The sequence below is a fragment of the Corylus avellana genome, chromosome 2 (genome assembly GCF_965113065.1).
Source record: "Corylus avellana chromosome 2, dhCorAvel1.hap1.2, whole genome shotgun sequence".
Lineage (NCBI taxonomy): Eukaryota > Viridiplantae > Streptophyta > Magnoliopsida > Fagales > Betulaceae > Corylus > Corylus avellana.
Window position 1 is genome coordinate 22,760,808 of NC_142491.1, and position 60,361 is coordinate 22,821,168.

At 34.8% G+C, this 60,361-nt stretch overlaps 3 protein-coding genes across 4 annotated transcripts; 2 read left to right on the top strand and 1 right to left on the bottom strand.

Moving 5' to 3' along the window:
• The first annotated feature begins 8,131 nt into the window (after positions 1 to 8,131).
• LOC132167424 (B3 domain-containing protein Os01g0234100-like) lies at positions 8,132 to 12,925 on the top strand. The gene is made up of 6 exons (XM_059578392.2): positions 8,132 to 8,316; positions 9,889 to 9,917; positions 10,011 to 10,173; positions 10,265 to 10,471; positions 11,701 to 11,791; positions 11,922 to 12,925. Exons 1-6 carry the CDS (start codon positions 8,134 to 8,136, stop codon positions 12,638 to 12,640), a joined length of 1,392 nt encoding a protein of 463 aa, XP_059434375.2. The 5' UTR covers positions 8,132 to 8,133; the 3' UTR covers positions 12,641 to 12,925.
• A 3,700-nt stretch (positions 12,926 to 16,625) lies between these two features.
• Positions 16,626 to 21,668, top strand: LOC132180728 (B3 domain-containing protein At3g19184). Of its 2 annotated transcripts, none has more exons than XM_059593643.2 (7): positions 16,626 to 16,903; positions 17,009 to 17,110; positions 17,912 to 17,946; positions 18,049 to 18,211; positions 18,952 to 19,158; positions 21,037 to 21,136; positions 21,253 to 21,668. In XM_059593643.2, the coding sequence occupies exons 1-7, from the start codon at positions 16,769 to 16,771 to the stop codon at positions 21,270 to 21,272; spliced, it is 762 nt and encodes a 253-aa protein (XP_059449626.1). In that variant the 5' UTR covers positions 16,626 to 16,768; the 3' UTR covers positions 21,273 to 21,668. The 2 variants fall into 2 exon arrangements, with proteins under 2 accessions (XP_059449626.1, XP_059449635.1); XM_059593652.2 differs by having other exon boundaries at positions 21,249 to 21,591.
• Positions 21,669 to 21,797: 129 nt separating this feature from the next.
• LOC132180722 (ARP protein (REF)) lies at positions 21,798 to 45,661 on the bottom strand. The gene is made up of 18 exons (XM_059593631.2): positions 45,459 to 45,661; positions 44,884 to 45,057; positions 39,930 to 40,111; positions 39,294 to 39,399; positions 39,066 to 39,142; positions 37,181 to 37,268; positions 36,461 to 36,650; positions 34,412 to 34,538; positions 33,110 to 33,190; positions 32,888 to 32,989; positions 32,680 to 32,775; positions 32,413 to 32,487; positions 31,916 to 32,035; positions 25,426 to 25,554; positions 24,456 to 24,533; positions 23,668 to 23,754; positions 22,151 to 22,237; positions 21,798 to 22,040 (listed from the first exon to the last, which is right to left on the bottom strand). Exons 1-18 carry the CDS (start codon positions 45,511 to 45,513, stop codon positions 21,990 to 21,992), a joined length of 1,905 nt encoding a protein of 634 aa, XP_059449614.2. The 5' UTR covers positions 45,514 to 45,661; the 3' UTR covers positions 21,798 to 21,989.
• Positions 45,662 to 60,361: the final 14,700 nt, after the last annotated feature.

Here is a 60,361-nt window from a genome sequence, read left to right on the forward strand (position 1 = left end):
AATTTTTATTCAAAAAAAACTTTTTAATTTAGTTTTAAAGAACAAAAAATTTCATTTTATTATTAAACGAATTTTTTTTTTTAAACGTAAATTTTTATTTAAATAAAATTATAAAACAAAAATAAAAATAAAAAAAAAACGAAAATTTTCAATTTTTCTAAAATAAAAAAGGAATCGAAATTTTTTAAATTTTTTTCTTATAAAATTGATTTAAAAAAAAAAAAAAATTGGCCAACGTTTGGATTTTTTTTTTTGGTTAGTTTTAGGTTTTTTCTAGATTTTTTTTGTAAAAAAAAAATTTTACTAAGGGTAATTTCGTCATTGGGGGGAACATTGACAATTTTTGGTAGTTTGGAGGAGGGCATTGTCACAATTGAAAGTTTGGGAGGGACATTGTCAATTGAGTGATAGTTTGAGAGGGTTATATGAACTTTTCCCAATTTTTTTTCTTCTTCATTTTTGGTAAACTAAAGCTAGAGACTTGCGCATATCAGGAAGGTAAGCTATAAGTTGGCAACGGATCTTAATGACAGTTAGGGTAACGCTTTTCTTTATATCCATTTTACACTAGTTGATTTGCTATGTTTTAAATGACTTTTTATGTCATTCACTTTTTTTTTTTTTTTTTTTTTCGTTTTTGTGGAAAAAGAGTTCATTTAAAACACATTATGTCACCCGGTGTGACAAATATTTGTAAAGAGTAACAATATTCGGTTCTTGAAGCTTCAGGACAGGCAAAAGACATTGACAACTTTACAGATAGAATCAACTAGTAAGTAGTCGAGTACCTTCCCTAAACCAGATTTTCTTCTATCATGTTTCATGGGCAACTAGGTTCTTACCGGACACAAATTTCCTACAATCTGGTTTGTTGGAGTTTCTTACAAATCAGCTTCTAAAAGCAACATGTGTACTTTAAGTCCACAAAAACATGTGAAAAGCGCGTATTATTAAAAAAATGTGTTTTTCATGTATAAGGGCACATGTTACTTTTAAAAGTAGATTTGTAAAAAATTTACTACAAACTAATTTGTAAAGAAATTTATGTCCGTTATAAAAGTATTTTAAGTCGGTGGTTGCTCAATAGTAGGGCTAGGTTTTTTTTTAAATGACCCAAAAACTTGCCCTAGAATGGCTTGAGTTCCATGTTTTTCGTTCTTCAGGTACCCTTCCAAATCACCAACCTATCCTACATTGGAGAAGATTTATTTTCTTTTTTGGGTGCCGCTACAAGAGAACAATCCATGTTCGTCAATTTTTATAAAATATATAACTAATTCTTAGTTTCTTGAATTTGCGTTTGAATTCGTGCATGTTTTTGTAAATGATTAAAAAAAAAAAAAAAGGAAAGAAAAAAAGAATATAGTCTTTAGATTTTAAATAGGAAAGAATACATTAAAAGTCCCAAGGGTTAAGTGGTTAACAATTTATCAAAGGCAAAACCTCTTATTCGGTCGGGCTACAAAAGTGGTCTTTTGCAGCAACTAATAGAAGAAAGACACATCACCTAAAGCACAAAAAATGCACAAAACTAACCTACAACCTAAAACACTAGATTTTAAAGGTTTTCTTATTCTTCCTTATCCTTACCTATCTACCGACAACTCCTCTCCCTTAATAGAGAAAGAGAGATGTTGTGAGAAAGTGAGAGTGAGAGAGACAGAGAGAGAGAAGAAGCATGGGAGAGAGAAAGAGAGACATAGAGATTGTGAGAGAGAACCCAAACCATGGTTGGGTCACGGCATGCGGCATTAGAAACAGGTTAACCTTCCCCCTAAAGGGTTAACCTTCACCTTTATGATTTAGTTTTGAATCCAAAAATGAGTTTTGAGGCATTAGAAACGAGTTTTAAGGCATTAAAAATAAGTTTGGAGGCATTAGAATCGAATTTTGAGGCTGGGTTTTGACAGAAAAGTGGCCGGAGAGGGTGACCCACGGTTGGGTCACAGCCTAACCCAGCCGTGGGCCACGCCGGGGATGCTGGCCAGTGGGATGTTGGCTTGCGCCGGTGGTTTGGTTGTGGGTTTGCTAGCACCGGGGCTAGTGGTTTGGTTGTGTGTTTGTTGTTATCTAGTGTTTTGATCTTATTTTGTTAAAATAAGATGGGTGATGTGTTAACAAATGAATGGATGCTGTAAAACACTACTTTTAAGGACTGACCGAATAGTAGGGGCTCTCTTTATCAAATCATTTTTTAGAGTTTAAAATTTATCAAATTAGTTAGATAAACTTGTTGGTTAGGGTTTTTAATGGAAAGTGTGTAACATAGGCGCAAGACCATGTTAGACTCAATAAAATAGCTCCACATCTACGCAAAATACCACCTCAACTTGACACATGTCGAAAACATATACGTTTTAGAGCAATAAAAAGACTATTTTTATCTCATAAAAGTCCTAGGTGGCAAGAGGTCACAGACCCCATCCGTAGTTGTTGTGACCCCACCCACTGATGGGGCTTGTAGCCTCTTGCCACCTATGACTTTTATAGGCAAAAAATGATCTTTTTATTGCATTATAGCATATCTCTACGAAAAAAAGTGGTCTTATTTTTATTTTATTTTCTTGCTATCAAGTTGTGTCACTTTTGTACACTTGGAGCTCTTTGATTGGGTCTAAAGTGGTCTTATGCCTATATCTCACAATATTTGTTAAAGAGAAATGCTTTAATCTAATAAAAAATCCACATTTTGCCTACACATTTTGCCCATAAAAGTTCACATGTCAATATGCCACATCATTTTTTTGTGGAGGAAAAAATACAAAAAAAAAAAAAAAAAAAAAAAAAAGATGATGTGGTATCTTGTCACATGGGTTTTTATGGGCAAAATATAGAGTTTTTATTAGATTCTAACATATTTCTTTGTTAAAAACCCTAATGGTAATGAGATATGTTAGAATTTAATAAAAACAAACTTCATATTTTGCCATAAAAGTCCATGTGGCAAGATGTCACATCATCTTCTTTTTGTTTTATATTTTTCTCTCCACAAAAAAATGATGTGACAAATTGACATGTGGACTTTTATGGGTAAAATGTGGAGTTTTTATTAGATTCTAGCATTTCTCAATGGTAATATAGAGGAGGAAACAATTTGATAACAAAGCATACCTTAAAGAAAGATTTGATAAATTTTAAATCCTAAAAAATGATTTAATAAAATGTTAAACCCTAAGAACCCTTCAGTGTCTTTCATTTTCATGAAAAAAATTTAGGGTTAAATACCTCAAACCCCCTTAGGGTTTACCAACTTTATTTTTTTCCCCTTAGGGTTTCATTTTTATCACAGGACTCCCCTGGGGTTTTGATAAATGACAAATTTAGTCCATCCGTTAGTTGACCGTTAAGACTGACACGTGGACCAATCAGATGTTGACACGTGATACCTATTTAATTTTTTTTTTAATTTTTTTTTTAAATTAAAAAAAATTGTATTTTTTTTTTAACCAAAAAAAAAAGAAAAGGAAAAGATTGGGGGTGGCCGAGCCACCCCCTTGGCCATTTGGGGGTGGCTCAACTTTTTTTTTTTTTTTTTTAAAAAAAAAATAAATAGATACCACGTGTCAACATCTGATTGGTCCACGTGTCAGTCTTAATGGTCAACTAACGGATTGACTAAATTGGTCATTTATCAAAACCCCAAGGGAGTCCTTTGATAAAAATGAAACCCCAGGGGAAAAAAAATAAAGTTGGCAAACCCTAAGGGGGTATGAGGTATTTAACCCAAAAATTTAATTAGTCCTTGTAATTCGGAGTTTATAAAGAGTGACCAAACACTCTATGAGGTAAGAAAAAACAAATTGGTCCATTAAAAAAAAATTGACAAAATTCATTAATGTGACACATCATCAACACCACAAAGATCGAGCATATGGTGGTTTGTCTTAAGTTTCTTGAGGCTTCGAATAATTGAAGTTGATGCAATTTGTTAAAAAAAATAATCCGAAATATATTCTTTTTTTTTTTTTTTTTTTTGACATGTCCACACAAGAGGGCAGTAGGGATTTGAACTAGTGACCTTCGCTTCATGAAGAATGGTCTCCAACCGATTGAGATACCCTGGGGACCCAAAATATATTCTTCAAGGGTGAGGGTGTAGCACCAAATATCTCCACATGCTCTTAATGACTCGAGTCCTTTGATGGGATTAATGTTCTCCTGTGAGCAGAAGCAGACTAAGCTTGTCCATTTTAGATAAGGTTGAGGGCAGCGTTTTTATTTTTTATTTTTATTATAAATAACACATGTCATAATATTATTGGTGCTAATGCGATACATTGACGGATTTTGTCAACTTTTTTAAAGGAATATTTAGTCACTTTTTAAACCTCAAAAAAAAAAAAAAAAAAAAAAAAAAAAACTCAAATTACGAGATCCAATTTAGCATTTTTCCCTAATTATTTTAGAATATATTCTCTATATTAGGTATTTAGGTTGATTGATATTTTCCTTAATTGAGTCATTTACCATTCATGTATTATTATCATCTAATCTCTTGATTTGATTACAATATTTACATTCATTTCACCTATAACATTTTTCTTATAAATACTTATGTAGTATATACTTCAATACAAGATTTTGCCCTAATGCTTTATCGGTTATCTTTTTCTTTTTCTTCTGCACTCTTTCTCTTTCATATTATTTTCTCATAATATATTTCTACACATGTTTCTAAAAAAGAAACTGTTAAGAGTATTGATGGCTTGAAATCTACTATGAAAGAAGGATCTCCCAGAGTTAATATTATTTCACAATTATACTTTCACAGTTTCACTCAAGCAAGATTTATGAAAATGCTGCATCTGTTTTGAAAACATGCTAAAAGAGGGAGAAGTTTTAAATAAGGGCTTATGTCACAAACATGATTAGTTATAATTGTGTTTACTTACTGAGCCGTGGGCTCTTAATTTTTAGTTATAAAATTGTTAAATTTTACAAATATAGTCGAAGAGGCCGATGATGAAATCTACCCACATCTAGATTATTAGTTCTAAAGTTGGCCTGAAGTGGCCGAGTTTTTTAGAAGTCAACCCTAGCTATGATTGCTTCGGATGGCACTTTTGAAAGAAAAATGATAAAAATCATTCTCTCAACCATCTCCATATAGTAAATGAATAAATCTACAATTGAATTTTTGTGGGACTCACATAAGTCTACAAATCCAATAGTGGATTTATTAGATTTACAAAAAGAGATGGTTGAAATTAAATATGGTTAAGACAGTTAGGAGAATAATGTATAATATGCCCCCGATCAAAAACCTTATAAATAGTGTTTATTTGGGAATATGTAATGGCTCTGATAATTATACATTATGTTTATTTCATAGTAGTGCTGTGGTGTTTAGTTTAATTTACACTTCTAAAGATGAGTTCGTGATTGAAAAAAAAAAAAAAAAAAAAACGAAAGAAGAAAAGATAAGCTAAAAAAAAAAACGAAAGAAGAAAAGATAAGCTAGTTCCCGCTGTACTATTAAGTAAAAATAGTTGAAAACAACTTCTATTAGTTCTTGGCACAAATTAAGACCTTTGTACCCTCTAATAAGAGCATGACAAATCAGTGTAGAACACCATAACAAAAAGAGAATAACTTTTATAGGGTCTTGGCACAAACCAAGGCCTTTGTGCCCACCAATAAGAATGCGACACATCAACATGGAACACTATAACAAAAATATGGTGTTCCACCTAATTTTTATTTTTTTCTAGAATATCTAAAACAAAATACTTTCTAGAATAAACTTTTCATATTTTTCTCCAAAACCACCCCAGCCACCAATCTGCCGCCAGAGAAGACGCCGGCCCGTACAGAGAAAGCAGGAGACGACGCCGACTGGTACCCCTCTCTCTCACCGGTGGCAACAGAAACTATCAAAAAAGCAACCCAAAATTAAGATTCATTCATCCCTGCTTCAACAGTATCCAAACAGAAAAATCATTCACAATGGGCATTAAAAGTACAAGAAGAAAATCATTGAGAATTGTTCTAAGACATTTTTTTTCATCTAGAAGATTAGAAGATTAGAAAACATCACTGGTGTGTGAGAGAGAGGGAGCACAAGAGAAAAAATCTCTATTGCCGCCGATGAGAGAGAGAGGGGCACTGGCCGGCGTCGTCTCCAGCTTTCTCTGTACGGGCTGGCGTCGTCTCTAGCGGTGTCTCTGGTGGCAGGTTGGTGGCTGGGGTGATTTTGAAGAAAAATATGAAAATTTTATTCTATAAAGTGTTTTGTTTTAGGTATTCTAGAAAAAAAATTAGGTGGAATACCATATTTTTGTTATAGTGTTCCACGCTGATGTGTCGCCTTCTTATTGGAAGGCACAAAAGCCTTGGTTTGTGCCAAGACCCTATAGAAGTTATTCTCAAACAAGAATAAGCAAATATATATATATATATATATATATATATATATATATTTTTTTTTTTTAACAAGACCTCATATGCGTTAAAATAAAATATTTTCTAGAATAAACTTTTTATATTCATCCTACTCAGACAAACCAAACCCTAAACCCTATATTCTCTAACCAAAAAAATCCAAAGGGGCCAAAATACTCTTTCTCTCTAACCAAAAAAATCCAAAGGCAGCCGGTTACAAAGAGATTTTGTGCTCTGCTGCCGGTGACAGATAAACTTTGTTCTTTGCTGTTGGTGTGTGTAAGAGAGAGAGGGAGACAAAGAGTTGCTGGTGTCGGTGAGAAAGAGAGAGAGAGGGAAGGAGAACTTACCCAGTGACAGAGAGCTGCCGACGTGATCTTGGCTAGCCAGTCGCGGGTCTGGTGGCTAATGGTGGATCTACGTAGGATGAATAAGAAAATTTTATTCTAGAAGTTTATTTTAACGCGTATAAGGTATTGGTGAAAAAAAAAAAAATTAGGTGTTTTAGCTTATTTTTGGTGTTCATGCAAACTTGTCGTGCTCTTATTGGAGGGTACAAAAGTCTTGGTTTGTACCAAAACCTTATGGAAGTTATTCTTAAAATAGTAATTTCACCCGAAATATGCAAGTATTCTGTCAATCAAAAGTTGAGTAATGCTACAAGTCATTTTTGTGTCACTCTAAGAATATGGTGGCTTCTAAAATTACCATTGACTTTGTAATTGATCATAATTTAATTTTGATTAAATGATAATTTTAAAAGCCTCCTTATTCTTAGAGTGACATAAGAGAGATACAAGAGTGATTTCTAGAATTACTCCCCAAAGTTAGTATTGCGTTACAATTTGAATCTAATACTTTTTATAAAATTTTAAAAATATTCAACCTAAAAGATTACTAAACAAACCATGATTGTATTAATTAATTATATTAGCAAGGTGTTTGGTTCTAAAAAATAGATGATTTTTTTTTTTTTAAACTTTTTGATTATGATGTGATATTAAAGATAAAGTAATTTTTTGGAAAAAAAATTCACATACTTTCTTCGAATTATCATCCAATTGATAATGTCTTTTTAAACTTTTAATTACGACAATGTCTCGCCTAAACTATCAAAAAATTGACAATATTCCCAAAGTCTAGCAAAAAGACAAAATAAATCTTGAATTTTTTTTCAATAAAACAAAAATACTTCAATAAATTGAAAAAAAAATTTAAAAATAATAATTTTTTTTCTTTAAGAAAAAATGATTATTTATTTATTTTTAATAAATTTCCAAAGTTTGGTTTTTTTTTTTTTTTTTTTTTTTTTAAATTAGTTTTATTTTTAAATTATTTTATTAAGCTATTTTTATTATTGAGAGAGACATTGACAGTTATTGATAGTTTAGCACATTATCTCAATTAAAAGCTTGTGAAAACATTATCAGTTAAGTAGTAATATAAGAGAGGAACCTGAACTTTTCTCCAACCTCTTAATATATTGTGAATGCTTTGCTTGTTAAGTTATTTGTTATTTTATTTTTATTTTTTTTGTTCAAAAAGGTTTGAGGTCAGGTACGGGAAAGGGTTGCACATGGGCACAGATCTGCGGCCATTTTTGAAATTTTGGCTCCATTTTGGTAAATAGCAAAGACCTGTCATCTTCCACTTTCTTTGTTGCCCATTCTTGAGAAAAAGACAAAACAAAAACAAAAACAAAAACAAAAACAAAAACAAAAAACAGAAAGAAAGTGAGAGACAGAGAGAACAATGGCTGTAGCTCAAAAGCAGAGAGATTGCCCTCCTATTCCTTCTCTCATGGTCCCCGACCTTGACTATGAGTTTCTCTTGTTAAAGCCAAGGAAAAAGCTGGGGAGGCTACCGATGACCAAGGAAATGCTCTTTCAGAAAGAAACTTCGGGTTCGGGGTTCACCACTACGGCTGCTAAGCAAGTGAGAATCACTTTGTCGTAGTCCTTTTCTTTTGTTTTTTCCTATTTTTTAGATGTTTTTTTTTTTGTTGTTGGGTATTTTGGTTTTTTGTTCCGAAATAAGCACTGCAACTAAATCTCTGATTGACACAAAATTTTAATGGCTTTCTGTCTGATAGAATATTCAGTGATTAAACTCAACTTCTCATTATCTTTGGTCGATGTTTTATGATCGTACCAGGTTGCCCGATTTCAAACTCTGCCTCTACTAAACCTCCTATTTAACTTAATATTTCATGTTTCAGCTTGACACTCTTTGCTATCATCGACTCATTTATGTTTTTGAAATGTCAAATGCCAGTGTTTTTGAGAGCTGTTTTACATTTGAGAGGTTTGAAAAAGTTAAAAGTCGTTTTGGGTTTTTTTTTTTTGGTTTAAAAAAGTGTTCTTCTTATACGACATAAAGGTAAAAATAGGTTTTGTGTTTTTTTGTTTTTTTTTTAGTTTTTTTTTTTGGTTGTTGGTTAATGTTTTTGTTTTTGTTATGACAAGAGAAAACATGAATTTTAACCAGTGGAGCCACTAATGCTTAAGAATTTTCATTGTCTTCAATTTTAAATTCAATTAGACAAGCCCTAACTGGAGCTGGTGTTTGACAACAATCTTTAGAAACTGATAGATTATTTTTCTTACACTTTCTTCGCGTATGGATCTACACTCCCCTCAACAAGTGAGGCCCAACATGTAAATTTTTTAAAAAACTTTAAATGGGAGGTATATTGTTACGTCCTACGTTGCCAAGGTGTGGAAAAGATGATGTGTTTATATGAAATATGCTATCTCTAAATAGTATGAGGCTTTTTGGAGTAAACCTAATAATAAAACCGTGCGAGCTTGACCCAAAGCAAACAATATCATATTACTCGGAGCGGGGTGTTACATATATAGTGGAGGCAGGGCACCTAAGTTGGGTTTCTTGAAAACAGGAAACAGTTGTTCACAGCCCTAGCTCTTTGAAAATCAGTTTTTAGAAGTCATCAAATAAACACATTTTCTGTGTCATCCTATCCTGTTTTTGTTTTTGTTTTTGAATACAGAAAATAATACAAACTATCTCTGTACTGCATGTTCAAGGACATAGCTGGGACTCCTGAAAGTTGTGCCAATGAAGAAAAAAGCTGACTTGCTATTCTCATAGTCACTAATCTCCACCACTTATTTCCAAATATTTTACTAAACCAAATTCATGTTCCATTGTACTTGTGCTGGTCAGCTTTCTCAATTAGGTTACTGTTTATTGTCTGCATTTTACTGAACTCTATTTTGTTGGATTGTTAGTATCTCACTCTTTTGAATGATAGTATTGTGATGTCCCACATTGCCTGAGTGTGGAAAAAATGATGTGTTTATATGAAATATGCTCTCTCTAAATGGTATGAGGGATTTTGGGGGTAAACTCAATACTAAAACCGTGCCGATTTGGCCCAAAGTGGACAATATCAAATCATTTAGGGTAGGGTGTTTCATGTATATTATTTTATTTAATTAATTATAGTACTCAATTAATACAAGTTATTGATGGATTCTTGAGCAGGCAATCAATAATGCAGAGAAGTTAAAAAGGTCAGTAAGTATTATTGATTGCTACTTAACATGTTATGGCATTTTGGAGAATTAATAACCTTTTAACAGTGCTGCCTCCACTTTCTGCCACAGTGTTAAAAGAAAGAGAACAACAGTCAACAGCTTATATGCTACATCCAAAGCTCAGTCTTCTGTTTCACAACAAGCAAAAGAGGTTCAAGCAATTCTAGATCCCAAATTCCCTAGCCTTGTCAAGACTATGCTTCCATCTCATGTTACTTTTGGATTTTGGCTGGTAAGTCTAACTTTGTGCATGCTTACCTTGTAAATTGAATAAAGTATGGGTCAGTAGACTTATTTTATGTGCTTAATCATTCGGATAACAGGGTCTCCCCAAGCACTTTTGTGATGCACATTTGCCTAAGCATGATACTAAAATTGTTTTGGAAGATGAAAGTGGGGAAGAATTTGAAACAAAATATCTTTGGGAAAAGGTGGGACTAAGTGCTGGATGGAGAGGGTTTTCTATTGCTCACAAGATACTGGAGGGAGATAGCGTGATTTTCCATTTAGTCAAGCCTTCCAAGTTTAAGGTGGTCATTTGAACCTTCTTGTTGTTGCTTATACATTACCTTGCGCCCCCAAAATCCTTGAGTGCTTAATATCCGTTGCTAACATTCAATGCCTGTTCAAAGAGTTGGCTTAAGCAATTATTTTGTAATCTTTTCCTTAACAAATAACTCTCCTATTGGCCTTATCCACGTCTTTCCTCTTTCAATTTACTTAGCAAAAAATAAAATCCTAAAGGACTTTTGCCTAGTGGAGCTTTTCTCTTTCCATTGCATGTCGATTAAACAGATATAATTTATTATATGCTGCTTGCGGCTGTTACTTGTCAATGCTATTATGTGTGATTTTCACCTGACCTGTTATGTGCTTATGTAACGTGATGAGAACTAAGTAGAAAGATTGATATGGTAGGATTTTCGAGAAATCTTGAACCTCCTATAGGATTTTCGAGGAATCCTAAACCTCCTATGAGTAATTCGAGGTGCTCTCAACTCCTACAAACACAGGGTTTGAATAATTTACTTGATTGATTTTCTTATTCATAAATAATGCAGTATTTAAAAACAATAGAAAATAGAGTCCCACATGAGATAGGACTTTCATTTAAAATAGGGAAATCTAATCCTACTCAAATAACAAATAACAAGATAAAATAGATAAACATAACATAAGAGTCCTACCCACACAACAATATTAAAATAATAAAACAATTATAAAACATTAATGAACTAAATAACCTAATTGATAATACTTCATAACAGACCCACTACCTAACAATGACTACATGTAACATTCCATCCCTCTTTGAATCGACCTTGTCTTCAAGGTCGTAAAAATCTTGCGGTGAAAATCTTTTTTCTTCTCCTTTGACTCAATCTTTTTTTTTTTTTTTTTCTAAACCAAACAAAGAAGGCAATCTTCTTTTTCTTTTTTCTGGTGAACCACAAAACCAGGTTGCATTGATCACTAAATTTCTTGTCTCTGTTGTGAAATGAGAACCTGATGGGGTTTGTCCCACTAAAGACCGGTTTGGTATGGTGAAATTGTGTTTGCTGGTGGACTGAATTGTGCCCACCCAAATAACAAATAACAAGATAAAAGAGATAAACATAACATAAGAGTCCTACCTACACAACAATATTAAAATAATAAAATAACTATAAAACATTAATGAACTAAATAACCTAATTGATAATACTTCATAACAGACTCACTACCTAACAATGACTACACGTAACATGACCCATTTTAGGTATACATTGTGAGATCTAATCATTCAGATGAAGTGGATGGTGCTCTTGCCCTCTTAAAGTTGGATGCTTGCATGAAGCAAATGAAGTGCAGTAAGTTGTTTTGCAGTTCACATTGCCTTTTTCTTTTTTTCTTTTCTTCTCTCCTTGATCATCTTTTAAATGGCTACAAAATGCTACTTTCTTCAATTCCCTTTCTATTTGTTTCAATTGTGTGAATCAGATACGAAAACCAAGGCTTGTGAAGAGACAGTAAATGAGGGTTTGGAGCCTCTTTCTCAAGAAAATGCTAAAAGGAATAGCCTGACTGTCTATGGTACTGATCTTGGGCCGATATCAGATCCTTTAGAAGATCACAGTGATTTTGGCTCAGAAATTTTGGATGGAATCAGATTATCAGAATCTGTTGTTGATTTCAAACAAGTTAGAAGTATTGGGGATTTCATCATTCTCGTTAATGGTTTGGTTATAAACTCTGAGCTTTCCAAATTCCTTGTGACCAAGTACTATGAGCTCTGTTGCAGTCAGAAATCATTTCTTCATGACCATCTCCTCGAGGGTCTTAACTGTAAGTTAGCTGCTGGAATAATTTCTGAGACTATTAACATTGCCGATGCCATTAGATCCTGCAAGATTTGCACGTCACGAGATCATTTTTCCACTTGGGAAAAGACTTTGAAAGCTTTTGAGGCATTGGGCATGAATGTGGGATTCCTGAGTGCTCGGCTAGAGCAGCTTGTGAATATTTCACTGAAATCAAAGAGGTATAAAGAAGCTAGACTTGATAGAGCTCATGCAGAAGAGGAGAAGCAAACTCTGGAGGCAAAGCTTGTGGATATAAAAGAGAAAATGAATAGCCTTGATGTGGAGATTGAGAATCTGGATCCTACTGCTGAGAGGCTTGAGCATATGTTTGAAGAACTGGCTAATGCCCCTTGGTAATGAGGAACTATTGTCATTGGTTCACAGCTTTTGTGCAAATTCCAGGGCCTGGAATATGTTGATGCTTGATGGTGAAGAGATGTTTTATTTTAATGGTATATATGTTTTTTTGTGAAGTTTCTCTCACACATAAATTGATAGTTTCACAAAGGAACATTTTTCTCAGCACTATAACTATCTTTTTGTAAGTTAAGGTGATTAATGTAATGATAGGGATGACTAGAGAAACTCATACAACTGTTAGCAATGGCCAGAGGAGATGGTGTATCTATTGATTCTCTTTTTTGTAAGCCTTTCAACGATTACCTATGATAAAAGCTGTAATTATTAGACAATCTCTCTCTCTCTCTCTCTCTCTCTCTCTCGCTCTCTCTCTCTTTCACACACACACACACATACAACACAAGTTTGTCTTTGCTCAAATCCAAAGGACTTTCCAAGGCAAACCTATCTCCCAACATGTTCATACAAATTACTTCAAAGTAAATACAACCTAAAATTTAAGAAAAATAATATGAGCTACTTGCAGGATAAATGGGTCTGTTTTTTTTTTGGGAACAAATTATCTCTTTATTGATATAACAATTAAATAGGACAAAATACTCCGTACAATGCTAAAGATATAATTTGAAATCTTCACATCTCAAACATTATTTGTGACATATATAATAGCCTTTCGTGCTATTATAAGACAATATGTATGAAAAGTTACCGTTTCAATCAGTTTCAGATTTACAACAAATTTTGGCGAATCACGTTTCTATCCGCTACTAGGTCCTTGATTCCCCGACTTTTTTATATCTGCTACTAGTGTTTATCAATTGCAATTCTCTTCACTGCCTTTACTACAGTGACAATTCTTTTTTATACTTGATAACTCCTCTATCATCGGTCTATGATTTACTTCCAGAAAATGAAACATAAGAAAACAAAAAATTGATCGGAAACCAATTCCGTTATTCTCTAGAGAGAATACATTCTTATTTAAAAAATAACGAAAATACAATAATAAAAAACCCAATACACCCTCACGCATTCCACGCCCCACTGCTGGCTAGCCAAGCCCCGCTAAAAAGCACCCTGAGGACCATTGACATACGCGCCCTGATCGATCTACGGTGGAGGAGAAAAAAGGGAGGGGGAAGGGGAAAAGAGAAAGAGGGCGGGGAGGAGGGAGTTGTAACTCCCTCCCCCCACTCTGATAAATGGGTCTCTAAACTATAACAATGTAGAGAGGCCATGTAGTTTCTATGGAATATTTATTAAATTCCAAGATGATTTTCACAATAAATTAATAATACACAAATAAAAGAACATATAGGATTTCCTAATAGCAAAGAGTTTAACTTCAATGCGGTCTTGGCATAAAACCAGGCTTTCATGCCCACCAATTCCATAATAGCAAAGAGTTTAACTTCAATGCAGTTTTGGCATAAAACCAGGCTTTTATGCCCACCATTCAGAAGCTGACACCTCAACTTAGAACAAAAAACCAAAATGAGAATAAAACAGTAGACTATTCCTCTCACACAATCATCTGAGCCACTGCTCGCCTCTGCCTGCTGCCGCAACCTGAAACCGCCCAGCCCACCGCCTCCATCTCTCTCTCTCTCTCTTCGCCGGCCTCATGGGGGAGGCTCTCGGCCACCCCCAGCCACCCTTGAGGTGGCGCGCAGCCAGATCTTCATGGTGGTGGCCGCGAGGCTGGTAGAGAGAGAGAAAGAGACAAAGGCGGTGGGCTGGGGCGTCTGGGCGTGGGCGGATCCGGGAGGTGGCGGCGGCAGAAAGTGGCTCAAATTGATGGGTGGAGGAAGAATCTTGTGTTTTGCTAACATATAGTTTTCTTGCATTTTTCCTGCATAGCTAATGTGTCGAACTCTGAGTGGTTGGCACAAAACAAGGGTTTTGTGCCATGATCGCATAGAAAGTCGCACTCAATAGCAAAACATTTTTTGCAAACTTCTATCTCAAAGAATTTGTGAGTATTCTTGAATCTTGACCCTCCCTCTTACTTTACACAAAACTAATGGAGATTCCTTAAATTTATAGGATACATACCGATTTTCCTCTACAATTATAACCTCACTTCCTAACAAAATAGGAGGTTAATAGAAATCCATTTCTCTTATTTCAACAATAAAATAGCTTAATATGATTTCAATTAGATAACATCATCTAATATTATTAGGGGTCTAACGATTTATATATGTGCCGTGTCATTTGGGCCATTAGATTCTTACATATACAAAATCATAAAATTTATATATATCCAAAATATAAAAGACCAAAAAGAAAATTAAATATTGACAACAATCTAGTCACAACTATTCAGGGGATGAAGAAGGTGAAAAATATAATTAGGAATGTTATCAGCGAAGTTAGTTGTAGCAACTCATGGTGGATGATGTCGGTATCAACACACGAACCCATTTTGCTTAGCTCCTAGCCAGCTTATAAGGGAGAAAGGGAGTCTAAGAAGTAATAGTACAACGGTGGATGAGATACCCTTCGGGGTGGTGAGACAAATTGATATTTTAGGTTTATATTTGAACTTGGAATTTCTAATGGACCAAAATGGTTCTATAAAGGAGACCTAGAGGTGCTGTGATGGAGGGGATCTACTGTAGGAGATCAGAGGAAGTGGTGGTATTGTTTAAAACCCAGGCCATTTCAGTCCAAAGTTAGCTGTCACTTCAGCCCAAAGTTGACTCTCTTTTTGTTCGGCCTTTGTGGTATTGTTTAAGATCCAGGCCGGCCTTTGTGGTATTGTTTAAAACCCATGCCACTTCAGCCCACAGTTGGCTTCCACGTCAGCCTAAAGTTGGCTCTCTTTTTTGGCTCATAAATGACCCTCTTTTGTATTGTTTTGCTATCTTTCAAAATAATAATAATAATAAAGTCAAACTCAAGGTTTCAGGATCTTACACCTTGAGTTTGAGAGATGATATTAGAGTATATTTGAATGACCCTAAAGTTAGAGATTTAATGAAAATTGATGAAGATTAGATTAACCTAATTTAGGGATTTGATCACCCTAAATTAGGGAATTTGATTAAGATTACATTTATGTATAAGCTCTATAAATAGAACATGCTGTATTGTAAACAATTCACTCAATTTGGATCCGGATCCCCTCATATTAGAGGAAGAGTATGAGATTCTCATATTTCTCAATCCTGGCCGTCCAATTTTATTCAACGCTCTACAAATTGCCACGTGTCCCACTATAAATAATTAATAAAATATTATTTAACTTTTTTTTAAAAAAATAATAATTAAAATAATAAAAAAAACTAAAATGAAAGAATAAAAACAATGGGGTGGCCGGCCACCCTAGTTAGCCATGGGGTGGCTTTGGAGCCACCCCCAACCGCCGCTTGGGGGTGGATTGAGTTATTTTAATTTTAATTTTCTTTTCAAAAGTTAAATAATATTTTATTAATTATTTTATAGTGGGATACATGGCACTCTATAGAGCGTTGGATAAAATTGAACGACCAGGATTGAGAAATATGAGAATGTCATATTTTCCTCTAATATGACGGGATCCGGATCCCAATAAAGAGGTATGATACAGCCACAACTTAAACCTAATTTTGGTTTAACTTTTAAACCAAATTTTTCTCTCTCGTTGAAGGCTCTCTCTCTCCTCCACATGCAGTTTTTTTTTTTTTTTTTTTTTTTTTAAAAAAAAAAACTTAAGAAAAAAGTTGGGTCAAAGTTAAGTTTAAGTTGTACCTTAATCATTTTCCTCTAGGTCATAGATCAAACAACATAAAAATTCCTTTGTCTATTTTATTTTATTTTATTTCTACTTTTATCTTATTTCCGCATTTATTTATGGATTTCTCCGGGGGAAGGACGCAATGCTCAAAATCCTAGGAAAATGCAACGTGTCCTACTGACGTTGCCGCATTTTGAAATTAAAAGTTTTAAACTTGGCAAATCAGCGCTCAAACACGACCGTTGCCCATCCCACATTTCCCATTGACCATTGTCCGGAATAGGACAAAAGACATCTAACGGTCAGACACTCTCTCCCCCATTTTTTTGGTTTCGCTGTTTATTTGTAAGAATTGGCTCTTCCTCTGGACAAAAAAGAGAGAGAATCGTTGTTTGAGAAGGAAAATGGTGGTCGAAACGAAGCGAAGCTATGAGGAGTGCCGGCGACAGAGGCTGCAAGAGAACAAGAAGAGACTGGAGGAGCTGAATCTGGGGAAGCTCGCTCAAGCTCTCAAGGCCTCGAGCCCTAAGCCCTCTCCGGTGGGTTTGATAACTCCCTCTGTTTGTTTTTTGGGTTTTGAAGTTTGATTGTAACGGTGGAATTTTTTTTTTTTTTTTTTTTTTTGGGGTTATTTGTACTTGCAGGTGAAGCAGGTGAGGCGATTTAGGCAGCCGGTAGACCTCTCTTCTGTGAGCGTGAGAAGGTCCAGCCGCGTCGCCGCCAAGCCCCCTCCAATTTACAAGGAAGTCAGTTCTCTGTCTCTCTCTCTCTCTGTATTACAAACCGAATCTAGAGTCCGTCACTGTGCATTTGTTTTCGATTCGATTTTTTCTTTTTCTTTTTGGCTGAACATAGACATAGTCAAAGTGTTTGAAAGTGAAACCGTTTGTTTTAGAAGATTTAAGGTGCTCACTGTTGAGGAATAATCCCACATTGCATGTGAACAAGATGTTGGACATATTTATAAGGAATGAACAACTCTCTCTTATTGAACTGGTTTTATGAGATGAGTTAAGCTTACGAATTTCTTCATAGTATCAGAGCCTATTACATGATGAATGGGGCCACACTTTTTACCTCGTGACAACGACTAGAAAAAATACTGGCTTGCATATGAAAGAGGGTGTTGAGGAGCATTGCCTCTTAACAAGATATTTGACATGTTTATAAAGAATGGGCAACCGTGTCTTATTGAACCGATTTTATGAGATGAGTTAGGTCTACAAATTTATTGACTTACTAGGTTGCCAAATTGCTAATGTTGCAAAGAAAACAGTCTGATGCCGTCTATTAATTTTCAGAAACCACTAGGTTTGAGTTTCATTAGTATCTGGCAGTTTGTATTATATGTTATTCTCTGCTTTTTAGGTTTTCTTGAATCCCTGTTGTTTTCTATCCACCTAATTGATTTCCATTATAGAGTATTTTTATTGTTTCTTAAATTGGTTTTGGTAATGTTTTGAGTTGCTATGGATGCTTAGACATGGTTTTACATTGTCCAAATGCTTTATTTTGGATTCATCTGAAAGCTTCTTGATTCTTGGCAGGTACCATTTGAACCTTTGGGGAGGAGGCCCATAAGGTTGGTGTATGCCTCAGCGTTCAATTTTTCAGTAATCAATGAAAGACTGAGTATTTTTTGGTAGCTTGTTTATATTATGACTATTGTGGGATTCACTTGTAGGAGCTATCAACCAAGAGACCTGTTGAACCGATTTTATGCTTCGGATGAAGCAAGGCAAGATGCAATTGAGAGAGCAGAACAAGTTGAATCAGGCTTGGGATCTGACTTCCCCACTTTCCTGAAGCCCATGCTCCATTCACATGTCACCAGAGGATTTTGGCTGGTAAGTTAATGACTTGTTCAAACAAGTTAGATGATATTCTGAACCAAGACTGTTCTTTCAGTAATATGTGTTGAGTCACTGTTGTTCTTAGACTTCTTGTAAACAAATATTGTTTATGGATTTGTGCCATAAAATATTGTTTAAACACAGCTGAAACTTAAATTTGGACATATAATTGAAAGGTCTCAGACTTTCAATTGTTTATTTTCATTTTAAATGGTTGGACATGATATCTTGCTCTTTTTGTAGAATGAATAACTTCACTTAGAACCTCTGAATTACCACGCGTTTTGAGGAAATTCTTCCAAATTTCAAAAACTCTCAATTTCACCCCATGAACTTTCAATTTGATGCAATTGACCCCACTCTGTCAATTTTTGTCGTTAAACCCTAACGGAAACCACTAAAAATACCAAATTAGCCTTCAATTTTTAATTTAGGGTAAATTTGAATTTTTTTTAAAGTTTCAAGGTTATAAAGGTCATTTCATCACTTTTAACATTCAAAAACTGACGAAAATGGGTAGATTGCATCCAATTGAAAGTTTTGATGTGAAATTAAAAGGTTTTAAAATTTTGAAGAATTTTTTCAAATCGCGTGGTAGTTTATGAATTATTTGTGAAGTTTCGATTTGTAGAATGAAAATGGTATTAGTAAAATTTTGATTGTTCGTATGGACGATAGAATTGGATGTAATATCTAAATTTTTGTGATAACATTTTGCTTCTACCTACCAATAGGGTCTGCCGGTCCAGTTTTGCAAGGCGCACCTTCCCTCCAAGGACGAAATGATTACTTTAGTAGATGAGGATGGAAATGAGTCCCCAACAAAATACCTCTTTCACAAAACTGGTCTTAGTGGCGGTTGGAAAGGTTTTGCTACTTGTCATGACCTAGTTGATGGTGATGCATTAGTGTTCCAATTAATTAAGCCTACTAAATTTAAGGTGAGCAGTTGGACTTGGATTGATGTCATGATTGTTTGGTTTATGTTTAATGCTTTCATACAAGATTGAAGGATAAACAGGTAGATTTGCTAAATCTATTTCAACACGAATTCGTTTAAGATTCAACTATGGCTCAATAGAATCATTATCCTCCATAATCTCAGCTAACTAAAATTATATATATATATATATATATAATTATCATCATATTGATTTAAAAGAGCAACCTAAGATGTTTAGAAACAACATTTATATTTATGAGTAGAAATGGGGTATGATCACTAAACCATTAAATTTATTGGTGCTTAGTTTTGTTTGAACTGCATGCATTATGTAATTTTATGGTCGATCCTGATCTCTATTAGGGTATGCATTATGTATTAAGGTTGAATGTCATATATGCATGCATGGGATTCTTCAAACAACATATATGCTTATTATTAAATGTTTTACTAATTTTCTTCACATACATGAAAACATTGATATTCCTAAATCAATATGCATGGTTTGACTACTTGAACTATTCTTGCTTCAATTTTCACATGTTTCAAAGTTATTTTATTATGTAGAAACAAATATGTTCTAGACAATGCTCTTTTGTCATATTTTTCCTTTTTTAGACACTACACGAGTATCTACTTTTGTTTTCATTGATTTTCAGTGAATAATGCTAAAAGTTACTCTTGTATTCTTCTTATGTCACTCAAAGAATTATGTATCTTTTAAAATTACCATCGGCTTTGTGATTATTTATTATTGAATTTTGATCGAATAGTAATTTTAAAAGCCACCCCATTCTTAGAGTAACACAAGAACATAAGAATAACTTATAGAATTACTCATTTTCTGTCCTCATGGAACATGATTCTAAAAATATGACATATCAAATGATATATTGTCTATTAAGATATATATCTTACAACATTGATATGATGTTTTGCCTACTCATTTTTTGTTCCGCAAAACTAGATATACTATTTCGTTAAACATGTCAACAAAAAAAATTTATCGAGAAATCTTGAGGATCCTAGTCCTCGTTAAGGTGTGCATGATGCATTAGATCTGAATTTCATATGTATGGATTATCTAAACAACATAAGTGTTTATATATCGTAGATGTAACAACTTTAATGTGATTTTTTGCCTATTCATTTTCTATTGTACAAAAAAAAAAAAAAAAAATGATTCATTTTTTTATTGTACATATCTATGTAAAAGTTTTTCTAAGAAATGTAGAGGAACTTGATTCCCATTAGGGTATACGTTATGTATTAATGTCACATGTATGGATCATTGGAAAATCATATATGCTTTTATATATATATATATATATATATATATATATATGAAATTGCTCAAGTTTATACATCCTTGAAAAATTCTTTGTTTAATTAATATGCACAGTTTGGCTACTTAAATTATTCAATTTTGCGTGTTTCAAAATTATTTTATTATTGAGAAATAAATATTATTCTAAAGAGTGCTCTCTTGTCATATTATTATTATTATTATTATTTTCTGGACACTACACAAGTACACAGTGAGTATCCACATTTTCTTCCACTGTTTCCAGCCTTTATGCAGCATGATACTTATAAACATGACGGTATCAAGTTATATATATCTATATCCTACATCATTGATTTGATTTTTTGTCTATTCATTTTCTATTACACAATACTATATACATTTTTTTTTAATTAAATCTATGATGTTTGTTGTGTACTTGAATGAAATGAAGAATAATACCTTGTTCGAAAGCTATATATGATTGAATTATGTTATGCAATTTTTATTTTATTGACATTTGCACTTTTGAAACACCATATCTATAAGTATCTTTTTAAGAATAGTGATTACCTGATTTATTCTTTCTAGGTGTACATCATTAGGGCATCTAAGCTAACAGACAGTGAAGATGATGACAACGATTCAGATGTCTCACACTTGGACAGGAGTGCCAAAAGAATCAAAGCAAGTAATTGTTTTTCACTCTGAAGCTTTTTACAAGTTGGTTTTTGCATAGCAACTGAATATTTAAAGAAATGCATGCTGATTTAATATTTCCATCTATTTTCTCTTTTTGCCAGGCAGAAAGTAGTCTTTATACTTGATGTCTTACTGGAATTTCCTCATTTTGCTCCGAGAAAGCTATGGTACAGAATTAGAATTTTGTAGCTTCCTCTGCAATGTACTAATGTTAATTTGGTTCTCCATTACTGGGGCTGTGCTCTAGGCTAACTGAGAATATTGCTGTATACTTTGGGAGTTAGGAATATTTTTTGTTTCATTCCTTTGAAATACACATGTTCCTTTAGTTAGCCAGCTTTATCAGTGGATTGTATTGTAACACAAAGAGAAACGACATTGATGATGATTGAAGCTTACAAAGTTATTTCTTAAAATCTTGTTGGAGTTTTTGAAAATTTGTCTGACACTTGTATCTGATTTTGCAATGAAGTAATCCCACCCTTTCTCTCCGGCAGCCCCTTGGGAGGAGGGAGTTTCCACTTCCTCCTCCCTCCCCTACCCCGATGATCCCTACTTCCTTCTTCCCCCTCCCTTTCCCGTCTCTTCTGAGGCCAAAACTTCTTTCTTGGAGGCACCACTTGCCTCATCGGAGGCCACATCCACCACCCTAAGTGGACCAGGGCCTTTTTTTTATTATTTCTTTTATAAATAAGGTTCTACATTTATTTGACTTCTCTCAAAACAAACAAACATTACATATCTGGGTAACAGCTGACCCAGTCATCTTTCCTCACACTGACATTTAATAGTTTAAAAAATGGAGGAAAATTATATCAGGGACATAATTTGACAACATCTGCTCATAATTTTGCCAGTTCTTGACTGAACGATGGATCAATGCAAACAACAACCTGTAAAAGTTTTCATATCGTAAGATCAAACATGTTTGGGCAACTTGTGCTGCAACAACTAATCATTCTGATAAGACAAAAAAAATCTCATTTTCTTCAGAATTGCATACCTTGCCAACACTTTTACCCGAATGTAGATATTCAACAGCATCAGCAACAGCATGGAGTCCCAAAAATCTTTTTGGGTCTACAGCAACCTAATACAGAGGAAATAGAAAAAACACTTCTTTTTAGAACTCTTTTCTCTTTTCAAATACTGGAAAACACTTTTCACAATAGTTACCAAACAACTTTTAAACGTGTTTCAAAACAAACCACAAAACACTTATTAAAATTTCACACTTCTATAACAATAATTTAGGAACACATGCTTATTTTTTTAGATGTTGAGACTAACTTGTTATTTATAAAAAAAAATAATAATAAAAAGAAAATAAAAAAAGTAAAAGAAGATAATCATGCGATCACCCAACAGAAAAGAGGCGGTCGTGGTCACCCTCAGTAGGACAGAGATGGCCGTGCATATAGACCACCAACAAGACAGAAGTTGCAGCCAAAAAATAAAAAAGTAAAAGAGGATAATCATGCGGTCACCCAATAGAAAAGTGGCAATCGTGGTCACCCTCAGTAGGACAGAGATGGCCATGCATATAGTCCACCAACAAGACAGAAGTTGCAGCCACTTCTGATTTTTTGTTTTATTGATTTTGTTTCTTCAATTTTTTTGAAAACATTTCTCATATTTTTACCAACCAAATTTTCTCCTACTAACCATATCGACAACACTTTTCAATTTTCATCTTTTCAAAACACAAAACCCCCCCAAAAAAAAAAGAAATTCAAAAAATCTACCAAACACATCTCAAAGTTCCAATCACCTAAGTGGCTAAGTTCAAGGAAGTTCCTTTGAAGGAAAACTAAGACGGAGATGACTTGCAGTGAATAAAGAGAATGATTGATTCTGATTTTGACCAAAAACAGTAAATCATGAGTGAAAATAAGAAATTTTCATTTTTTTTCCCCAAAAAATAGAGCTACGTCTAAAAGCAAAAAAAAAAAAAAGAAAAAAAAAAGAAGTTAGATTATTGAGGAATAAAAACATTCCACTGAGTTCTCTCCTTTCATCACGTATTTTATCATATTATATTTAACCTTAATTTCAACATGCTTATCACGTGATAAAAAAAAAAAAAAATTGTAATTATGATAAATACGTAAATTTTTTAATCTTAGAAATCATGGAAATTAGAGAAACTCTAATGGTAGGATTATTACAACTGATCCCATAGTTTAAGTGGTTCATTCCTCAAATTTAAAGTTAAGAGAGAACATTGCAAATAACTTCATAATTTATGGTGGGAAAATGCATTTTACCATTCTTTTTAATGTTTCTGCCGAGTATAAAATGCAATAAAATGATAAATTATGTGGAATTTACCTCCGAATTTCCACACACAAGCTAACAAAACGAGCAATGATAATAAAGAGGAATAAATGATCCTAGTCTATATTGTCTATCCACCATGGCACAAGCGTCTAGACAACAACACACGCTTACTTCAAAAATAACAAACAAATAAAATAAAAAAAATAAAAAAAATAAAAATCCAAGGGTAATATGCATTACCTTCAGCTTTCCCATAGAGAAAAGATTAAATAGCCTGTCCAGATGTTGTTGCCATAAGTGACTGTAGTGTACCAGGAAAAAACCAGCCTGAAAACATTGGGATGGTTAAACAACAAAATTGCAAAGAAGTCCATAGTCATTAGACCCAAAATATTTTATTTAAAGCTCCATTTGATTGCTAAGAATCATTGGAATAACTATTTATCATGTGAAAACTCAGCAGACTTATTTTTCATACGGTTTGCTCAATGAATGTATAATAAAGAAATGCACAGTACTTTATATTTCTTCCCATTTCTTTTTCAAACAATACTCATGGAATTATCAATCCTCTTTTATGGGATACACACAACATAAGTGCATAACAGTCAAGTCTCTCCATCAAGGCTTAAAAGGCAATGGCTGAGGCATGGTGTTAGAATCTCAAAATGCTGACAGGCATCAGCTTCAAATAGTAACTAATTCACCATGAGGGGACAAGCAAGAGTGATTTCAATGCATAAAAGAAACTACTGATAACATCACTGAGAAGACCTTAGGGCAAGTTAATTCTCTAAAGGTGGGTAAGGAAACTTGGAGAGAGATTATCTGCATAAGATCTGTTGATGGGGTTCGACCAAAAGCTAGACATTAGCATCCCAATGATGTAAAAATTTGAATGAGAGAACATCCAGAAGAAATCAAAATTAATGAAAATGAGCAATAGAAATGTATAACAGTAGCACTTATCAAAAAAAAAAAAAAGAAATGTATAACAGTAGCAGTTTTATCCTTTAATAGCTACATACCACAGTTTGGCTTTTAGATAAAAGCTTCTCACATAGTCCAGTGTAATTTAATGGCTTCCATCCATGCTCTCCTTGATACTGAGACCAGAATGAATTGGTTTGTTAAGGTTGAATCAAAATGGAGACTCCATGCCTAAGGACAGTCATCAAAGATGGAAACTAAAAGCTAACAGAAAATAGTGCTAAATATATTTTGTTTTGTTGTTAACTCAACAAATTGATGGAATGTAGATTAGATTGTATGAAGTAGTTTATAAGGTTAATCTATACTCAAATGCAAGTCCTCTTCAAAGCTCCAGGTCAACTGCAAAATATGTGGTACAGGGCTTTGCTATCAAGAACTTGAAAAAGAGCATCAGAGCTAAGTCATTGTTAAATATTCAGTTAGGAATATAAAGATGCCAATATATATTACTGACAGGAAACCATATCATATTGTACACCCCATATGACTTAGAATTTAACTAACCTTGCTATTCAATATTCTGGCGATCAATTTTGCAGGACCCGTTTTTCAAGTACAATTATAAACATCTTCAACTACCATTTTAAGCAAAAGTAGTTGTTAGAGTAGCTTTTATCTTATCTTGTTATTTTAGTTGTTTACCTTATCCAGAAGTTATTATTATCTAGGAGTCTTAATTAGCTTTATCTTGTTGATAAACTTTGTTCTCTGATGTTAATCTCCTATTGTATTCCCTCTATAAATAATGAACATTAGTGGGGGAAAGGTAGATTTAACCCACCATTCATTTACTTTATTTTCTCTTTCAGTAGGAGTAAAGCCTTTATTTCTTCTTAAGACCTGTTTTCTTGGAGTTAAGTCTAACTTAGAAAATCAACTAAAGGCACACAAGTTATGAACCACCAATTTCATACTCAAGCCATATTACCAGTGAGAAGGTTGTAACCATCCTATATTCTAACAGGCAAATTCAAGGCACTAATAAAGGTGGGGAAAAAAAGGAACCTGAGATATCATTCCAATCACAATCATTCGTCCATAGACTGCTAAAGCATTCAAGCACAGATCAAACATGTCACCACCCACAGACTCATAGATGATGTCAACACCTTTGGGAAACTCTTTCTTCAAAACCTGAAAAATTTAGATCATGTCAACACCACCCACAGGGTCATAAAGATTGCTAGCATATGAGCTAAGGTGACCTGAAGTAGAAAATACACATAGTTCATTGGAATAAATCAGACACAAAGCACATATAACAGATCCAAGTAATGTCCAAGTTGTCAGTTAGATATGGTCTATATATATCATATATATTTAGCCATAATTAGTCTTTCTAGTTATGGCATGTTTTTGTATTATAGCTATAGTATATTGTAATTAATAGGTAGACTTTAGTTACCTTATTTGTTTCCCTAAATTGCTGTAATCGCTGAGATACAGCTTGTAATTACCTAGACAATTTTTATATAATACGAGCAACCCTCACATTCAGAGGTATTCAGTACAATTGACATGGTATTAGAGCCATCATCTAAATTAGGGTAGTTCTAGGTTTTCAGTTACCTGTTGTTTTTTTTGGCGGTTGATAACTTCAGGGGAGTTGTCGATCATTCTGGTGGGTTCTAAACTGCTATTTGGCAGTTTTTGTTGAGGGTAGTGGCAGTCTACATAGATTAGTGGCTGTCGGGAGACCCTTTGGAGGTTGTGGAGAATCCTTGATGGCTGTTGGCGATCTGGGCTGTCAGAGATTTGGTGTTGTCAGCAGGTTCAGGTGTGGCTGATTCTATTTTGGTGTGGTGCGGCGTGTTTCCAGCGATCTGTGGTGGTTGTCGGGACTTGGGCTTTCGGCGATCTCCTTGGTGGCTGTCGGCGATTTGGGTTGTCGACCGTTTGGTGTTGACAGTGGGTTGTGGTGATTTTTGGGGTTGGCAGGATCTGGAGGACTGATCCCGGTGATCTCGTTCTGCCGGCGATTTGTGGTGCTGTCGGCGATTTGGCGCTATTGGCAATTTGGGGCTGTAGGCTGTTTGCTGCAGTGAGCGTGGATTGGCTGTCGGGATTTTTGTTTGGGTGCTAAAATTTCTGTCGGCTATTTGGTGTTGTTGTGATTTCTGTTTGTGGCGCTGTTGGTTTGGGTTGATGTTTGGTTTGGGGTGCTGAGTTGCTGGTAACTTTGGGCTTGCTGGGCTTGGGCTTTGTTGCTGTTTGAGGTTGCTGATTGGTGTTTGCCTTGTGTGGACTTGGGCTTGTTGTCCAATAGTTCTGGTAGGCCTGTTACTCCTTTATCAGGGGTTTTAATCTCTAATTTTCTTATTTTATCATGCCTTCTAGCGAGACTTTTGGGCTTCGTTTTACTGGAACAAATTATTCTGCTTGGGAATTCCAGTTTCAATTATTTGTTATGGGAAAAGAGTTGTGGGGCCATATTGACGGTAGTGATCTAGCTCTTACAGAAACTAAGGAGTTGGCTAAGTGGAAGGTCAAGGATGCACGTGTGATGTCTTGGATCTTAGGGTCTGTTGATCCTCTTATTGTGCTTAATCTGAGGCCCTATAAGACTACGAAGACTATGTGGGAGTATTGCTGAAGGTTTATCATCAGGACAATACCGCACGCCGTTTTCAGTTGGAATATGAAATTGCTAGTTACACTCAAGGCAATCTCTCCATATTGGAGTATTTTTCTGGTTTTCAGAATTTGTGGGGAGAATTTTCTTATATGGTTTATGCGAAAGTACCTGCTGCATCTCTCTCTGCTGTTCAGGCTGTTCATGAGCAGAGTAAGAGAGATCAATTCCTGATGAAATTACGCTTTGAATTTGAGGTTACTCGCTCAAATTTAATGAACCGGGATTCTTCTCCATCTTTGGATGTTTGTTTTAGAGAATTACTTCGTGAGGAACAGCGTTTTCTCACACAGGCTACGTTCCAGCACGATTCCAACCTGAATCCAGTAGCCAATGCAGCCTATGGGAAAGGGAAGGGTAAGGATATGAGTAAGGTCCAGTGTTTCAGCTGCAAGGAGTATGGTCATATTGCTACCAATTGTGCAAAGAAATCTTGCAATTACTGTAAGCAACTGGGCCAATTTATCAAAGAATGTCCCACTCGGCCTCAGAATCGTCAAGCTACTGCCTATCAAGCTGCAGTAAACACCTCTTTTGCTCCAATGATGTCCTCAGCCTCTTCTTCTGCGGCCGGATCAGCTGTTCTTACTCCTGAAATGGTCCAGCAGATGATTATGTCAGCCTTTTCTGCCTTAGGGCTCCAAGGAAATGGTACTATTTCGTCTAAGTCTTGGCTTATTGATTCTGCAGCATCCAATCACATGACCAGATCGTCTGATACTCTTTGCAATGTCCGTCCATATCATGGTTCATTTCATATTCAAGTAGCTAATGGGAGTCATTTAGCTATTAATGAAGTAGGAGATATTAATCCTTTATTCAGAGATGTTTATGTATCTACTGGACTTTTTAATAGTCTTATTTCAGTTTGCCAGTTAGTTGAAAAAAACTGTGATGTTCATTTCTCTCGTGATGGTTGTCTTGTGCAGGATCAGGTGTCGGGGAAGATACTCGCGAAGGGGCCTAAAGTTGGCAGACTATTTCCACTGCACTTTTCAATTCTTAGTTGTTTATCTTTGGCTTGTAGCACAGTTAACACTCCGAACGAAGTATGGCACAAACGTTTGGGTCATCCAAATTCTATTATTCTGTCTCATATGTTAAATTCTAGTTTGTTAGTCAATAAAGAACGAGTTTCTCAAAATTTGTCATTTGACTGTTCTGTATGCAAACTTGGTAAGAGTAAAACTCTTTCGTTTTCTTCTCATTGTAGTCGTGCTGCAAAATGCTTTGATGTTGTGCATAGTGATGTATGGGGCATTTCTCCTATAATTTCTCATGCTCGATATAAATATTTTGTGACATTCATAGATGATTTCAGTCGGTATACTTGGGTCCATTTTCTTTAGGCCAAATCTAAGGTCCTGTCTGTTTTTAAAACCTTTGTTTCATATATTGAGAATCAATTTTCTACATGCATTAAGATTTTGAGGTCTGATTTTGGTGGAGAATACATGTCCCATGAGTTTCATGATTTCTTATACCACAAAGGAATTGTCTCTCAGCGCTCTTGTCCTTATACTCCTCAGCAAAATGGGGTGGCGGGACGAAAGAACCACCATCTCTTGGATGTTGTTCGCACTTTATTGCTTGAGTCCTGTGTTCCTTCTAAATTCTGGGTTGAGGCATTATCTACTGTAGTTTACTTAATTAATCGACTGCCCTCTCAGGTCTTGCATTTTGATTCTCATTATTGTTTGTATAATCAACATCCTAGCTATCTTAATCTGCATACTTTTGGATGTGTTTGTTTTGTTCATTTACCTACTCATGAACGTCACAAACTTTCTGCTCAGTCTGTTAAATGTGCCTTTATGGGTTATAGTATTTCTCACAAAGGTTATGTTTGCTATGATCCTTGTTCTGACAAATTTCGTATATCTTGTAATGTTGTGTTCTTTGAGAATCAAAGTTTCTTTTCTACACATGTTGAATCATTGCCTGAGATTAGTACTCTACCTTGTTTTAATGAATTGCCTCTTCTGCCTGAGCGGTTCAAACCTGGAATTGTGTATACTCGATGTCTACCAATTTTGCCCCTTCCCGAGACTAACCCTTCATCTGAAACTGTTTCGACAACTCCTCCGATTGACCCGCCATCTGAAACAGTTCATGAGTCTAGTCCTCGACGATCTGCTAGGGTATCACGTCCTCCTGATAGGTATGGTTTTCCCCACACTTCTTTTAATGCTACTTTATCTTCTATTTCCATCCCTACATGTTTTTCCGAGACTGTTAAATATGAATGTTGGCGGAAAGCGATGGATGAGAAACTTCGGGCTCTCCAGGATAATCATACATGGGATGTGGTTCCTTGCCCCTCTCAATTTAAAGCCATTGGTTGTAAATGGGTTTACTCGATTAAGCTTCGCTCTGATGGGACTCTAGATCGGTATAAGGCCCGATTAGTTGCTCTTGAGAACAGACAAGAATATGGGGTGGACTATGAGGAGACATTTGCTCCGGTCGCAAAGACGACCATAGTGCGTACAATCATTTCTATTGTCGCCTCTCAAGGCTGGCCACTTCACCAGATGGATGTCAAAAAAGCTTTTCTTCACGGTAATCTCAAAGAGGTTATTTACGTGACTCTTCCTCCGGGTTTGTTTTCTTCTCCATCTAGTTAAAGCGGTCTCTCTATGGTTTAAAACAGGCTCCCCGGGCATGGTTTGAAAAATTTAGATCTACTCTGCTTTGCTTCTCCTTTGTCCAAAGCCAATATGATTCTTCTTTGTTCCTTTGCAAGGCTCCGACTGGTCTCGTTCTTTTACTTGTGTATGTGGATGATATTGTCATTACGGGCATCGACTCCAGTTTGATTGCACATCTCAAGCGGAATCTTCAAGACTCTTTTCATATGAAAGACCTTGGTCCTCTTACGTATTTTTTGGGGTTGGAGGTGCACACTGATTCTTTTGGTATATTCTTGAATCAACACAAATATACTCGAGATTTGATTAGCCTGGCTGGTCTTCAGGATTCTTCTTCGGTGGATACTCCTATGGAGGTTAATGTGAAATATCGAAGTGAGGGTGATCTTCTCTCTGATCCTACTGTGTTCCGACAGTTGGTAGGTAGCTTGAACTATTTGACTATTACTCGGCCCAATATTTCCTTCATTGTCCAGCAGGTTAGTCAGTTTATGCAAACTCCACGCCATCTTCATTTAGCTGCTGTTCGATGTATCATTTGATATCTTCGGGCGTCCTCTGGCCGTGGGTTGTTCTTTCCAACCGGCTCTCCTCTTCGCCTTGTTGCTTATAGTGATGCGGATTGGGCAGGATGTCGTGACACTCGGCGGTTTGTCACAGGTTGGTGCATGTTTCTTGGTGATTCTTTGATTTCTTGGAAGAGTAAGAAGCAAGCTCGCGTTTCGAAATCTACTGAATCCGAATACCGGGCAATGTCTGCTGCTTGTTCTAAGATTGTCTGGCTTTGTGGGCTGTTGGCTGAGCTTGGTTTTTCTCAAACTGATTCTACTCCTCTTCATGCTGATAATACTAGTGCCATTCAAATAGCTGCTAATCCTGTTTACCATGAACGTACGAAGCATATTGAGGTAGACTGTCATTCTATTCGGGAAGCCTTGGACACTCGTGTTATCTCTCTTCCTCATGTTTCCACTGATCTCCAAATAGTTGACATCTTCACGAAGGCTATGACACAACAGCGTCATCAGTTCCTTATGGGCAAATTGATGCTTCTTGATTGACCAGCATCAATTTGAGGGGGGATGTCAGTCAGATACAGTCTATATATATCATACATATTTAGCCATAATTAGTCTTTCTAGTTTTGGCATGTTCTTGTATTATAGCTATAGTATTTTGTAATTAATAGGTAGATTTTAGTTACCTTATTTGTTTCCCTAGATTGCTGTAATCGCTGAGATACAGCTTGTAATTACTTAGACAATTTTTATATAATACGAGCAACCCTCACATTAAGAGGTATTTAGTACAATTGACACAAGTGCATGTCCCAAAGGTGAAATCTGAATTGTCTAAAGACTAAATGGACACAGATTGGGAGACTCAAGGGTGGTTCAAGCAGATTCATGCTGCTTTCTATAAATAATTTCACTAATGACATTAATTTCACAGGGAATGCCACAATGTAATTTGGATAGCCAGGACAAAAAGATCCAAAATAAATTTTACTCAAGTTTACATGGTTTTTTTTAGGTGACTTGTGCAATGCACCTAATAAGTTCTGAACTCATGACCACACCCTTCTTCTTGTTCTTACAACGGGAGGAACCGAGGATGTGCCATTTGACCTAATACTCATTGGCACTTGAGTTTCATGATTTTGCAGATCTCGTACAGATTAGTTCACCAGAGAAGAACAACAATAGAGCAGATATCATGTATTAAAATACAAACTCAGTTAAAAGAACTCACTTGTGCCCTTTTACTGTTTAGATTAATGATTAAGGGCCAAAAAATGTGAATATGCATGTGTGCATGCTTTTTTTCTCATGATTTTGTAGATCTCGTACAGATTAGTTCACCAGAGAAGAACAACAATAGAGCAGATATCATGTATTAAAATACAAACTCAGTCAAAAGAAAGGTCACGTGCCCTTTTACTGTTAAATTAGTGATTATGGGCCAAAAAATGTGCATATGAATGTGTGCATGCTTTTGTTTCTCATGTTTATTCTGATAACCCCATGAAAACCGAAAATCGTCAAAGAAAAATAGAAACTGATGTAGTCAAACCAATTAGCTGATTTAGTTAACTTGCTGCACCACATAAATTAAGTCATGGGTTCAGTTTAGCTTCGAACCCCACTAAGTACAACTGAAAAGAAAAAAGAACATGGAAAATAGTTAGAAAATGAGGATTAACGAGGCATACAGTTTTAATGTCTTCAGCTCTATAGTCTATGACCCGATCAACTCCCAACTTTTTCAAAAGCAAGGCCTTTTCCTCACCTCCACAAGTTGCAACCACTGTATTTCCAGCTAATTTTGCAAGCTGCAGATATAGCGGATCATAATTACCTTTCTATACTAGAAAGGGAAGAACTAGTAACAATAAAAATAAATGTTAATGATGATGTTATCGTACTCATTTGCTTCATTTCTTCTGTAATATGAATTTTTGTTGTTTCTATATAATAACATAATCAATAACAGATTTAAGTAGGTTTCTCTCTAGAGCAAAATGGATTACACTATATACAGTGTATTTTCCCATTTTAATTATATTAATTTACCAAGTCACTGTCCGTTCTCTGGTATGTGAACAAGCATACACTATCGCACTAACAACGAAAGTTTTATTTATTTGGTTTAGTAAAAGAAAAAGCAACGTTATGTCATAGAAAAGTATTTCCATAGTCAAAGGAGAACCTGGACTGCAAATTGACCTGTCCCTCCAGCAGCTGCAGTTACAAGAACTGCTTTTCCAGATTCCATTTGTCCAGCCTAGAAGTTCCACATGAGAACAATATAGTCAGGCGAAGGAAAGGTGGTCCCTGAATAGCGGGTCCAAAGAATCTAGTGAATTAATGCTAAATACTTGCAATGAATTGAACATGAAGTTATAATGGCAGATGCGATGACAAAGAGTACATCTAAAAAGATAATAAAATTTCAAGTGAGTTTATGAAGAGTAACCTTATCTAATGCAATCGATGCTGTCAATCCTGAAGTAAGCATTGCAACGACTTCTGGATCTGGTCTTGCCACAGGGAGAATGTGTTTCGAAGGAACCTAACTCAAGTACAAAATCCAACATTAAGTGGAATCCCTCAAATATCAATGACACAGATATGAAAGTAAATTGTACTAAACATAAAAAACAATGTCTTTCAAGATAGTTGACCATCATGAATTCAGCATAACTTCCAAAAGTCATGACTGCAGCAGGAGTGCCAATTTTCAAGTCAGTCACAGAGTCTCCAACCGCTGCAATTATTCCCACAGCCTGCAATATTAAATTCAAATGAAGATCAACTAGCCATCATAAGTAGCCATACTTGCATGACTCGAACAACTATATAACCACATGATGGAATATCAACAAATTGCATTATTCTTTCCTAACCTCAAAACCAGCATCAAATGGAAGACTGGAGCCTTGGCCCTTATCTTTGCCACTGAAATAACTCCCCGAGGTGAAATTTACCTGTCGATGAATGGGCTCATTAGAAAATATTAACAAACAAATGTGTGCTCATGCCAGACAGAAAGTCAAACTATGAGTAGAAGTTATTGCACCATATGGAGGCAAAAGATCTCGACCTCATAAATCATAATACTTGGTAACAAACAGTTAAAAACAAGGGGAAAAAAAAGGTCTGGCTTCATGAGACTTCTATGTCAAAGATTTCCTCTCACCCCCATCCCATTTAATTCTCCACATCCAATAAATCCCTTGTGTATCCTCAACAGTTCTTCCTGCCGGTAGGGATGACCATAATTCTTTTCTCACCACAGCAAAGCGACTGATGAATGTTTTCATTGACCTACGAAGGTTGGACAATAGACCAATCTATCTGTCAAACAACAATGCAGGTTGTGTGGATATAGAGGCTCATTAATTCTATGTTTTTTTTTTTTGATAACTAAAAAATGTGGTTTCTTTTTTTTATTTTTTTTATTTTTTATGACATGTCTGCACAAGAGGGGGGATGAGGACTCGAACTAGTGACTTTCGCTTCATTAGGCGTAGTCCCAGCCGAGAGGCTCATTAATTCTTAACAACCATGACAAGGAAATTGAGATAGATTGCCATGGCTAAACACCAATTGGACAAACAGAAGGGGTGGAAAGGACGTGGGTCCCTAAAACAAGCTACTCAGAGCTTTAGGTCCCAGCATGTCTTAGTTGCTTAATCACTCAATTCTTCTCTCAGTGAAATAACTAGATACTGGGAATGGAGAAATCAAATAGACTGTACATTAGAACTGGAAACTTGTAATCAAAATATAGCAAGCTCTCAGTTAATACTCAAAACTACACATTATAACCTACCAAGAAACAGCAAAATACAAGTCTTCACTCACTAAGTACAACCAAGCATGTCTAAGATCACTGCATGAGAGACAACTATAGTTGACTAAATTATGGGACATCAAATCTGTCACCTGGACGAGCTACAATATCACTGTGTAACTGTGTTTTCCAGTTGAATATCAATAGTGCTACTGCAAAAGGCCACTGTTTATTAAGTTGAACCACCACAACCACCAAATTCAATTTTGTTCTAATACAACCGGTGACAAAGTTTAGAGGTATCCACAGAGAGACAGAGAGAGAGAGAGAGAGAGAGAGAGATGCAAAAAGTACTTTTGACAAACAAAATATAAAATCAAAATAATCCTTGCAAGGAGAGCAGTAAACTTACATCACTAGCATTTACACCAGCATAAATGATTTTCACAAGAACATGATGTGGTTTGATGGGCAATCTCAATGGCGTGCTCACAATGCGGGTAGCATTACGAAAATTGTGACTTAAGGTGTGAACAACTCTGAAGAGTAAGAATTAAAAACCATAGTAACTGTCAGAAAGTAATAAACAAACCATTTTTTTTTGTATTACAAAAGGAAATAAAATAAACAAACCACTTGCCTTTCCAGAAATTCATAAGTATATAATAAATATGTAAATTGACTTAAAGATCAAAATTCTTCTTAGTTCTATGTTCTATTTTTTTTTTAGGAAAACGGATAATTGGAAGACATGAATTAATACCATGAAGCATGAGTGAAGAAATTACATTACTAGATTTAAAAGAACAAAACTCCACCTCATAGAGTTTTACAAGTTTGCAGCAAACACTAAGTGTATGAGCACTGTAAATGCACTAAATAGATCACTTTCATGTCATAGGTCCTACTAATTATCTACCCTGCTATAACTGCTTTTTTTTTTTTTTTTTTCAAACTTCTCCTTTTCAATTTTGTTAAAGTTCATCTTAATTGTTGTCTTATATCCCACTTGATCACCCCTCGTTTTCCCCTCAGCTTCTTCTTTTTCTTTTTTTCTTTTTTTATTTTTAACAAACATTTCACTACTGAAAAGAGTGTAAGGTCTTCACAAGTGAATGAGATAGGAGCAGTCCAAAGAATATGGGGTAAGTTGAAGAAGTTAGCTGAACTAAGCTGGCTGTCCTTGGCATATACTAAGAGGTTCAAAATGAATACTAATATCTTAAATATACCTTGATGAGCTTTGCTTGTAAGGATAAGAGGACTATGGTGCAGAGAGTTTTATAAATGGAAGGTTAGTGGTGGCCATCTAATTTAAGTGGAAGCTTCTTGTTCAATTCACATCACTGAAAAAAGAAATCAAGTTCCGAGTGCAAATCTAACAAAAAAAAAGAAAAAAAAAAAATAGTAGACAACTTTTACATATTAAATAAAAACATGGGTTAAGTACTTTTTTAGTACCTCGGTTTGCACTTTTTTATTTTTTCCCCCCTAGGTTTCCAAAACAATCAAATCGGGTACCTCAACTATGGAAAAATACAAAATCAATACCTTGTTAAGTTTCCATTAAAGAAAATTAACGATCTGCTACGTGTCACTCCCAAAATATGCCACGTATCTTAAAAAAAAAATTAAAAATTGAAAATTCTATGGGGTGGCTGGCCATCCCATTTTGGCCAATGGGGGTGGTCGGCCACCCCCATTGCAGTTCTACTAAACCCGTCCACGTGACTTCCTTGGCCGCCAGGAACCTCATCGCCATTTTCACAAGCATCTTCACTGCCCCATTGCTGACGTGCTTCACCATCAAGACCCAGACCACCAATTCCACCGATGACTTCAACATACCCACCTTGAATTCCCTCATCACCACCACCACCACCAAGAACTCGGTCAACATTTCCACCCGCAGTTTCACCAAATTCTGGACCATCTCCACAAGCCCAAAGCTGCTGCATACTTCCATCACTGACCTCACCAAACAGCTGTGCAATCTCTTCCCCAACGGTCAGACCATTATGTCGTATGCTACAATGCCTCTGAGAACCAGAATGAACAAGCCGAAGCCACCCATGGCCTCTGGGGGTGGTTCGGCCACCCCCAGACCAGCCTTGGGATGGCCAAAATGGGGGTGGCCGGCCATCCCATATAATTTTAAATTTTCAATTTTTTTTTATTATTTTATTATTTTTAATTTTTAAGACACGAGGCATATCGTTAATTTTCTCTAACGGAAACTTAATGAGGTATTGATTTTGTATTTTCCCATAGGTGAGGTACCCGATTTGACTATTTTGGAAACCTAGGGGAAAAAGAATAAAAAAGTGCAAACTGAGGTACTAAAAAAGTACTTAACCCTAAAAACATTGCTGCAGCTCAATAGGTTCACATAAAGCAACCATACAACATACAAAAGGGTTAGCCAAGAATTGTACTTAGTAAGTTTGACATATCCACTCACAATTTTTCAAAACTCTGAGGAAGCTGGAAATTTGATGAAACCTTGAGTGGAGATCTTTTCCTGGAACTTGAAGAACGTGCCAAGTACTTTGCTTCTTCAGTGGGAGTGGGCCAATATTCCATGCCTCTACGATTGGTAATCCACAGGCATGAACCAGCTTTACTCTCGTCAGTGATAAGCTCAAAAGTACCTAAAAGGAATAATATCTTGGAACTTCATAAATTGGTTGAAAAGAATTAGATTGAATAATCACTAATCTTATATACTGTGTAAAATTTATCTTCTATATGGATAGAATGAACTTCAGGAATAATCACATGGTGACATAAATAATAGACCTTAAGTACCTACCAGGCACTATAGTACATACATACAAGATATTAGAAGCAAGTGGAAAAGCCTAGCCAATAGCCCTTCTCAAAGCTTTTAAATTTTTCAAGTTTTTACTGCATAAGGTTGACATTCTACAGAAAACTAACTTTCCTAGCTACTAATGCTAGATATTTTTCTCCTTAGAAACCCTGTGAACTCAGGATGGAATTTACGGGGGGGCATGAACCCCCAACCCCTATGCAGGAATGAAACCCTATAAACATTACAGAAAACATTCATGTAGAATAGAAATCTAATACAGCAGCTTACAAGTGGAAATGGACTAGACAAAAAAAAAATCACTTAAAATAAAACTTCATTAAAGGAAAGATTTCACATTGGACATACCTTTCACCACCATTTCCATAGGCACAAAGCCCCCCAATAAATCAATAAATTTAGGATCGATTTTTGAGCCCATCTCAGTTTGAACAAACTGCATGCAAAGTTCACAAGTCCATTATGATACTTGCCATACAAACCTTACCAGACAAAGCTTTCTGTAGACCATCAAATCACAGAAAGAGTCGAGTACAATTATTCTTCTTATCATCCATAATACAAAACTTTGATTTAAAAAATAAATAAATAAATAAGTCCTTAGCAATTCATAAGTTGATTAGTTCATCCTGTTAGTTCTAATTTTAGCCCTTTTTTTTATTAGAGTTGTAATCTGCATTCAGATATCATGTAAATATGAAAGCAGCCATTGATCCAAAGGGAAACATGGCATAGTTGGTACTAAGTCTGACTCATTTGAAATTGCTCAGAAGATTTCTAAAGACATTGAGTGACTTCTTTCAGTTGGACAAATCAAGTTTATACTGTAAGGCAGTTGATTTATGATTTTACCAAATGGAGTTTGAAATTTTCACATCTGGTCACATTACCCAAAATTCAGATTGAAATTGTGATAGGGAAAAGAGTTTCACTGTGAGAAATGTGCGTGAACAGATGAATTATCATCAAAAAAATGAACATATCAATTAGTATCACCCAACCAAAAAACATAAAGAACGAAAGAAAACAGGGTAAATTACATTTTACAAATCCAAAGTAACATCCTCTTTGCAATGTCACACAAAAAATAGCTCTTTACTCAATTGAAACCCCCAGTTTGAAAGACTAACAATTTGCCTCCCACCTCTAAATCACCCGTTAGCAAGTGGACCTCATTTTTAGCCTTACATAACGACCAAATTGCCTTAAGGGTCGCCACCAATGATTCCCAATCACCACCTCCAGCTATTAAAAAAAAAAAAAAAAATCTCCATCCCCACGTCATATGCCGGCCACCACACTCATGGCCAACCCCAAACCTGCACACCCCAGCATTTGTGGCCACCATCAGCCAGCCATCAAAATTGAATCACCCCAAAATGTCCCATCCACCCAAATACAAACACTCAAGGAATGCATCTTTTCTCTCCAGATATTATTATACATGACCACACTCTTATTACACCATCATGAGTCACCCAACAATCCTGACGTCACAAGCTGGCCACCACAACTTGTGGCCACTATCACATCAAAACTAAATCAACTCAACATGTCCCATCCAAAGAGCATCATCCACCTAAACCAGTGCTCAAGAACACATCCCAATTCTCTCACCACCACACGCGACTACACCCTCACCACACACCTCCATGAGTCACCCAGCAGTCCTTATACCACCTGAAATAAAACTTGAACCCACACGACCTAGTATTTGTTGGCCATCCTAGAATCAGGACAACAAAGCCCAAAATACACCAACCTTTACAAAATCCGAACAACACAGACAATGTCAAAGCCACTGGAATGAACACGAAACCCCCCACCAATCTCCAAATTGCCACTCGAACGGACACCCACCGCCCGAAGGCAAACACCAATCGAGACTTGGTCTCCAAGGAGTATAATGCCTATTTCTAGAGGGTGTACGTGGGGGTGATGTAGAAGACGAGCTGGACTTGGAAGCTGTTGAGGATGATGACAATGAGGCCAACAATGTAGCTGAATGTTAGGGCATAGGTCCAAACACCTCCATGGCCATTGCAAAAGGGGTGTTAATTTGGGATGATAAAATGTAATTTACCCAAAAAATACAGGCTACAATTGTATATCACATGCCAATTCATATATGGCTCAACTAGTTTCACCCATCATCAGGTGATCATATCTCTTGAGACTGGAATTTCCAAGAAATTGGAGTTAACATGTAACTGAAAACATATCAGAATCTTACCTCAGGACAAAGCACATTGACACGAATCCCTTTACGTTTGTAGGGTACAAGTGATCTAGTAAATAGAACAACACCACCTGCAAAAACAAAACCACAGAGTATTAAATAATATGTAAAAGATCCACTAATTAAATATTAAAACACATTTTAGGAATCTGTGTTAACATTGATATAAATAAATTCATCAAAACAATTGTGGAAAGGAAATTAGTAACACAAAGAACAGACCTTTTGAGCTAGAGTAGATAGGGTCCACGTACATCGGATAAAGACCAGAAGAAGATCCCATATTTATAATTACACCAGGCTTTCGCATGGCTTCCATGGTTTTAATCTGTTTTTAAAACTGTAAATGATTACTGATACTCACAATATTGTCACCAATGAATTGATAAAGGACAAACATCAATTGAAAAACCCTTTCCTCATGGATGCTAGCATCCCCAATTTATCAATTCTTTTACTTTCCTGAATACAATTTATCAATCATAAATGGCAAATACAAATTAGAAAAGTTCTTTATCATATATCTCACTTACAGGCATGTACTCTTTTCAGAAAATCCTAGACAACCCATTGATGGGCTGGTAGAAAGAAGTTTTACTGGTAAAAAATGCTAACAAAGTTTTCTACAGTAGCGAACTCCAGGAATACTACTAATACATTTTAGGATTTTTATGACATATCCCTAGAAAATAAATGCTACTACTCTGCATCTCAAAGTTTCTAAGATGTCCTCAACATGGACACGCTATCTCCCTAGAAAATAAGTTTTGTCAACCAGACCACTTCGGCTGGCAGCATGCAGTAAAAGCATTACATTAGGAGGTTATACAAGGAAATCAACTCAAACATCAAGCATACCGCAAGCTGAGTGCATCTAATAGTTCCAATTAGGTTCACATTAATAGTGTGTCTCCATGAACGACTGCCATCAGTTTCATCCTTGTGAAATGGTATTGGATTACCAATTCCAGCACTGTTGATACAGATGTCCAATCCTCGATAAGTAAATAAATGCTTCTCAAAAGCAGCAGTAATGTCTCCTGTTCAAACCATAAAGATTTCCTTTAGTATCTGAAAAGCACCACCAAATGTGCATGTTGAAGAAATTAAGTTAATCTATATATTTCATTGACTAAAATAGAGGATAAAACTAAAATAAATATAAACCCAAATTCAGAGTTTACATTCACAGAGGCATTCCAACTTCTACATACAAAAGCATGCCACAAGCACAAAATTTTATAGTTATCCGTGATCAGGGCAGACCTACATGCTAGGTTGGGGGGTCTTTCGCAACCCCAAAACTTTTGCACTCCCTATAAAAACACAGCTTTTTATACTTGGGCCCGAGAGTGTAAATCAGTGTTTTTGTTTTTTTGATACGTAATGTAACCATAGTATACAAAGAGTATACAAGAGAACCCCTAAAATATAGAAAAAGAAGCACATAACTCTAAAAACTCAAAAAAATTAGAGACATGTACATTATTCCTACTTTCCATGTATACAAGGATTGTAGCATTGTCATCTTTATCTCTAGCAAACCACTCTCACAATCTTTAAAACTCCTTGCGTTTAAGACTATTCTGGCTTTATTTTACTTTTTTTTTTTTGGGTAAAGTCTACTTAACCCCCTCAAACTACCACCCCAATGACATTCTACTCCCCAAACTATCAATTACGACAATCTACCCTCCAAATTACCAAAACAATGATAATGTACCCCCTAATGCTAGTAAAATGACGAAATTATCCCTATAAAATTTTCAATAAGACAAAAATACCCTTAAAAATTTGAAAAAAAAAATTAAATTTAATATTTTTGTTTTTATTTTAGTAAGGGTAATTTTGTTATTTTGTTCAAATTGGGAGTACATTGTCATTGTTTTGATAGTTTGGGGGGTAAATTATTGCAATGGGTAGTTTGGGGAATATATTGTCATTGGGGTGGTAGTTTGAGGGGGTTAAGTGGACTTTATCCTTTTTTTTTTTTTAGATAAACTTCTTCCTTCATTTCATAATAAATCTAGAGCATGAAACTCTAAACAGAAAGAACAAAAAGCTCTGATAAGACAATATCAAAATACATCCAGGAATTTCTTCCATCCAAATAGAATCTATAGCACTGTTGACAACATTCTTTGCCAATCCATGTGAGGCACCGTTAGCTCCTCTTTTTACATGTTCCACCGGCCAACTTCAAAAAGCTTGTAGCACCACGTGAATATCATTCACCACTTGGCCATACTGACAATTAGTGCTTCTAACATTAATTGCCCGAACAACCAGTTGTCAATCTCCTTCTATTATTAGCTCTTGCAATCCCAAGTCCTAGCAGAGCTCCACAGCAATTAAAGCACCCATGGCCTCCGCAATAGCTGGTTCCGGGCAAACCTCCAATGTGCGACTAAGAGCAGCGGAAATTAAGCCTTTTGAGTCCCAGATAATGACTCCCACTCCACATCTTCCGTTATCAGTCTTGAGAGCAATATCCCAATTTGCCTTAAAAATATCGCCTAGGGTATTCTTCCATCGAACTTCGGTTTCCACTGGTTGCACTTCAATACACCCAGGTTGTTTTCCCCTGATTGTCTTAAACTGTAACAAATTCTCCTTAGCCTCCTGAGCAATCTAGGATGGGTGCACAAAGACTCCAATATGAAGCACCTCATTACGACGTAACCATATCCTCCGAGATGTGATCGCGAACAGCTCCAGGTCTTCTTGGTTGCAGCGTTTTGTCAAACCTGCAAAAATGTCTAAAAAATTCCCACCTTCCCCCATGCTTTTTTGGAACGGTCTTCTACTCACCCCCCATACATCGTGTGCTGCAGGGCATTCCCATAACACGTGCTACCGTTTCCACAACACTCCCACAAGTCTCACAAACATCCTCAGCTACCACTCCCCTCCTCCGAAGATTATCCTTTGTTGGCAGTATATTAGTGCATGCCCTCCAAAGAAAAACCTTAGTAGGATTTAGCACCTGTAGCGACCAAATTTTCTTCCAAATTAGACACTTTTCAGCACTGTCTGATCCTTCCCTTAACAATCTTTCCCTCCACTCCTTTTCTAGGAAATAGGCACTACGAACTGTAAATTCCCCATTAGAAGTTGCATTCCATACCAGCTTATCTTGGAGATTGTATCGGCTCAATGGAAGATTACAGATTACATTAGCTTCTTCTTCCCAGAAATTTTCTCGGATTAGAGGGACGTTCCAACTTCGTGTTTCCACATCGATAAGAGCACAAACCTTATCATTTACATCCAAATTACGACAAGGGGTTTGGACTTCATACGTTGAGGGATTCGGGATCCATTTCTCCCCCCAAATACACATTGTGCACCCATTCGCAATCCTCCATATCATCACTGCCCTCACCACATCCATGGCCGACAATAAACTACGCCAAGCCAGAGATGGTCTACTTCCCAATTTTGCTTCCAACATTGAATCCTTAGGAAAATATTTTGCTTTGATAATTGTTGCTGCCAACCCTTCTGGATTCTGAATTAGTCTCCAACATTGCTTTGCCAACAAAGCCTTATTGAAGCAATTAAGATCCCGGAACCCCATCCCTCCTTGGGTCTTTGATCTTCCCATTTTTTCCCAACTTAACCAATGAATCCTCTTTTTATTTTCCTTATGACCCTACCAAAATTTCTGCATAAGAGCATTAAGCTCCTTACACAAAGCCTTGGGTAGGAGAAAAATACTCGTGTTGTATGTTGGAATTGCTTGAAGCACGGCTTTAATAAGGATCTCCTTCCCTGCTTGTGAGAGGAATTTGACTTTCCAATCATTGATCTTAATCTTAACCCTGTCGGCCAAAGAACGGAATTCCCGAATTCGTGACTTACCCACCAAAGCCGGAAGCCCCAAATACTTATCATATCTCTGTGCTGCCGGAAGACCGGACAATCGAATGATTAGCTCCCTATTTTCCACACTGGTGTTACGGCTAAAAAAAATAGAGGTTTTATCTCTATTAAGTTTTTGCCCCGATGCCAATTCCTATCTTTCGAGAATCTCTTCCAACATTTGCCAATCATGATGAGTTGCCTTACAAAACAAAAGACTGTCATCTGCAAAAAAAATAAGTTATTCAGACAGGGTCCCCTTGGAGGGGTAGAAACACCCCGAATGATCCCTGCTTGTTCTGCCTGCAGAAGATGGACACTCAACGCTTCGGCACATAAAATGAATAGATACGGAGAAAGAGGATCCCCTTGACGAATACCCCTAGTCGGCCTTATACACCCCTCCGGGACCCCATTAATCAAAACCGAATATTTGACCATGGAAATACAAGACATAATCAGCCGAATCCACTTCCCGTCAAACCCCATCTTCTTCATCACTTCTTCCAAAAAGACCCATTCTACCCTGTCATAAGCCTTACTCATGTCCAATTTCAATGCCATATATCCCACCTTACCCCACATGCACGTATGCATAGAGTGCAAAGTCTCATATGCAGCCAACACATTGTTAGAGATAAGTCTGCCAGGGACAAAAGCACTTTCATTCAATGAAATAATATGAGGAAGGACTTTTTCCAATCGGTTCGCTAGAGTCTTCGCAATAATCTTGTACAAAACATTGCATAGACTTATTGGCCTGAACTCTATAACAATCGTGGGATGTTGCCTTTTAGGAACGAGTGCTATATATGTGAAATTAACGGCTTCATCCAGATGACCTGTGGTAAAAAAATTTGATACCACCCTACACACCTCCACCCCCACAGTATCCCAATTCTCAACATAAAAACATACCGGAAATCCATCTGGGCCCGGTGATTTGAGAGACGCAATATTGGAAATAACCAAACTAATTTCCTCAGACGTTAACTCCTTAGTCAATTCCAAAGTCATAGCCTCATTAACCTGAGTATGTAATCCTGCCAAAAAATTAGATATACTCGAGGGTGAAGAAGTGGTAAATAATTGCTGGAAATACCTAGTAAATCCATAAGCAATATCCTTGGCAGAACTGCAATGAATCCCCTCCCCATCCATGATGCTAGTAATGAGGTTGGCCCTTTTTCTTTGGTTAACACTTGCATGGAAAAATTTGGTTAACACATAGACGGACTATATGTACCTATATATTTATTTATTTAGGTAGGTTTGGACACCCCACCCCACCCCCAAAAAAAAAAAAAAAATCCTGGTTCCACCCCTATCCTTGATAGCTTTCAGGTGAAACTCTGTAATATACACGTCTCTCTCTCAGTATGATGTAGGTTTGTGTTCTTCATCATAAACTGCAAAACTTCTGGATAGAAATACTCGAGAAGGAAAACGGTTGCTTTATAACTCTGAATGAATATCTCTTTCACGGTACTAAGCTTGCTCAAATGCCATCAATATAACATGTTTGTGTCTGTATATATGTATAAGGTAAATTACACTTTCCCACCCAAAACTATTGGGTCATTTGAACGTCCTCCTGAATTTTAAATTTGAGCAATCAAACCCCCTGAACCATGTGATTATTTGCAATGTTCTCTCACTTTTAAAATTTTCCCAATTCCTGTCATAATTATCACGAGATTACAGAAAAATTATAAATAAAAAAAAAAAGAAAAAAAAAGCATTGGACAGCATGACAATGTCATAACCACATGAATTTTAAGATTAAGTGTAATGGAAATTTGAAAAACTTTTAACAGTACGGGACAATGTGACTGACCTATGGTTTAAGGTGGTAAACATATGTGTTTGTGTGTGCACGGACGTGCGGACGTGTAGTGAGAGAGAGAGAGAGAGGCACTGAGATGAGATCATGTATTATTTCACTTACTCGAGTTGGTCACATCACATTTTATAAACAGAGCAGATGGAAATTCTAACTTAGGATGGAACTTTGCATTCTCCTTTTCAACTTGTGATGCCACTTCCCTTCCATTTTCTTCGGAAAAATCAACCACGGTCACAAATATCCCCTTCGCTCCAAGAGCCAAGCAAAGCGCTTTACCTACATATCAACCGCCACCAGATGACCACATTACATGACATGCTACATCAATGGCATATTTACGAAATTCACAAATGATATGATATATATGCCACATCCTTCACATATTATAAAATTTTTAACGGATATATTAGTTTTTGCATATCCATCGTTTTGAATTGGAGGTGTATGGCCATTTGTTGAATTTTGACAAGCCGCGATTCATGCGGAACAGATTTGTACACACCCAAATAGCATGTAGACTAAACCTAAAAACATATAGAATCTCCAGAAATTGATTCCACGGAATTGGAACATATGATCCGAATTCAAAAGCCACAGTTTGGATGCTATAGAATTTGAATTGGACATAAATCTACGAAAACGAATTCATAATACTAGAAAGAAACTTCTGGTTTTACCAATTCCAGAGGCTCCACCAGTGACCAGAGCTGATAGACCAGGCCTGAGCTCCATCTTTCTTGGGCGGTGATTATCAATCTAGCTCTTGGAGATAATTGGGAGCAGAGTGAAAAGGTCTGTGTTGACAATTTGCTCCGGGAGCTTTTACTTTCTCATTGTTTTGTGCGCAGTGAGGTTCTGTCGTTTATCGAATCGGTTACGTAAACAACGAAGACTTGTCTTGGTACTGATACTTATCCATCAAACGTCACTTTCTTTGCTATATATGTAATGTAAAGCTCAATACTTCTCAATTTGGTCCCTTTCCTTTGGAATTGCAATTTTAGTAAGCGAGATTTTAAAATTTCTAAAATACTTTAAAATTTTGAGAAACTTTACAAAGAACTTTTGAATTATCGTGCGTTTTGAGAAAATTTCTTAAATTTAAAAAATTCTTAATCTTTCTCCTCAAATTTTCAATTTGATGCAATTTACTCTCCATCAATTTTTGCCGTTAAAACCCTTAAAAACATAAAAGTTACCCTTCGATTTTTTTTTAAAAAAAAAAAAAAAGAAAAAAGAGTCACAAGGTGGTCCAACTGTAGGTCAACTTGTGAATTTTTTTTATATATAATAATTTTTTTTAAAAAAATTATTTTGAAATTAAGGATAAATTTAAAATTTTATATAAAAGTTAGAAATATAATGGTTATTGTATCATTTTAACATTTAAAAACCAATAGAGAGGTTTAAATTGACTGTAATTGAGAGTTGAAGGGTTCAAATTGAGAGTTTTTTTAACTTTTGGGGGTCTCTAAAGTGAAGTTCCCCTTCAAATTTTTTTTAGAAAAAATATTTAAAATTTTTGTAAAGATTTAGGCATGGATACTTTTACAATTACCGTCAAATTCGAACCAATGTTTTAATCTTTATAATTTTTTTTTTTTCTAAAACAAATAAGAGTAAGTACGAATGGAATGGTGATATTGAAAACAATTGAAAGATGGATATAGTAAATTGAGATAAATTAAATTTTGGAAAAAATTGTAAAAGTGGTTACAATAGGAGTTAAATAAACTCTGTTACCGTTAACACACCCATCATCAAATTGGACGTGGAACCGACGTGGCTGTTAAAGAAATTTTTTTTTTTAAAAAAAACTCAAACGTTGGATGGGGTAAAAGAGGCATGTTGGGTAGGGGTGTGAATACGATTACAGTTAGTGGTTATTGGCAATAACTGCTAACCGTAACCGCCTTAGCGGTTAGCAGATTTTACTAACCGCAACCACTAACCGTCTAGCGGTTAGCGGTAGCGATTAGTGAAATAGGTAACCGCCCGCTAATTGCTTTTTCGAAATTGAGCTTCTTCTTTTTTGGGCGTTTGTGGGCTTTTTTTATTACTGTATCATTTTTTACCTTAATTTGTTTTTTATATTTTTAGTGTCTTCTTAGGCCCAATTGCTATAAAAGAGCCCATATTGAAAAATCAAAAATATTTGACCTCAAATTTACATTTACTTGTACTTAATCATAATTGGTTAACTTTAAAATAAAAATAAAAAAAGTTCAACACAACACACTACAAAAATGGGGTTAGTTTTTGACGCGTCATTTTTGACGCTTATCAACAGTCAAAAGGGTAGGTGTCAAAAAATTGGGGTTTTTGACGTGGCATTTTCGACACGTCAAAAGATTTTTGACGTGGCATTTTTACACGTCAAAAATGTTTTGACGTGCCATTTTTGACACGTCAAAAATGTGTACGTGTGGTTTTTGACGTGTCACACAGTTTGACACGTCAAAAATGTTTTTTTTTTTTTTAATAATTCCAATATTCCATCCAATATTCCTGATATTTCAATTCCAATTACAATAATTTCAATATTCAAATATTTTTAATCCACAATCCATAATCTACATCCATAATCCATAATTTACAATCCATAATCTACATCCATAATCCACCTATATAATCCATATTCCACATATATATCCAATATCTAATATATATATCCAACATCCAATATATATCCAACATCCAATATCCAATATATATCCAACATCCAATATATATATCATTAAACTAAATCCAATATCCAATATATATATCCAACACAACTTCATTAGATATGCCGTTATTAATCAACTCCAATGTTAGTTGTTTTTTACTTTATACGTAGGCATATTAGGAATTACATACTTAATTATTCTAAATTTTGAAAATGTAAACATTCACATACGAATCGATAAAAATAGATATGCCGTTATTAATCAAAACCTACACAAAATATGGGTCTACATCCAAATGCAAAATTCTCCAGAAAAACATAATTTCAAACTACCAGGGTACATAATTGTACATGCATGCATGCAAATACATTAAACAATATTCTCACCATATACAAACCAAACATGTCAAACTATTCAAATATATTACAAAACATATATCTTAAGCAAATAAATTAATTACTTAACCTATAAAATTAATTTACATTGTAAATTACAATTATATTATAATTTATTTAATTATCTATTAAATAAATTAATTAATATATATATAATTAATCTATAAATATATAATCTGTATATATATATTTGCAGATTATATATATATATATATATATATATATATATATATATATATATATATATATATTACGAAATATATAATCACACACACACACACACACACACACACATATATATATATATATATATATACCTGATTTTCGAGTAGGAGAACGAGTGAGAGCGTGAGAGAGCCTTCGGAGCTTGAGGTCGTGGTCGCCGGAGGGAGTAACGGCGGTGACGTGCGCCAGCGAGAGAGAGAGCCACCAAGAGGGAGAATACCACGTGAAAAAGCGAGAAATGGCCGGGGTCAGACAAATGCTGCAGAGGCGCGCGCGAGGGGCTAGGTTGAAGGAGAAAAACCAAATGGCGGAAGAAATTTGCACGCAGGCGGAGGAGTTGGGCGCGGGGAGAGAAAGAAATGGGAGGGAAGAAGATGCAGGAGACGTGGCGGAAAGGAAAAAAAGAAGAAGAAAAAATTGCGGTAGCAGGGGCGCGACGTGCAGGGGAAGGGGCAGCAGGAAAAAGGCGCACCTTCCCGAGGACTTTTTTGATGTGCCACATGGCACGTCAAGCCTATTTATATTTTTTTTTAATTTAAATTTAATTAAAATTATATAATAAAATCTTATTTCTATTAAAATTATATTTCTTTTATTATATAATTTTTTCCTCTTATATAACACATTATCCATTCTGTCCAATTAAAATTAATTAGAGAATAAATAAATAAATTAATATTCTAGATATATAGATAATTAGATGTATCAACTAACCGGTCACATATATTGTGTTTGTCGAGTGCATATAGGTTTGCAGGTCTTATAAAATAAATGTATCAAGTATGACCCATATACTTTTACAAAAATAATATGGGTAGCTATCATATTAATATTACTAGACTGATCAATTTAAGCATGCATCATATATATATATATATATATATATATATATATATATATATATATATATATATATATATACCAAGTAATTTATACTAATATGATAAACTATATATAATTTTTCTATCCAATCAAAATTAATTTTCTATGCCAATTAACATTAAGTGTTGTTTATGACATATTTTTTTATATCAAAATTAAAATTAGTTTTGATATATATATATACATATATATGTATATACATATATATAATTAAAATTAATATCTTTTTTGAGGTGTCATGCTTGACACGTCAAAACATTTTGACGTGCCATGCATGACACGTCAAAAGTTTTTGACGTGCCACACATGGCACGTCAAAAACTTATAATATATATATATATATATATATATATATATATTATCTTATTTAAACTATTTTCATAAAAAAATATTATTTATTTAAATGTTATTAAAATAGTATTTACTCTATCATATATATTTCATCTGTCCAATTAAAATTAATTAGAGAATAAATAAATAAATTAATATTCTAGATGTATAGATAATTAAATGTATCAACTAACCGGCCGCATATGTTGTGTTTGTCGAATTCATATGAGGTTTGCAGGTCTTATAAAATAAATGTAACAAGTATGTTTTATATATTTTTATAAAAATAATATGGGCAGCTATCATATTACTATTACTAGACTGATCAATTTATGCATGCATTATATATATATATAATGTTCAAATTACTATTAATAAAATGGTGGAATTATATGCTTGCATGTAATAATTATACTAATTGGTACACAATATATATATATATATATATATATATATATATATATATAGAATGATTATGCATGCATATATGTATATATATATATATATATATACACACGCATGCATACATATATACTAATGATAATAAACTATAATTTATACTAATGACAATAAAAATTAATTTTTTATGCCAATTAACATTAATTGTTTGTTAATGCATATTTGTTTATATAAAAATTAATGTTAATTTTTTTTTTATTAAAAAAGCTTTTTGACGTGTGGAATTGATACGTCAAAAGTTTTTGACGTGTTAATTCCACACGTCAAAATTTTTCGACGTGTCAATTTGACACGTCAAAAACTTTTGACGTGTAAAAATAAGACACGTCAACAAAATTTTTTTTGACGTGCTTGCTTAGACACGTCAAAAGTTTTTGACGTGGCAAACATAAGTTACTGTTTGCCACGTCAAAAAACACATATTTTTTTGTAGTGACATATAAAAGAAGTTCAAATAAAACATATGATATATATGATTATATATACTATTTGTTATTATATAATCATATAATTTAATGATCAATTCATCATGTGATATAATCATATCAATTATAGTGAAGATTACTAAAATTAGAATGATAATATATTAATACTTCAATTGTGCTTATAAGTAACACATTGTTTAATCCAATGTCAATTACTTAATTTGATATTATACAAATCACATTATCATTGTACATTAATAATATGAGTTACTTGAATAAAGTATTTGAATTGTCATTGAATCATATGATTAAGTATTGATATTATACATTTATAATATTCATATGCATATATGTATAATTATAATTTATAACATATATAGACTTATAAGTTTATAACATACATTAGAACTAAGTCTCTAGGTACTTAAGTATTGTATTAGTACGAATTGGTATACTTATAACTTATGTCATATTATATATGTATAATTTGTTATTATATAATCATATAAATTAGGATGACAATACATTAATACTTCAATTGTGGTTATATGTAACACATTATTGAATCTAATGCCAATTACTTAATTTGATATTATACGAATCATATTATCATTGTACATTAATAATATAATTAACTTGAATAAAGTATTTGAATTGTCATTGAATCATATGATTAAGTATTGATTTTATACATTTATATTATTCATATGCATATATATAAAATTATAATTTATAACATATATAGACTTACAAGTTTATAACATATATTGGAACTAAGTGTCTAGATACTTAATTGTTGTATTAGTATGAATTGATATACTTATGAGTTATGTCATATTATATGTATATAATATGTTATTATGTAATCAAATGATTTAATGATCAATTGATCATATGATATAATCATATAAATTATAGTGATAATATATTAATACTCAAATTGTAATTTAATTATCTAAAAAAAAAAATTGTGACTTAATGATCACATGATTATGTTATATGTATAAATATTATTATAATTATAATTATAATTATAAAAATATATTATATAAAAAGCCGGTTAGCGGTTATGGTTAGTAAACCTAATAACCTCTAATCGCTAATCGTTAGGCGGTGATAGTGGTTAGGCGGTTAGCGGTTAATACAGTTAAGCGGTTAGTGGTTGACAACCCTAGTGTTGGGGAGGATTTGTTAGAAATTCTGCAATTCCACTGTCCATTTTGTAGCAAGAGAGATGCGATCAAGCTGACTAGCTGAGAGAGAAGACCAGAGAGTGAACCGAGAGAGAGTTTGTGTCTATGGCGGTTGAAGGCCGTCACACCACCTCGTTGCTACGCCGACCACAATTTTCTGTGGGTGTTTATTCTTGATAGTGGTTGATGGCCGATTGAGGTTGAGGCTTGATTTTGGGTTATTTTTGTTTGGTGTTGCTTGGCTGAGCTTGTAAAAAATTGGAAGGTGGTTTTCTTGATTCAATGCCTGTTTATTGTCAAATTTTAATACTTAATTGTCACTGTTGGTTAATTATTTCATTCAATATAAGCGTTTGATCGTTATATATGTTTGTAGCTTGGCGCCGGAACCATGGGGAAAGATTCTACTACAAAAAGGTATCTTCTTTCACATGTCCACAAATCTTAGCATATTATGGTGTTCATTCTTGTTCCTTTCATTGTGATGATGTTCAATGTCGTTTTCATTGTAGCATTTAAATATGGAGTTGGGACTTTTGCTTACTTACTATTTTGTGAGAAAGGACTTTCGCTATGTCTCTTTTTTTATGAATATATCTCTTCCTTTCTTATTTAATTTAATTTTATTATTTCCAAAACTAGGGTTATTCAAGAACGAGGTGATTAATACTTATATGTTTTAATACTTTGGCATCTTACATTAGCAAGATGTTTTTGTTATACCAATCATTGAAGTTCCATACCATTAAGATCCTTTTGCTTGATACCTTGGTATTTTATCAATATATCTATTTTTATTGATGGGTCTCATGATCTTTTTGTCTGTGGGGCAGGAGAATTGACATGTAGACCACAAGAAAATGGGAGCCTCAATTTCCGGAGATGTATTCCAAGTAGGTATAATTCTCCTCTCCTTTTACGGAATCTGAATTGAATGATTGCAACCGGTTTAGGCACTTATTCAATTTTCAATAACCGCAATCGCAACTGGCGCTTATGGAGTGTTCCGTCAGCTATGATGCTAGAGGCTAGTGTTCAAGCCATGGAAAAGGCACCGCTCATGTCTCGTTAATGTTGTGCACGGTTTATGGGTGGTGTCTTCATGTGGGGGCTTTTGGTGGTTTTTTGAGGGTGGTTGAGTAGTTTAGGGTGAGAAGGTTGGGGTCTTCTCCTTGGCTGTAATTCTGATTGGGTTAGAAGGTATGGTGGTTCTTGCTTGGGTGTTGCTCATTCTAGTTGGGTGTTACCTTTTGTGTACTTACTCTGTATGTAGGGGTGCTTTATGCTTTTAATAAAAAATTTCGATTACTTATAAAAAAAAAAAAAAAAAGGTTTTGTATTGAGAGGCATTTCTGTAACTTTTTCTTCTGCCATGGAAGCGTGTTAAAGGTTAAATTGGGTTTACTAGTAAAGAATGAAGTGCATTGCATGTAAATGAGGATGCCTACTAAATTTAACAATGATAAAAACAAGCTTGTACCCTGTGCAATGCATAGGTTGTTTTTTAAAATGATAGGATGGAAAAAAATAATACTAATTAGTGGGTGTTGATAGAAAAAAAAAAAAAAAAAAAAAAAAAGGTTTGAGTTTGAGTTTTTTGTGAGCATAAAACCTCACAAAAAAGATCTATTGTGAGCATTAAACCCCACTACCTATTCTCGATACAAAATATCTTCAGATAACAACTTCTAGTTCGGTGTCCATAATTTATAAGACTCTGCAACCTTACAAAAAATCAACATTGTAACAAAAAGCTCACGAAGTTGCTTTCGTGAAGCCCAATGTGATGCTTGATTTAAAGCTTCATGTCATTCTTTATCATCATCAAGCAAATCAAGAGCGTAACATGCTGATTTGAAATTTTGGTACAACACATCATTTACAATTCTTATTTCTTCAAAAGATCGAGGTCATTTAACAATATTAAGTAATATTCGCAAATAAAATCTTTCACCACTTCTAAGATGAGCATAAAATATCCTTCCTACACATCTTCTTTGGTTTCTCGATTTCCACTCTTAATTTTTATTATGTCAAACCCATTTGGAAGGAAAATTAGAATAAGACAATTCTCTTGCTTCTTCATACAAAGCATTTGCTTTCATCCATTCTGTAAATTTACTTTTCCTGATATTTGGCTGATTCAAGACATTATCTAAGTAATCAGAATCATCAAACACTACCGGTTGCTCACTTTCAAGATGAAAATTTTAAGTCTTTCAACTACAGGTACCCGGTAATTGATTTCAAATTGGAAGATTCTCCCACACGCCCTTATAGCAAACACATATCTACAATCTAAAGAAGCTTTGATTTCATCAGATATTGTCACATGTCACTACAACAAAAATGGGTTTTAGTGACGTGTATACTATTCATTAATATCTGCTACGTTACCATTTAGTGACGTGGCAGTTATTTAGTAACGTGTAAAACTCCACATGTCACCATTTGGTGACGTGTCATAAATAACACGTTACAATTTTGGTAACGTGTCCAATAAACCACACGTTACAATAGGGTATTGGGAACCAGCGCCCAGCTGGTTTCCAATATTTTTTTTCCCCCCTCTTTCTTTCTTTTTTTCCCTCATTTTTTTTTCTACCTCCCCAGCACAGGCTTCGAAGAAGAGGGAATTTCCTTTTTTCTCTCTATCTTTTCCTCTATCTTCTTCGAAGAAGAGGGAACTTCCTCTCCAGCAACTCCTTTCTCTCTCTCCGGCAACTCCTTCCGGCAGGTTCGGCATTTCTCCGTCCATCTCCTCAGGTATATATTCCTCATTATATATATAGCTTGTGTTTTGCACTAATATATTGGGGTTTAATATATATAGCTTGTCTTTCTATTGTTAGAAAAAATGGTTAGGTTGAAACAAGCCAAAGAAGAGGCTGAAAAGGAGATAGCTGAATATCGGGCCTAAATGGAGCTCGAGCTCCAGATCTGCAGATATTTGTATATGTTGTTGAAACTGATTCAAGGCATTTTGAGTTCTATGATATTATTTGATGGTTTATTCAATCTGATTCCATGATATTATTTGAAAAAAAAAAAACAAATCAGATTCCATGATATCAATTGTGCTGGGTTTGGATTTTTGAAAATCAAATTCCATAATATTATTTGAAAAAAAAAAAATTCGGAAAAAAAATTTGAAAAAAAAAATTTTCAAATTTTTGTCCGAAATTTTTTTTTTAATAATTTTTTAAACTTTAATAACGTGTCAAGTTTGACACGTCACCATTTGATGATGTGTCAAAATTGACACGTTACTAAAAGTTTAGTAACGTGTCAGTGTTTCTGACACGTTACCATTTAGTAATGTGTCAGAAATTGACACGTTACTAGTTACGACCAATTTGGAAACGCCCCAGACACGTTACCAGTGACACGTTACTAACCTTTAGTAACGTGTCAACAGCCTTGACACGTCACAAATGGTCCGTTACCAAAAAATTGAATTTTTGTAGTGTGTTGTATTCCAGTAGTACGATCAACATGTAGATCTCTTCAAGCATTAAAGTTGCACAATCGGGTCCTTTATTTAGATATTTGAATAAGTATTTGATAGACCTTGAACGATTACACCACTCAACATTTATGTGTGATTGATATTTGACCAATAAGTCAATATTGTGAGGAACAAAGCGATTGTCAAGTTTGATACCATTTTTGTCAACAAATCTTCTATTGTCCCTCGTTCTATATAGTGGAAAACCATCTTCATCAATTGTAGTTTCAAAGTAATATCTTTTTGGAAAATGCTTACTACATTTGTTGCCAATCATACAGCTTGAATTTGGATTTAAAGAACCGCAAGGATCATGAACCATAAATTGCTTAATAGCGTCATAAGCTTGAGGATTTTTGTTTAAATCTTGAACTTCTGCTGAGATTATCTTATCTATTTCCGTTGGTGTTGGATGTTTGTTGTCGGAATGTAGAAAAAGCAGTATATGAGTGATAAGTGCCAAATATTGCATATTTAGACCCATTTATTTACATTAGTTAATCCTTTAGTTGTGTCGTTATTTAATATTTTGTGTTAGTTTTGTGTTTTTAGTATTTTGTAGGTCGTTGAAGAAAAGCTACAGCTTTAAAGGGAAAAATGCAAAGTTTGGAAGAAAGAATACTTTGAGAAGACCTAGATGATGTGGTTAAGTTCAACCAAATCCAAGGAAAAGGTTAAATCAGATTAAAGATCAGATTGGATAAGATTTCGGATCAGATTCAAATTCAGATTTTGTACACGTCTCAATATTTTGACTGTAACTTTCTTCTCAAATATCGGATTGAAGTGATTCAAATGGCATTGGAAAGCTAAGTCAAAATAATACAATTCGTTGTGAAATAGGATTTTCCTAATTCGTAGAGTTACTATGTCAAAATCTCCCCGCAATTAAGAGACACAAATTTGGACGAATCCTACTCCGATTTGAGACTTCTATTTTGACTGGGAGACAGACCTCCGAATTATCTAGGTTTACTTGGGCTTCTAGGACTTTCCTAAGCCTATAAATAGACTTCTTTGCATTCAAGAAAAGATACACAATCCAGAGAGCAAAATTCTTTTGTTTAGTTTTTCTTTAGGTTTAGGTTTAGGTTTAGATTTTATTTTTTATGTGGAGCTAAATTCCCAACTAAGGTTGGAGATGAAGCCTCACCGATGAAGAACATCAATACTTTTATGTAAGTTGTTATTATTATGATTTTATTGGGTTTTATATTTCAATTGTTTTACTTCTAATCAATTGTATGGAGTGATTCTTGGATATCTCTTGTGATTCAAGGATACATGTGATGATTTGAGATAATTTCATATGATTGATTGCTTGGCTTTTAACTCATAAAAATTGGATATCCCTTGTGATTTGTTCTACGAATACATCTGGTGTTTCAATTTAATTTGGATTCCTTTTGTGATTTGGTCAATGAATGGATACATGGGATGGTTTTGATTAATTCTTTGAAGTATAGTAAAACATATCTATGATTTAATTTGTGAGAACTTCGGATTAATATTGATGAACATAAAGTATGTTGTTATGATTTGGTGAGTGTGAATTCCCAAACCTTAGTACCTTTATCCTTAGATTTACTTATTTTATTTAGTTCATGTTTATCCTTTAATTTTCAAAATTCAAAAATCAAAACCCTTTTGGAACTAGATTAGGATTTAATTAGTTTAGATATAAATTGTTCTTTCAAAAATACAATTTTCTGTGGGATCGACCTCGCACTTGCAATCCATTAAACTACAATTGATTCGTGCACTTGCGAGTTAAATAAATTTGCACAACAAGTTTTTGGCGCCGTTGCCGGGGAATTGTTTATTTTTTGAAACCAATTTATTTCTAGATCGGTTTTATTCTTCTACTAGTTATAATTATGATTTTATTTTTCTGCAATTTGTTTTGTTTTATTTGTGTTACTAATACAAATAAAAAAAAAAGAAAAAGATTTTTCTTGTTGTTTTCTTTTTTGTTTGGCTTGTTTTACAGTTCTGCCGCAGCACCTTCCGCACATTAGCGTGATCGAGCGCACTCACAGCATAGGCAGCAACTGCAGCAGTTCCGTAGATCTTTGCCAAAAATTTATTTTTGGTCCTTTTTGTGAGTTTTTAAATTTTAGTTTTCATTTTTTTTTGTTGTGTTAGTTGTTCTTGTAGTTTATTTTATTTAAAAAAAATTAAAATTTAAAAAAAATATATATATATTGGTTAATGTTTTATGTGGGATATCTGCATGCTAAAAAGTGAGGGAAAACATGAATTTTCATTTTAATGATTTTAATGCATCTCCTAGTTGTAGGACACCAGCTCCTACCAACTACCCTCAAAATTTTTACCCAAATAAACCATGTTCATTTTGTTTCAATCCTTATCATGAGGAGAACAATTGTCCAGATCTGCGAACTGAGCTCAACGATTTATGGGACAAATTAGATCGAATCAGAGCAGCTAGATCTAACTTTTCATATGAACAAATGAACACCAGTTTCTCTAGCCCGGGGTTTGATTCAAATTTCAATTGTTATAATCCGGACTGGAGCAACCAATATGATTTCTCAGGATCAGCTCAGGCTACAGGAAATTATGCTCACCAATTTGATGAATTGCATCATTCAGAATATCCACAGTTAGATCATCAAGCTCAACCTCCTATTTATCAGTCTACCACTCAACAGCCTGCACCACAGTCATCACTGGAAGACATGATGAAAGCATTCATGCAATCAATGGATAAGAACATACAATATATGAAAAATGCTACCATGAGCAATTCCCAAGCTGTACAGGAGCTGAGGAATTCCAACATGGCTAATGGCAGAGACATTCAAGAACTTAAGCAGGCCATGTCCAAGATAGAAGGACAGATTGGTCATCTAGTTGCTGACTTCAATAGAATAGAGGAAGAAGAGCTTCAAAGTCAGCTGATGGCTGAAAGGTATTACATGATTGATGAGGATGATTCCGAAAATTCTTATCATAAGCATGCCCAAGTCACCATCACACTAGAGAATGGGAAAATTGTGGATAACAAAGAGGAGGAAAAGAAAGAGGAGCAAGTTGAGCACCCTGAGCAAGTTGAGCACCATGAGAACAGTGAGCCACCAACAAATCCTGACCTACCCAGTGACATGGAAGTGAGTACTGAAGCTACCGCCTACATCACTGTCCCTCTTGAGGCACATCAGGAGCCATCTTATGTCAAGATATTCAAGGACTTGTGCACACAAGCACACAAATATAGGAACCACTTTTCTAAGAAGATCCGTCGAAGCAAGCAAGTCTACATAAGATGGCGAAACATCCTTCCAAAGGGCTATGAAGTTTTGAAGAAGAAAGGGTGGAAAGGATTGGTTGGACATCCACATGATCGGGGAAAGCGCTGTAAAGTTTTCTTTTCCAGTTTATTTTTCTGCACTTCACTCCACAAATTCTTTCTTTCCTTTTTCATTATATTGCATTTCTATTTATTTGTTTTGTTTCTAACAGCAATTGATCTTTTGATGTTTTGTTTCTGTAAAAAAAATATTGCGGTTAGTTTTTGTTGACAAGTGTCTTGGTGTTTAAGTTTAGGGGACGCCCTAGCCTTGTTCACACTTCAATTTCCTTACTTCCGGTAATGTATTTCTATACTACACATTGAGGGCAATGTGTAATTCAAGTTTGGGGGTATGGAAAAACACTTTGTCTATTTATTTTTGTTTTTATTTGTTTAATTTTTTGTCTTTCTGTTTTAAAAAAATTTTGAAAAAATAAAATAAAATTTTGTGCTATGTTTTTGTCAAGATTGAGTTAAGCTATGACTATGGTTTACATTTCATTAGCTTGCTTAAAGCGTTGAACACATCATTATGTCATTAGAAGTTTGAGTCCTTTGACTTATTTTTGGGTAAAAGAGATTTCACTTGTTTTGAAATAAATTTTTATGAGCACATTAGCATGTTTTCTGTGAGGTATGATGTTTGAGCTTAAGCTTGTTCTCTTTGAGATTTGTTGGATGACCTATTGATGAATAACCATTGGCTTGCAAGATATAAAAAGAAAAAAATAAATAAAAAAGAGAAGGAAAAAGAAAAGAAAGATCATGTTGAGTTTTCCGCTGAGTAACCGGACCTCTTGCCTCATTAAGCATCGAGTGTTCGCGTCAAAAGGTGTGAAGTTCAGTGTTGATTTATGATATGGCTAATCTGACTTCGTAGCCTTTTTGACTTAAGTTAATAAGCCCTTAGGGATGTTTTACATCTAGTGCCCTAAAGCCACCTGGTTTGGGAGTCATTGGCCTAACACTTGTTACATGGGTCAATTAGAAAGCTTAAAGGAGTTAGAAATTGCAGAGCCTGTTAAAAAAAAAGAAAAAAAAAAGAAGAAAAAAAAAATGCATATCTTGTCTTGGTTGTTTCATTTGATAGAGATTTTTACAAATTTTATAGAACTTGTCTTGAGTTTAGGCTAAAAGCTTCATGATTGTATGCTAATTACACTTTACACATTTCAGAACATATGAGGTCTCAATTGTCCATTTATGAGTGATTTGATTTTAGATTTCCTTTCGACTATTATGATGGTGTTTTTCTTTTTAAGTTTGCTCATGAATAAGAACCATGGTTTATGTGAAACTTCTTTCTTGTTAACAACATAGTGCACAATGTTTGTGGGTATCATTCCTGTTAAGCCCTCACGAGACTTCACTCGTTCACTAGGGATGCCTAGGGGTTTAAAAGGCTTATTGCATATGCTAAATGCAATCGTCTCTCCCACGAAAGAGGATTTATGTTTCTTGCTTTCATTTTATTTTTTGTTTTGTTTTGCTAAGGGACTAGCAAAATGTAAGTTTGGGGGTGTTTGATAAGTGCCAAATATTGCATATTTAGACCCATTTATTTACATTAGTTAATCCTTTAGTTGTGTCGTTATTTAATATTTTGTGTTAGTTTTGTGTTTTTAGTATTTTGTAGGTCGTTGAAGAAAAGCTACAGCTTTAAAGGGAAAAATGCAAAGTTTGGAAGAAAGAATACTTTGAGAAGACCTAGATGATGTGGTTAAGTTCAACCAAATCCAAGGAAAAGGTTAAATCAGATTAAAGATCAGATTGGATAAGATTTCGGATCAGATTCAAATTCAGATTTTGTACACGTCTCAATATTTTGACTGTAACTTTCTTCTCAAATATCGGATTGAAGTGATTCAAATGGCATTGGAAAGCTAAGTCAAAATAATACAATTCGTTGTGAAATAGGATTTTCCTAATTCGTAGAGTTACTATGTCAAAATCTCCCCGCAATTAAGAGACACAAATTTGGACGAATCCTACTCCGATTTGAGACTTCTATTTTGACTGGGAGACAGACCTCCGAATTATCTAGGTTTACTTGGGCTTCTAGGACTTTCCTAAGCCTATAAATAGACTTCTTTGCATTCAAGAAAAGATACACAATCCAGAGAGCAAAATTCTTTTGTTTAGTTTTTCTTTAGGTTTAGGTTTAGGTTTAGATTTTAT

What these genes read in the sequence shown, in the direction of transcription:
- LOC132167424 (XM_059578392.2), top strand. Translation starts at nt 8,134, where the DNA reads ATGGCTGTAGCTCAAAAGCAGAGAGATTGCCCTCCTATTCCTTCTCTC. An exon ending in CCACTACGGCTGCTAAGCAA is followed by an intron (nt 8,317 to 9,888) that starts GTGAGAATCACT and finishes ATTCTTGAGCAG; the next exon opens with GCAATCAATAATGCAGAGAA. An exon ending in CATGAAGCAAATGAAGTGCA is followed by an intron (nt 11,792 to 11,921) that starts GTAAGTTGTTTT and finishes TGTGTGAATCAG; the next exon opens with ATACGAAAACCAAGGCTTGT.
- LOC132180728 (XM_059593643.2), top strand. Translation starts at nt 16,769, where the DNA reads ATGGTGGTCGAAACGAAGCGAAGCTATGAGGAGTGCCGGCGACAGAGG. An exon ending in CGAGCCCTAAGCCCTCTCCG is followed by an intron (nt 16,904 to 17,008) that starts GTGGGTTTGATA and finishes TTGTACTTGCAG; the next exon opens with GTGAAGCAGGTGAGGCGATT. An exon ending in CCCCTCCAATTTACAAGGAA is followed by an intron (nt 17,111 to 17,911) that starts GTCAGTTCTCTG and finishes GATTCTTGGCAG; the next exon opens with GTACCATTTGAACCTTTGGG.
- LOC132180722 (XM_059593631.2), bottom strand. Translation starts at nt 45,513, where the DNA reads ATGGAGCTCAGGCCTGGTCTATCAGCTCTGGTCACTGGTGGAGCCTCT. An exon ending in TCTCTATGGGAAAGCTGAAG is followed by an intron (nt 22,238 to 23,667) that starts GTAATGCATATT and finishes CCTCTGTATTAG; the next exon opens with GTTGCTGTAGACCCAAAAAG. An exon ending in CGGGTAAAAGTGTTGGCAAG is followed by an intron (nt 22,041 to 22,150) that starts GTATGCAATTCT and finishes AAACTTTTACAG; the next exon opens with GTTGTTGTTTGCATTGATCC.